Below are 72089 nucleotides of genomic sequence, written 5' to 3'. Positions count from 1 at the left end.
AGGCACCCTGTCCAATTTTTATTTCTAAGGTTTCAATGAACTTCTAAGTCAGAAGCAAAAAAGAAAGATCCCTGGGAGCCTATTAGTGCCTTCTGGCAGCCGGGAGGGGAGGAGGAGACTGGCCTGTGACCTGCCGGTGACCAGCGTAAAGCTCTGACATACAGGGTGAAACAATGCAGATATATAATGATCTAATTTTCTCAATTCCTCTGTTGTCTTTCTTATGGTGACAGCATTTGATGAAACAGAGCCTTGGGCATGGTTTCCCAGCCAGCCTGTGCCCTGCTTGAAGAGGAGGACCGATACTGGTAGTGATTCAGCGCTGCGCAGCTTGGGATAATTGAGGAGAGCATGAAAGGACAACATCCATCTACATCAATTAGAGCTCTTCGGGGACTGTGCCTCAGCAGAAGATCATGTGTGCTGGGGACTTGCCTCTCTACATTCCCACCTTGCACACCATGTGCCCCACTCTGCAGGACATACTGAGCATGCCCTGTCTTTCACTTAACACAAAGGCCAGTGTGGGAAATGACACTATGACACTTACCCTTTTGCCTGCTTTCCTTCAGAAAGCATCCTCTGGCTGGGAGGACACATACCCGGGTCACGTCCACCAGCCACAGGGACCACACAGATCCATCATGTAGCCCAGAAGCTGTAGCCTGAACACATCAAGTGCATGGTACATGCATGTGAGATTCTAACATCAGCCAATTTAAAATAAACAAACAAACAAACACCACCACCACCAAACAACAACAACAACAAACCCCACACTGTTCAAAACAGGTCTCACACTTCACTGGAGCACAGCCTGCCTTTTGCTGTCGATCTGGCCTTGTGTTTCCATGGCAGGGGGACAAAAATGGGCCAAAAGTGAGACAGAGGTGTCTGGTGGAAAAATAGTGGTTGTCTGATCTGTAACAGCTCCCACAGATTCGGCTCTGAATGGCCTCAGCAGGGATAGATGATCCTTTCTCTTGTCCACCCCAAGGCTGCTTGAATGGTGTTTCAAAGCTCCACTATTTGGCTTAGGCTCCACCTGGAGGTCTGTGCCAGCGGGACCTGAGGGTGGTGGTGGAAGACGAGAGCAAAGAAAAGCAGAAGGGAAAAATCTGACTCAAAATTAGATGCAGTGCAGAGCGGTTGTGATTTTCAGGACTGCCTAAGGGACTTGGATGACCAACTCCAATTTAATTGGGTATTATAATTTTCTAGGCATCTTTGAAAACCTCTGCCAACACTTACAAACTATTAACTTTCATGTCTAGCTTTGGGAAGCAGCCTGTTGTATCACAACACACAGTACAAGCTTCACTTTAATGAGGAAAACTTTTCTGCTCAAAGCATTGGGTTTTTGTGACTAGCACATCTCTATTTCTAAGCTGCCCTTGTGTCCTCAGTTATATTCTCTCTATACTTGGATATTAACTCTAGTATTGTTCTACTTTTTATTGCCTACTGCAGGTCCTAGATTAAATCACAATCTTGTACACACCCTGATAACAGACATCCAGCCTTATTTCCATCTTTTAATGTACCCTCTGCTGTGCCTGGGAGTTAAAATTACCCATTAGTACGGCCTTACCCTTTTGCCTGCTTTTTCACTTGGGCAGTGATTTTACACTCCATTTCTTTTTGGATGAACAGCCTGTAAGATTCACGTAACCAGTTTTCTTGCTGAAATATTTCTAGTACCAGGCCATAAGCATTCTGCCATTTTCCCGTGAAAAGCCTCTGCCCCTCAAAGCTCAGGGTTCCTTGGGGGATATTGTTCCTGGTCATAAGAACCAGAGGCCAGGTTACTCAGCCCTTCTGACTTTGTACCTGATAGGAGGACACCGAGGTCCTCCCTGCCACCTGCCAAAGCAGCTCAGGGAGGCAGTGCTCTGGTATCAGAACAGTTATCAGAGAATGAACAGCTGGAAAACTGATAAATAAGCCTGACCCTATCCTTGCCAATCTTTCTGTGCGGGGGGTGATGCAGCATTAGATATACAGATCCTCTATTTTCACACCCATGTCAGATGAAGGTAAAATTTGCACAGTGCTGCAGCAATCAGCATGGCTGCTCTTTCTTCTTGTGTCCTCTTTTCTTTTTTTGTTTTTCTTTTAGCAGCAGCACTACATTGCCAGCAGCAATCCCTTTGGACAAGAGCCCTCCTCTTGTTATTTTAATTTGCCAAACGTGACAAGCAAAAGGCTGAGCTGGATGCTCAGGCAGCATCATCTATATCGCCCCCTTCAATAAAGCAACGTCAATGTATACTTCCTAAAGATGCACCCCAGAGACAGTCTGCAAGGTATTTGTGGCAGCTGCTGCCTAGCAGGCTGCGCTACAGCTTTTCAGTGCAGCCACGCAATGAGATGCACTGCCTCGTAAAATCTTGTGTGGCATGTTCAAGAAGAGTGCTGCCTGCAGACAAGTCTGCAGACAAAGCAGGGGCACCATGGAAACTGCTGGAGAACAAAGGTGCTGCAGAAAGGGAACAAACGCCGTGCTGTGCCACAACCTGTGAGGCATGGCCAAAGTGCTGCTCTTTGGCTTGCGTTCACCTCCCAAAACTGAAGCCCCTGCTGCATAGAACTGAACTGTGCCCTGCCCAGGGGTTTCAGCAGGGTCAGGGTTTCGCTTCCTCGCCTCTGATTAAGAAAAAGAATCAGGAATCAGGACAAGCAGATACTGATTTTGCAGAGAATTGTGTTTTCTATCTCCAAGGTGATGATGTAAAGTAGGGCAGCCCGTGGGAAATAGTGAGAGAGAACATTTACTCTTTAGCTGGTGACACTGAGGACTGGGGAAATAAAAGCCTACTGGAAGGGAGGTAAAAGTAGGAGGTAAAAGAAGTACTTTGCACTCTAAAGGCTCAGAGGCTGTTTCGGCGAAATTTCAGTGTCTGTTTGTCCTTTTTTTCCCCTCTTCCCTGGGTGCTGATTGCTGGTGCTGCTGGAGACGGGGCACCCAGCTAAAGGAAACCTCTGAGTGTACGGCTGCTCTTACTTCTTCCTTTTAACATCTGCTGTTAGCCAAATCGTTATCTAATTTGTTTTAAGACAACTGTATGAAGTGATATCAACTCATTCCAGCTAACAGAGTCTGTACTGGACCATTTTTTGTCTAGTGGTTGTAGCAGAAGATCCAGGAGGATTCGGATTGTACCGGCGTGAAGCTGACATGCCCAGCATGACACGCATTGTCTCTTTTTGTTAAGGAGCAGCTGAAAGGTGGTGTAACCACGACAATGCAGCTTTAGGTATAGACATGTTGAAGAATAACAGTTGTATTTACTCATCAGTGGGAGATGATGTTGTATTTACAGAACTTGTGGGTTTTCTCCCACATGACATTTTGATGCCCGTGATAAGTCCCAGGAAACCAGCCCTACCAATTCCCACACTGCTTGTATGGATATCAAAAAGCCACTGCACGACATTGCCAGTTCTTTTTCCTCTCCGGTGGCTCCAGGTCTCAGTGACAGATGAATACAAAACAGATGGGACAGTGGCAGAACCTCATTAGATGGACCCGATGGGCCTCAGGCTGCTCATGGTATTGCATAGATTAGTGTCACGTAATGCTGGGCTTTGTATTTTGATATTGTAAGACGTGTAGGTTTAGTCTTTACTCTTGTCTTGTCCTAATGTCAAAATCCTCATTTTGATTTTGATGTTATGCAGAAGATACACTTAAGCTGCACCTATATTTTTATGTCTCTCAGGTTTTTTTGTAGTAAGCTTCAAGATAGCAAGAGAGACTTATCCTCTGTATGAAAAGGCTTTTTGAATTGCTGCATTCAAAATCAGACCAAAACACTAAAATTTTGACCAAAATGAGTATTCGGTCTCACTAGATTTTTGTCGTGTGTGATCCTTAGTTTGCTGTTATCTCACTTACAATTATTTAATAGCCATGTTATTTTGGAAATATCTGTTTGTATTTGGCCATAGCAATGCATTTGACATTTCCATTCAGTCTGAGATCCCTGCAAGCTATTCTGTGAGCATCTACAGCAGAGCTATGTCATTGAAAAATGATGTCTTCACATTCCAGCAAAATCACTCCTTGCCTTCTCCACAGCAGACACGTGAGTTTTCCAAGAACCGCTGCAGTCACACAGCTGAGTCAGCTTGCTGAGAACAGGAATATTGTTCAGCTTCTGTGCGACCTGCAGCCACATGTGCATCCTCCCACAGAAGGGCCTGTCCTGCCGGGTGTGGAGGGTCTGGCAGCAGCTCCCAGCACTCAGCACCTCACAGCCATGAATCCCAGGTCACCTCTCTCTCCTAAGAGAATCACAGATTCCTTTTAGTTGGAAGAGACCCTCAAGACCATCGAGTCCAACCATAACCTAACCTAACCCCAGCACTAAATCATGGCCCTAAGATCCTCATCTATACATCTTTTAAATACCTCCAGGGATGGTGACTCAACCACTTCCCTGGGCAGCCTGTTCCAGTGCTTTACAACCCTGTGAAGAAATTTTTCCTAATGTCCAATCTGAACCTTCCCTGGTGCAACCTGAGACCATTTCCTCTTGTCCTGTCACTTGTTACTTGGGAGAAGAGACCAACCCCTCCATGCTCCAACCTCCTTTCAGACAGTTGTAGACAGTGATAAGGTTTCCCCTCAGCTCCTGTTCTCCAGGCTGAACAGCCCCAGTTCCCTCAACTGCTCCTCATCAGGCTCGTGCTCCAGATCTCTCGCCAGCCTTAACAGCAGCAACGATATTCGCATCCCTTTTGCAGGGTAGATCTAGGAGAATATCAGAAACAACAGGGTGGTACAGTGACATGAAGAATATGTTCTCTGGGTATAAGGCGCTGGGCTTTTTGGGTGCTATTACTCTTCTATACATGTAGCTTTTTTTGTTGTTTTGGGTTTGTTTGTTTGTTTGTTTGTTTGCATTGCCCTGTGTTGCCCTCTCTAGCTGTGTGGTGTGTCATCACCCTCATCTGCAGGCACTCCGTGTAGGCTCTGGGGTGCTGCTGAGGCCAGGAAAGCCTGTCCCAGGACTTCCTCAGGAGTTATGTCTTCCCTACCCTTCTCCAAGGGGATCATGGCAAGGGAGGGAGGGATTGCACTGCCTCTGCTCGGGGAAAACAGAGCCTATTTCACCAGCTCAACCCTCTCCATCACATCAGACAACTTAGTATGCTAGGAGGGGCCAATGCCAAAAAACTTGAAAGCTTCTTTCACTTTGGAAGCTGAGATGCTCTGCCAAAAATGTTGCTGGTGTTGGCTACACTGTGCGAGGGTCTGGCAAACAACCCTCTCTCAGGAGGTTTCTGGTGCACCCAGCTGTAGGCATGATGCAAACCCCATGAGAACAGCTCCCTCGCAGTTTGTTGTCACTTCTAATTCCCATCATGGTTAAAACTGGACAGTGCTGAGACACACAAAATAAATAGATAAATACATTAACCCTTTGAACCTGGGCTGGGACCTCCTGGTGGTGTCCCCAGAATAGCTTCCACCCTCTGGCCAGTAGCTTCTGTCCCCTCGTCCTTGGTGCTCCTGCCATCGCCAGGTTCAACCTGTGTGCACTGCTGCCTGTGATTCATTATATTTAGGAAATGTTTAAAGCCAGGTACTCCAACTTTTCACTGTAAACTCTCTGCTTCTCAGTTCAATTTTTGACATGGCTTGTTTGACTCCATTTGACCACAGGCAGTGTGGCATCTGTGCACCTCTCCCTGAGCCTGTTTGTGCCTTTTCCAAAGAGGCAAAGCGGGGGATGAGAAAGCCGTCACTGTTTGGAAAGGTGGTGATTGCTGATAACAGAACAAGTGGCACAAGATGGTTTCATTAACATCTGCCTACACAGCAGGACACATTGTCTGCTATCAAGCAGCCTTCATATTGGACTAGCAGAGAAAAATAACATTTTCCCGGGCAGGCAAGACATCTTTTTCTAACATAGGATGCAAGTCTAACCCTTCTCTCAGCCTTGCCTACCACCAGCTTCAGCAGGAATGCCTCCATTTCCCCACACAAATTGCCACCTCACTTCCCAAGGCCAAGTTATCATCTCCATGTACGACGTGACCACACTCAGCATTATCCAACACAGCCGTAACTCCCCACTGAGAAAGCTCCAGCTGTTGCTTTCAGGTGCAAACTCCCCAGGGAGCACTTGAGGAAGCTCCCCAAGGAAGGACTCTCTTCTGCATTCACTGTTCCATGACTACCAGGTCAATGCCTACCAGCTGCTTTAACATATTTGAACTTCCCTTAAAACTGTTGCTTTCACACATTGAAAAGGCAAGTATGTACAATTTAGGGCAAAATAAATGTGGAGTATCTGACCAACACAGGAAGAAAGTACAAGTTAAAAAGCATGAGTTATGCTGTCAGGTTTCCCTAAAACAAAGAGTCCAACCCAGCTGCAAGCAACGTGTCCCCAGCCACGGTAAAATCATTTGACAAGAAATAGGATGCAAAATACAGCAAAGGAGTTTATAATCGGAGCATCTGAAACAGGGGATGGTGACAAATTCATGCTTAGACACTGCAAAATGACTCTTTTTGTGTGTCTCTCCCTGCTGGAAGCTGCAGATGAACTATTCTGCTACTGCAGCTGTATTTATATATAGTTGCATATAGAGAGATATAGCTACAGATATTTATAGATATAGTCTAAACCCAATTAAGCTACACAGCTCTATGTTTCAGCACCCAAATAACTTTAAATATTTTGCCCTTGGTTCAAGTTGTATAATGTTTTTTCCATCAGTGTAAAAGCGCAGCAATGGGGCTGGCGCAGAGCAGCAGGGTTCCAGGCACGCTGTGGTACGGAGGTGATGACAGTGTTAGAGGGAAAGGAGCTCACCTTTAATCCTGGCATCTGGGACACCAGTGACAAAGGGAGAAGGAATGGGCACAACAACAACAACAAGGACAGGAAAGAAAAACGAAAGTTTTGTGAACTGGCAGGAAAATGGAAATTATTTCCCTCCTGCTTAAAGCTTTCGAGAGTCTTACTGTGTTTGTTCTGCAGTGATTTTTGGCATCAGAGCAGTTCTTGTGTAAATGCAGATGTTGGATGCCTGGCTGGGCAGCTGCAGGTAGGACAGAGGTGGGACCAGGACATGGACAGGAGCTGCCAACCCAAGACTCTCACCCCACCATCTTGAAGACCAACCCTTAGCAAAAAGCATAAAACACTGAGTAAATCTGCTCATATCAATCACCTGGCTCTTCTCAGATCCAAGTGAACTGCCATTGTTATAGTTGTAACTAGTCTCGGGAGCTCCATTTTGCTTTTGTGAACTGTATCCAAGATTCTCACCTTATCTTGAAATTTCACAGGTTGTATACAAGTTTTATCTCTTAGTTTGAGAATAGAGAACTGAAAGTTAGTTCTGTCAGTTCTCAGTGAGTCCTTATCTGATCTTGAATGGATAGGATGTGCTGAGGATGCACATCTAAGAAATCTGAGTATTTTACATGATTTCATAATGAATATAGGAATAGTCCGCATGTGCAGTGACAAAAGGTGAAAAGTAGACGAGTGAAGAAGACTCCTTACTTCATCCTGAAGACCCCTTGAACGACCACCAGAGGACACTGCGCATGCTTAGAGTAGTTCCAAGGTGTTGCAACTGATACTGTGAAATAGTTGTGTAATCTGATGAATATGCAATACATACGTTGTAACCCTAATGAATATGTATGTAACCAAATTGTATAAATGTAGTGGAGTTGGAATCAGCGGTCGAAGCCAGCTTTGGGTGCGAACCCCTGGTTTCCCAGCACTGAAATAAAAGCACCGCATATAACTATGTCCGTGGTTATGTGTCTCGTTTGCTAACACCATCAAGTAGAAAATCCAGGAGGAGTGGTTGTTTGATACTTTCCCCATCGCTCTACGTGTGGAGTTTAATCTGCCTTTTCACATCTAACAGGAGAGGTGAACCCAACACAAGCCAGAAAACCCCTCAGAGCTATTGCTGGGAGAAGATGGAGAAAGTTGTTTGAGGACGAATTGCGGTGGCACAAATAATAAGCTTTGCAGTGGGTGTTTCAGTGCAGGTCAAGGAATTTCTGTGGATTCAAGAGTCAGATTTGAGTTTTGACAGTGTTAAATATCAGAATTAAAATTAAAAAAGGATTTATAATATCAAAGCAGCATTGTGTGAAAAAGATTAATTATACCTGAAACTTCAGCCAAATTAATGGATAGATGTTTCTGTATCTACCATAGTGTATGACACCAGAAGCAAGAAAGTCTACAGCTACAACATGGAGAATAACAAAGAAAAATGTAACATAAAGGGAGCCAGACAGAACTGGCTTCTGCCTTTTCATTAACAGTGACCTAACTTTGCTTTTGGAGCTGCACTCAGATGTGGGCGCCCATTAACGCTCTGCGCTGACAGGGAAGAGGCGAAAGGACAGGCCCATCATTCCTGCTAATTGAATCACGCTGGTTTTACAGCAGCAAATGTCCCCAAAGCCAGAGCGCGGGTGGCTGAGCTCACCCTGCCTGCCCCCGGCCATGACAACTTGTCTTCACCGAAAATATGCCACATTTGATTGTGCCCACGCCAGGTAAAAGCTACTGTGGAGACAGACTTGAGCTTATAATCAGTAAGAGAAAATTCCCACCCTGCAAGTTACCTTGCAACAAGTTTGAATTTATTTTTATGTGAGAAAAAACGGATATGTATTACTTGCCATACAGAAGCAAATTCAGGGCTTTTGGATTTAGAATGAGGCTTTGTTGCTGGTGTGAAGTTTGGACTAGACAGCATAACCTGTTTCTAAACCAAGGTTTTAAATTATGTTAGTCTGACTCAACTGAGGCATCAGGTCAAGTACACATTACATTTGTACATGTGGAAGAGGCCTTCTAAGCTAAAAATGCAAAAAGTCATCTACTGAGGCACCAGATACAACGGGAAGGGTTTGAGGGAGGGGCTGTATTCCCAAAATACACACTAAACAAATACCACACGAAATGCTATGTAACAAAAAGCCACTTTTCATAACAAAACTACATTTCAGCATGTAGCAGGTAAGGGAAAGTGAATAGTAGTACCAGCCATGGCAGAAAAAAAACCCCAAACTAAAACAAAGGAGAAAACTGCAGAAAGCACAAAGGCAAAAAAGCATTCAAACATTATTCAGAGGGTGGGAGAACTGCAACACGTTCCTTCTGCAGAGACAAGGAGCTGGGGAGCTTCCTACTTTTATATTATGTTATTTTGCCTTTAGTGACAAGGAAGGATGTGTGCAACCTGCATCCTGCACATCATGATGTACGCTCCCACCACCAGGTAGCAGAACACTCCTCCTTTCCTTTCCTTTCCCCTTTTTCCTTCCTTTCCTTCCCCCTTTTTCCTTTTATTTTCTCTTCTTTTCTCTTCTCTTTTCTTTTCTCTTTCCTTCTTTCTTTCTTTTCTTTTTTCCTTTCTCTTCTCTTTTCTTTTCTCTTCTTTCTTTTCTTTCTTATTTTTGTTCTTTCTTTTCTCTCTTATTTTTTCTTCTCTTTTTCCTTTCCTTTCCCCTTTTTCCTTCCTTTCCTTCCCCCTTTTTCCTTTTATTTTCTCTTCTTTTCTCTTCTCTTTTCTTTTCTTTCCTTCTTTCTTTCTTTTCTTTTTTCCTTTCTCTTCTCTTCTCTTCTCTTCTCTTCTCTCTTCTTTCTTTTCTTTCTTATTTTTGTTCTCTTTTCTTTTCTCTCTTTTATTTTTTCTTCTCTTTTTCCTTTCCTTTCCTTTCCTTTCGGACCAGATTCTTCTCACTCCTCAGAGTGCATCCACCCCTAGTAAACAAGCATTTCCCAAACGTGGGTTCTGCCACTGCCAAGCTGTGTTTGTCACAGCTCGGAGATGTGTTTTTTCACCACATCCCTACCGGCTCCGCAGAAATCCCACACCGTGTGGATGAAACTTCTGCATTTTTCTGGTCCGTTATAGATTGTAAAGAGTAATTCAATGCCAAACTACCCAAATTTCTCTGTGGGTACCTCTGCTATCTGAGGCAGGAGGGGTATTAAAACCAGACGCAAGTAGTTTTAGCTACGCTTGGAGATTTTCCCAGCTTGATGAAAATCTCTCCTGAATGTACTAAAGGAGTATCTTTCTGGTCCATCCCAGGCAGCAGATGAGAGCGTCCGGGCACCCTGTGTCCCAGCACCTGACCACCTTGCATGCTCCCTGGGTACCTTACCTGGGTACACGGGGGACTTTTTGTCCCCAAAATTATGTATCATGTTTGTGATCAGCAAGGGTGTAACGCACAGCAAAACCCGCTCGATGGGAAGCGGTCCTGAGCTCCGCGTCCTGCCTGCAGCGCAGGACAGCGTGGGGCAGCTTTGCCCCCTGCTGGGCACAGCCCCACGGGGTCCCTGCAGCCTGGCCCTGGGCAGGAGCCCCCCGGGCACCCCCAGGGCTGCCACCCCTGCACCCCGTCTTCCTCAGCTGCCACAGGCTCAGGCCCACAGAGCAAGGATTAGACACAGCAAGAGATTTTGCAAGCCATGAGCTAGTGGGCCATCACTGGGAACTAGAAGTGCAGCTAAGAGTCTAGAAAAAACAGAGTAGAAAAATACCCTCTACATTTTATGGGGCCACAACCCTTGTGCCTTGCTCTGCCCTAACCCCGCAAAAGGTGAGAGAGCATGGGGTAGATCAAACAACCTTAAGGGAAAGCACACCATACTGGAAGGCTTTTCCCACCAAACCCATCACACTCCTCACTATCCCAGCCCCTTTGTGTCGCACAAATCATTAGGGCTGAACACTATAATTAGACATTTCAAAATGGCGTGACCGGCCGCCAGCCACCGCCAAGAGGTGTGCAGAGCTGTGACACGGGCTGGAGACAAACCCTGCTGCAGAAGCACAGCCAGCTCTGCTGCCCACACCACCATCGTGTGCTTCCAAGTGCCAGGGGCTGCTTTGCCCCTTCTCTTTACCTTCCTCCCACTTCTTTTCACCATCGTCTGTTTGTTTTGTTCCACTCAAAATGCTGTAAAGCAATAAAACCTCAGCAGTGATGAGTGTTTATCGAGCTCAAAACGAGTTGCCTTAGCAACGGCAAGCAAAGCTCTCCCATATTCTCCTGCCTTCATTTTCTCGTGGTTGTGCAGGGACCAGCGTGACCGGGAGAGCAGTACGCATGCTAAGTACGCCATCAACTGAGTTCCAGCAAATGGGGGCATGAATAGGAGAGCTGGCCCAGCTCTGCTTGTAAACTAACAAAAACCTGTGGGTTGCCAAGCACCCCGGAGAATTGCCCGGCTGCCCGGCTCTCGGCACCGACAGCTCCCGAGTTCAAAGGATCCGCCTATCACTGTAACAGCGACCGCTCGCTTTGAAGGCAAGTCCAAGAGCCCCAGCTTTGCAGCTCCCTGTCACTTACAGCTCCATTAGAGAGTGACCTTTGACGATGGAGATGCAATTAGAACATCTGTATGGTTGGTTTGATTACACATTCAACCGGTATCTGAACATCATCGTGTTTGGGACTCGGTGACTTCCTACTATTTTCTCTGAAGCCAAATTACTACACTACATAGCACCTACCTATTTGCAGCACTTCTGGTTAATGCCTGGCACGGTACACCGAGCGTGGGTACATCAGACACACACTCTGGGTGCACTTACATGTGATGTCTTCCTCAGCAATTAAGTCAGCTTAACATTTCCCACCATGGTTGGCCTAGCTGCATGTTCTGGCTGCTCCTCATAGAGAGGATTTTCATTCCAGTTCACATCCTTGGAGCTGTGTGCTTGACCACAGACGCCCATAGACGCTGCACAGCACGATCTGTGGGCTCAGGGGCACCAGCAGCCCCGGTGAGAGACGGGACGAGCTCCTGGGCTGCCAAAGAGAGATACCGATGATCCCATCTTCACAACGCAATGAAAAGCAGCTAGTAACATCTTTTGTTTGTAAAAAAACAATCAAGAGTGTTCTCCCAGACGTTTTTTTAACACACTGACAGAACATCAACCAGCATATTTAAAAAATAAAAGTAAAACAACAAAACTTGCACTTGCATTTAAGATAAATGCTCTTTGATACTTGCAGGACCAAACTGATAACCTGCTACATGAGAAAGAAGACCATTAAGATTATAATGCTTTAATACCACTGGTATGAATATAGCTAGTTCACATCTAGAGCATCACAGGTAAGAAAGCCATAGTCCTCCATTACAGAGCTACAACTGACACAAATAAAAGGTATTTAACGCTGGGTAGAATATTCTACTACAGAGTGACTTCTTTAACATGATCCACAGAAACTTAATCATTTGTAGGTAAGATAACCATATTACTTCTGCATTTCAAAGTCACCCAAGCATGCCTTATCTAATTATTTTTTGCAGCATTATGCAGCATTATTCTCATGATTTAATCCCGTCTGAGATCATTAGACACTATGGTACTGTGAGTAAGTGATTACGACACTGACCTGTGTTCTAAGGGACCTAGGCAGGCAAGTGCTTTTGTCATCTATCAGAGGGTAATTTTCTAATTTGATTTAGAGCCTCTCTAGAAAAAGATAATTTACTTACCTGCTGGCTTTCAAGGACAGCCTGAAAGTCTGATGTAAACTAGAATACACAGTACAATTTAAAAAAAAATGCACAGAATGGCAGTATTAGCTGTATAAGTTTAAACAGGTAGGACAGGCAATGTTAGATCACACTTGGTCAGATGGTAAAAAAGTGAAAGAATCAGAGATAACAAAGAGAAGGACACAGTCCTTGGGAATACAGCATGTCAGCAGAGGAGGCAGATAAAGATTTAGGATGTTCTCTCACTGCAGATACCCATGGCCCAGACAACAGCACTTCAGCATCTCATGATAACTTGAGTCTCCTATGGGAACTGTAATTCAGTGGAAATTTGCTATAGGATTTTTTTTCCCAGGCTTTTTGCTTGCTCCAGCTGACAGTAAGATTGAGGACGGTCAAACCAGAAACAGGCAAATTAACACAAGGTGAAAAATCAAAAGTAAAGCTTTTCTGCACTACAAGGACAGGTAGAAAAGGCACAGGCTATGAGCATCATGCCATGAGTAGGATACAGCACTGACCACAGACCATGGAAAACAGATCTTGGGGATGATCTCGTTACCACCGGCTGATGTGGGAGAGCGCGAACAATTTGCTCTGAAGGCCTGTGCTTCCCCCTGCTCCACTGCAGGAGGGTCTGTGCATGTGCCTCTGTTGAGAGGACTGAAGCAGAAGGGACATGGGATCCCATCTGGAAAATGGAGATCAAAATAAGAAGGGATCAAAATACAAGGGTGACAATTGCAACCCGAACAATCCCTCCCACCAGAACCCTAGCCTGCAATCCAAGACAGTGACTCTTGAACTTTCTTACTGTGTATCGATAATTATTTTGGTGGAAAACATATGTGTTCAATGGGGCTTTGAGACTTTTGAATGCCTGCTCTAATGTGAGGCCAAAAGAGCAGTTGCAAAAGCAGACTGAATCCAAGCCAGCTAACACGCACAGTATTCCTGTAGTTTGGAGACTCTTCCCTGCAAGTGACAAGATTTGCAACAGAAGTTCCAACTTCAACATCTCCAGCCCAGATTTTCACCCAACCTTCTTCTCACCTGCTTGGATCCCCTCACCTTGCTGGTTGGTGTCTGCTACCAAGCAGACCACCTCTAATCGAGCCCTCCCATGCTCTTTGTTGCCATCACACCAGGCAGTGCACACCTCCATTCCCATCCTCCTCCTCCTCCTGTCCCTCTTACTTCTGAGCTCTGTGCAAACCCCAACACAAAGGAGCCCTGGTCCCAGCCAGCAAGTTGGCATCACTAAGGTAACCGCAACAGTCCTTGCTTGGAGACAACAGCACTCACAAGGCTGGTCTCCAAATGTGGAAATGTTGCATCAGAGAAGCCAAATAAGCTTTTTTTTGGGGGGTGGAGGAGGAGGCAAGAGGGAGAAAAACACATTTCCAACAGAGCACCCATGATCAGGTTGGTTGGATCAGAACACCGTGAACAGTCCCTAGAGAAACAAATCTTCCAAGGCATGGACCACAAGATCTACAGTTAAACACTCCTGTTACATTAGGCTTTGTTTGTTTGTTAAAAACAAAACAAAACAAAACCCAAACCAAAACACAGAGCTGCCTTTTTAATTGGAGGCTCAAACGATGAATGTTCTGCTGGCACAGGTCAGAGTGACAGTCCTGCTGCTGCCATGCAGAGTCTGCATGGGGAAGAGAGGTAAAAATGAGCGCAAAAAATCATTCCAGATTTAGCCCTATGCTGGGTCATGAAGAGCAGAATCAGCGTTGTTTTTTTACTCCAGGCAGATTTATGTGCAATAATGTTCTTTCAAAACACTCTACAGCCAGGGGAGATGGACAAATCAGCAAAAACAAATGAACAGTTCAAGGTTATGAATTCCTACCATTTCACCGCAGCATCCTGATTTTTAAAATAAAACGCTGTATTTCTGGGGGGTGGGAGGGAAGGAAAGAAGTCAGTGTTATAAGTTCGCAGCAGTACATGAACTAGAGAACATAGAGAACATAGAGGAAAGCAGTAAAGCAGGAAATTTAAACAAAACCTCAAACCACCGCAGGTCAATGACAACGTGCCAGACTTCACGAAATGCACCCTCTTTGGTAAGGTCAAATACAAAATACCTTTGGGGATGCAACTATTGGGATGGTAAAACACAACAGATGGACTCCTCTTCTTAGCATATGTTGATGGATAACAACAGCAGATATTAACTGTCATGTGTATTCAAAGACACAAAAAAACACCACAAAATACCCCACCATAAATATAGAAACCATTCTGGCATGCTTAAAAATCCAAGCTGCTTTTCTAAAGACACGTAGACCGTACTCCGTGTACATGACTTCTGAAACAAGCGGCAAAAATCGTATTTACTTCTTCAGAAAAGACGTAAACACCACCCATCCATACTGAAGCAGATTTCTGCACTAGTTTGAAAAAGGAGAAAAAGAAAACTGATGTTTAATTGTAAACACTTCACCTATATAAATACAGCCAGGAACAGAAGGGTGACTTCTCTTGATACGTGTTCAAGTCAGCAACTATTATTAAAAGAGCAACACTCCAAAACGAAGGCTTTTGCAACTCTGCTCCACTCTCCACAAAACATTAAAAGTCTGAATCATTTATGATCTGAATTATTTATAATATGAATGAATTTTTTACTTAATTTCAGCAGAAAAATCCAAAACATTTTACCCAGTCTAGGCCGGTTGTGTGTGTTTGGTTTGGGGTTTTTTTTCCCCCCTTAACATCACAGAAACAGGAGGAAATCAATCCCGTCTTTCAGGCAGGATGCTTAGAAGACATTCATTGATCATTTCATTCCATAGCTGGATATCTCAGTTCTCTCTGCCGTGTCATCAAATATCTCACCCACCCAGTGTAAGCCAGGAGCAGAAATTCAAATAATAAATAATCCTGTAATTGGACTAAACATCTGAATATTGCTGAAGTCTACGCATGAAGCGCCTGGAACACAGGTTAATTCTCACCTCGCCCCTGCAGACCCCGGGGAGCAATTGTCCTTATGCAACTTCCAAGAACCATTAGCAAGTGCTCTGCTCCCAGCCCCACCGCCTTCCCTCCCATTTGTCTCTTATCTTGCACTTTTCCTCTCTGCATTTCTGGTATCTTTGGTCTGATCGCTGCCATCCCCTCTCCACTGAGGTGTGGTAATCCTCCTCGTTCTCCCCGAGGAGAGGGGACGGGTCCCATCTGCTGGTGGCCCTGGTGCTAACTGGGGTCTTGTGGGAGCCCTGGGCCTGCGCACATAAATCCTTCCCATCGCTGCTGCATCAGGATACACAAGTAGCAGCACATACACACTGCTTTAAACAAACACTGCTCTTGCTGTGCTGCTTCTCTACATTATCTCAGACAGTTCAATTACAGTTAATATGCTTTGATACAGTCTCTCAAAAAATGTATTTTCCAAATTTTTCTCCCTCCTCGACATCCTGTTTGCCCTGACTGCAAAGCCACTGTGGCTATAATACATACATAATATAATATATTTTATATATATATATATATATATATATAAAATACCCACACTACCTTCAAGAATTCAGCAGAAATAGTGCAGATTCGTTCCTCAGATAGCGAAAATATACGAGTGTCACCAAGCTTTACTAGAATATCTATCATGAAAATACCTACACTGCTTCAGTAATGTTATAGAATTTTAAAATGTTATCTTACCAGCAAAATCTATAGCCACAAAACCACCTATAGTGTCATTGACACAATTTCCTTCAAGAAACTGTGATGCTATTTTAGGGAATGTACTTCTACATTCAAAAATAACTTGCTTGTCCTTCTATTTATATGGAAGTTTCGCACTTTTTATAAATCAAGGTGTCTTATTTCTCCCACAATAAGATTCACTAAAACAATCTCACAGATAAACATGTGAATTTACCTTTACATTAATTGAGAGAGCTTTAACAATAGACTTAGTTAAGTTCAACCTTCTATGTAATTCAATTCAGTTTTACTGTTTGGTGGAGTGTTTTTTGGTTGGTTGGGTTTTAATATTGCAAGTCTACAATGTAATACTTTAAAGAACCACATTAAGATCACCATCCTAACTCAAGAACTACACAACTTTAACACATTTGTATGCACAAATTATTTCTGGAGTTAAGAGTTATTAGATGTAACAAAGGTTTTCTTATGTCTTTCCCCAAAGATTCTTTTTAAAAAGTCTAAATTCACTATAGTGTGTACTTCATGTAAGTACATTTTCTTCCAGACTTCCCAATGACAGATTTTCTGACAGTCCTGGCCACTTTACAATACATGGAAGATTATACAGTCATTCTATTGTATTTTTGCAACAGATTGATGGACTAAATAGAGGCCTAGAGAGGTTTATTTAGCATTTACCAGTTTCATTATTTATAGTGGCAAAAACAGACTGAAGAATTAGAGCCGCACAACTGAACATTTCTCAAGCATTTTATTTTTTAACCTAGTGTATAAAACTTCAACATACAAAAAAAAAATCAGAAGTGAACTAAAGCAAGATCTCTTAATACATTTTTTTTCTCCAGAAAGCTTTACCTAAAGGCTCAGAAGCAGTAAACATTCAGCCTATTTAAAAATGGGATTCAGAACAGTCTTTATACTTGCAGTCTGCAGAATTATGGAACAAATGGACCAGTTTTTGATGCCTTTAAAAAAAAACTTCGTTTGCTGTAAGCGGTGGTATCTGTGGTAGTTTAACACCTAGTTGACTTTCAAGTGACACACAATCAGTCTTGATTAGTAATCTTCAGTGAAGCGAATATGTTTACTTGTCTGTTGAGTCTTTTCAAGTCTCATTCTTTCAGCTTTAGCAATCAGCTGTAAACAGGAAAAATATTGTAGAAAAGATTAGAGGAAAATGATAGTTGATTTTATCCCACAGTCATGAATATATTATTCACTGATTTATCAAACTTCATAAGAAAAACTACATCTTTGAACAGCTAAGTTACCATGTACTGACAAAAAAAAAGTAAAGCAGCCCTGGTATAATTTCAGTATTGCCTCAGAACCATAAAAAATAGCACATCTCTTTCAATCTCTGGACAGTGCAGCATCTTTCATTGCATCCCTTCTTCCTCCCAACATGGTTGAAGAGAACAAAATTACAGCTTCAAAAATCTCAAAACACAGTCTCGTACACTAAGTTTTAAAAGCCTACCCTTTTAGCAGATTCATGCTGTTACTGATGTAAGAAAAACAAGGCCTTAGGAGTATTGTCTCATTTTCTACAGTCAGCAAAGAAAAAAACCACTGAAATCCAGATGGGGACCATCCTTCAGGCTGGGCGAACAGCACAGTACAGATTACAACGCTGAGAAATAACCTTGCAGTTCAGAGGAACAGTGATGCTGAAGAGAAGCTGCCAAACTCACATAACCAATTGACATGAGATAAATACTTTCTGACCACCTACAAAACGAGGGGCTACTTTTCAAGTTTTAGAACCCTCTGCACGACAAGAGGGGGACAGAAGATTAAGTGATATATTATTTAGAAGTAGAGTGCTTAGTTTATATTTAACTAATAATTAATAGAAGTATTGTAAGTAAGAAACTAAACAATTATACCTAACATCATCGATCATTTCTTAGTATAGATGTACTGTATGTCAACATTTTCAAAAATTGTAATGCATATGTAATAATTATGCGAATATAAGCAATGCAAAAGCACCAAGTCACTGGAGCACTTATGGACAGGAGCACTTATGGATGATAATCCCCAGTGTTTCCCCAGCACTGATAAAATAAAGAATGCCGCTTAAACTTAACAGCAGAGTCAATTATACGTTATTTCTTAGTTTCAATGCTAGGAATTCCTAACTCAAAACCTCGTCTGACCAGGTATTTGTTTGTTCTCAGTTGCATTTTAGGGAGATTGACTGTATTACTAGGGTAGTTGGGACTGGTTTACTTTTCCACACAAAATGAAGCTGTAAGTGCTGAACAGTGAGTATTACAGAAACCACAGGTCTCAGTCCTGTAATATCACAAGTACCTTCAGCTTCTACCTTTGACCAGACAACCTTTCACTGTGGCAGTAATTCCGTCTCCCTCCTGCTAAGGCAGCCTTGCTTGCCCTGCAGGAGACTATGAGCACCTTCAGTGCACCACTCCCCTGACACACAGAGCTCCATGGCAGTTCAGGGACTCTCAGTTTACCTTCTCCCTGGAATAGGACATTCTTCTCCATCCTCACAGCTTCACACTTTACACAGGGAATCCAAATCCACACTTGTGCATAGCTAAATCCAGAGTTTCCTATAGAGATACTAGGGTACCTGGGATCTTTTAGGATATTTACACTTCAGAGCAACAATCTCAGTAGCAATGCCATACCACCCACTGCAGGCCAAACCGTTCTTTTGCTTCATTGCAAAGAGCTAAAACCACAAAGTAACTGGAAAGAAAAACATTTCTTTTTCCAAATACTGCCATAATTTAGATAATATGAAGTTTATCTCCAGTTTTCCAGTTTGTTTCTCTTTCATGTATTTGTTTCAGACAACACATGTGCAGTCACTAGTGTGACTGCACATTTCTTAGCAGATGAGAAAGCTGCTCCCAGTACAAAGACACAACAAATGCTCCTGTGGAATATAACTAACCTGCTAATTTTCAACTTCTTTGTACTGTGTCTTCAGGCAGAGAACAATTTTAAAAACATACTTGTCTTTAAAGCATTCATATTAGAACACTCACAGTACTGCAACAAAGTCATGGTAATACCCAACAAAGGTACAAGCTTTGTTACTTTGATACCCCATAAGATTCCTTAACCATAGGCAAGAGCTCATGAGGTAATTGTTACATGAATAAGATAGGAAAAAAAAAATACATAAAACAAAATGTAAAGAACAAGACAGGCTGCCTAATCTGAATTTAAAAAGTGAGAAAGCAGGAAACTCCTGTGAACACAGGCACATCTGTAATGCATCTGCCTAAAATCCACATTAACCTATCTGATGGAGATTACTAAAACATTTAGCTGGTGCTGAGACAAAAGGGAGACTTGCTCACTAGGCAATCCAGTACAGTTTGCTAGGTTTGAAAAGTTTCACATATAAATAAAATTATTTACTATTTATCCATATGACTGTGGTCACCACTATGTTCTGCAGACACTGCATGTTGTACATAGCATGAAAGCACAAGCTATGCTGCTGCATCGGTGACCACACTCAGGAATTACACTCTACACTGACATTGCACAGATGCACTGTTTGCTGTGCTGCAATGTAAATTACACTACCACAGTTGTACTGCTACTTCCCCCCTACACCCCCCAGCATTTAACTTGATTGGAATCCTTAACATGTTCTCAACAGTAGCAGACCATAACTTCTGACAGATGAATTTCTCAAGCATTCTCCAGAAATAAATTGATTTAAAGGTGTAACTAAGGGTTACTTTTATTCTCTGGTATCTGAAAGCAAAGGATAAAAGGAGTTAAGCCCTAAAAAGAAGCGAGGAGTACAGTAGCGCATTCGTTCAACATATGGCATGGAGAATCACCAACACCGGAAGAAAAGCCAAGAGTTATAAATTGCCTAGTTCATATCAGTGAGTGTTTCTATACCAGCACCTCAGAGCTAGAGAATTTTTAAGAGGCCTCACGGCTTCTAATTTTCAGCTAATAAGTGCAGTGCCACCACATATTTTTAAGTACACCACTATTAATGTCTCCAAAAAAGTACCCAGCCTTTCCAGAGATACCAACTTCATAGAACCAGGGAAGGGGGCTTATTTGTGCCCTGGATTAGGACCTCTCCCCACCAGTATACAGAGAAGAAACCTGTCAGTCTAGCAAGGACACAGCCCCGGAGCCCCAGGCATCATCAGAAGAGACCAGTGTAGGCTGTGCCCAGGCATTCCTATTATCCTCCCTTCCCATATGTTCTGCAAATTATTCCACCCTTTTCAAATACCCAATTCTCACTTCCTCCCCAAATGCCTTTCACTTCTACCACCACTCCCACCCTCTTAAACTTCATTTCCTTCTAGGCAAGGGGGTGTACAAGGTGTAAACTGGGCTCAGTAGCACCTCCCCCAGCAGACAAGTACCCAGGTGGAAAGCTTGCAGGCACTCCTGCCTTTGCTTTGAGAAGACTTCAATCAGTTTAGAGAGTTTAAGGCTACAGACTGATGAATTGCTCTAGGTCTGAATAAACAACAACAGCCCTAAAGAAGCAGTTCTGGCAAGGAGGTTTTCAATCTGTATCACTAAATCACTAAAGCTGTTTTATCATGCAGTTGAACAACAGGCTAAAGAGAACATGGGAATGGGCAGCAGAGATGAGGACAAAGGTTACAGAAAGCCAGCGACCAGGCTTGGGGGCAAAGCCTTGACAATCAATATTGTTTTAACTCCAAAGGACGGCGAGGCATTAGTCTCAAGTTTTGGGGAACCTTTAGATACCTGGTCTCTTTTGGACATTTAGTTTATTTTAAGAACTATGTCATAGAAAGTAAAATCTCTAGCACAGCTTTTTGAGGGCAGGCATTACACCAGAAACCCTCTGCTGAAGTGACCATTAACCTTTATCCTGGCATGCCACAGGACTCCACTGCAGGAAAGCTGAGTAAGCCTGGACTTCGGAGAATACCCGGAAAATAAGTTACCCTCAGAAGCACCACTCTGTGCTCTGTTACTGTGTACTGCCTGTAATGTGACACAGTCCATGCAACAATGACTGTATTATTCCCATCATTATTATGATAAATACATTGATATCATGCAGCTACATAGCTTTTATGGATATAACTTTTAAGCCTACATTTAAACACTAAAGTATCTCAGAGATGCTGTCTTTATTACAAGTATAAAACAGCTAACAGGCAAATGCTCATCTTCAAAGAGAGATTTTGTAAGGGATTTTAAAACCCTTAACAGAATTGATCTTTACAAGAAAGATACACTAATGGAATATTCAGCTGTACATGTTTAATTATGAATTAATCTATTTTTTCCTCCCTTTTATTGGAACCTTCAAAGAAGTGAACTTGTGAGTACTTTGGAAGAAGTTTCAAATAAAATATTACAATTAACATTAATGATCAGAGAAAGAAACAATGTTTTCCTAATTATCTGGAAGTAACGAAACAGTTAAGACTACAACGAGGCATTCTTTTCTTGATGTTTTGCTTAACAGTGTTAGCATTTAAATAGTGTTCACTAAGCTTTGAAGTTAACACCTCCTGGTGTTGCAAGGTGATGTGTAAGGGGGAGGAGCAGGAGTTTGCATCCTTGCTGCTCCTTTTGTTAGGCAGAACTGAGACAGTTCAGACTTGCAAGCCTCAATGAGGTACATTACTGGCCAATTTACGCCAGTTTGGTCAACGAGTACCAGTCTTCCAAAGATGAAGAACAGAAACTTGAGAGCAGGACACCTACAGTCCAAATTAAAGTCAAAGGTGCCTGGTATCTTTTGTTTTTAAAAAAGTAAAAGTACATTTAAAAAAAAATAATAAAAAACATTGGCAGCACCCTGTAAAAGGCTCTAAAGTGTACAGTCTTCACATTAAGTTACTGCTTATATTAAAGAATAACGGCTAGAGCCAATGCTATTTTTATGCTTTTAAAAAAATTAAATCAGTCATTTGGGGAAATTATTTGTGCACATCTTTGTTTAAAAGAACTAGATTCGTTTGTCTGCAGGATCTCTGAAAGACCATTTAGACAAACAAGATAATACATGCAAAATACACCTTGTGCAAGACAAGGTTTTGACCTGTATAACTGCTGTTTTTTTAGGTGAGTGTAGTATTTATTTTATACTAAATATGGAACAACTAGGAAATTTTTGGTATTGTGTGCATCACTGGCACATCTAGTAAATGAAAGTTACAGCAAGTCTCTAAAGTCACCAGAAAATAATTAAGGTCAGATGATTTTGAAGTTTTACAAGCAAGAGCATAAAGATTCAGCTTAAAGCCAACGCGGAAGCCTTATCTGCAATGTGTGTGAAGTAAACATAGCAATAAAATGTCTGTGAAATGCTCTTTGGCTCCTCTCTGTCGGGTAAAGGATCTCACTGTCCTATCAAAAACCCTTCAAGCCTGGAATGATCTTGTGAGCCAGGAGTGGAGACTGCAGCCTGCAAGTTCATTGCAACACACTCTCAACACCACGGCCTGAGAAGCACGCCAAGGTCAAGGCTGGAAGGCTATTTCAGACGAACCACAGTGCTAGAGGTAGTAAAGGCAGCGGTTTGACAGAGCAAGAGCAAGCGGACTCAAGCTCCTATGTGCTCTGAGTTCACTAGATGTTAGGCAGTTCTGGTCTGGAAGTTGCTCAGCTACGGATGCTAGTAGCAGCATTCAGATTTGTCACGAACAGGACATAAACACACTGTTGCATAGGCTCTTGACTGCACTAGGAACCGTACATTTTAAAAAATGTGCAAATTGTGAGAAAATTAATTCATTCTGAAGAAAACCATCTTATTTAACATGCTAGAGAACAAACCAAGAGCAAATCAGGACTAAAATTTAATGAGTGCACCCAGAGTTTTAGAGGAAATCCAGCTTACAAACTAACTTCATACCTTTAGTCATGTCCTTAACTTTATCTGATTGTCTCCCTACAGACAAGCCTTGTATTTGGTATTGGACCAGGAAAGCCACACATTCTCTATTTTATGGTTGTAAAATCCTGCTGCGAAGTCAGTAGAAAGTGGTCTAAGTGGATTAAATACAGAACCAAACGTTAAAGTACCACAAAACGTAGACCTATGCAGAAAGAGTCCTATTTTCAACTGTGGCCATACAGGAAAAAGAAAAACCTGACTTGCAAGTTACCTTCTCAGTACCCCGCTTCTTTTCTCGAGGCTGGTTAAGTTTAGCTTGTCTGTCCACCAAAATCTTCTGCCAGTAACGTTGTTCATGATCACCTTGAAAAACAAATTAACATTACAGTGCATGAATAAAAGTATTCAATACAAGTAGATGCAGTGTTTTCAGCTGTCATGAGGAAGAATCTTTCTAAGGTAAACATATGTGAAAATACCTGTTAGGGAAACCTAACGAGTCCATTTAGTCTTAAATTTCCTAGTCAGAGAAGTTTATACAGCATTGCAACATCTGACCAACACACACCGAGGTGAACAAAGGAAAAAACACTGTCCAAAGAAGCTTAAAGCTGACATTGAGGTCTGTGCTCTTGTACAGGCTGGACCAGACCTGAATCAATGTCGTATGCATTTTATTAACTTTAGGACTGGATTGCCAAGGCATCTAAGTTTTCCTGAGCAAGCAGTTTTAAAAATACAACAACAAAAAGGAAACATGGAAATATGCAAACATCATTCTTTACATGTAATTACCAGAAGTAGCTCAGTTTTAGCTAAAGTTTCACCACAGCACTCAGAGGCCCTTGGATTTACTGATGTACTCAACTTCTGACTAATTTTAAACAGAAAAAAAAATACTGTAAGAATGGCTGAGATTGTCTTGTTTCATCAAAACCATTGTTGGAAGCAAACTTGGGGGACTTTGTGGGTGTGTTTCTTAAAACATGGGGATGAATATGAGAGGAAATAATTTTGCAGGTTTTTTTCAGCAGCTGTTTTGCAGTAAGAAGCACTTTGCCACTGTTTCCTCTGTTTTTTGCTGTAACTATCATGATGGGAATTTTGTGGAGTAATGTTGTACAGTCTCATGGGAAGTCTTCAGTTACAAGAAACTTTCCAAGTCATCTTGGAAAAGAATCCTGCAAAAGTTATGGTATTAATAATTCTGAGAATCAATTTTGCATATATTTCAACAGCCTTATTTCCACATTCAATCACAGTAACATCTAAACATTACCATAGATGTTTAATATCTTGTTAGATGAAAAACTGAAGACATTTAGTCAAAATCAAGTCCTAAAAAGCAAGATACCGCTGGGATAGCTTTAGTCCCTAAAGTGGGAAACGTTAAAGATTCTTTCCTTATTCTTGTTCTCTGTATTTACCTTATGCAACCAAGAAAAGCTGAAATCCTTACTGTGAGTCACTTCTGGGTTCTTCAGAAGCCTTTCCATTCTTATTTCAATGAACCAGTTTGAAAAAATCCCCACCCTTAAGACTATGAAAGGAACAATCCTACAGTGTAGTACTTAGTCCCAATCTACTAGTACACTCTTTTATATAAGGATACAAAACCAGTGACAAATACACACAGAGCACACAGCTGTAAAATGCCGTATTTCAAGTTGTTTGTGGATCTCTGGAACACAGAACACTCTGGAGACAAATCTATCTCAAAATGACGTTAGCAGCATTCAGTGAGTCTCAAACTTTAATTAACTTTGATATTATTATGAAGGTTAATGCTTCCATTATAACTCTTCCCTCTGCAATCCTTAATTGACATTTATGTGGGTTTACATCCCTGCACGCATAGAACTTGGCCCTATATAAAGACCTGTGCAGGAGTGCGGTAAAATATTTAAATGTGTAGATGAGAGAATCCCATCTGGATTGTTTTATCTGTGGTGGTGGGTGCTGTGGTTTTGTTGCTGTTGTTTTTTGGTTTTGTTTCTCACCTCTTCACATTTAGATTTTAGTGCATGTGTAGAATGTAAAAGCTGTATTAATACCATAACGAAGTTTGAGAGATTGCCTCTTCTTCCCTGATTTTCATAAGGAGGTTTCTCTGCACTTGGAAGACTAGTCTAATCTAATGCGTGATATACACTTAGAACACCAGAGTATTCTCTGAAAAAATAACACACATTATGGTAAAGTTCCAAAGCAAGCCAGTACAAATTTTAGTGTAAATACAATTTAACAAAAAAGGCATTACTCTGGCATAAGCTATTCAGCTGTCTAAAAAAAAAAGGTTAATTAGAAGGCTGTAAGTATAGTAATTAGAACCACCGTAAGTATATCCATACTGTTAGATTTTTGTCCTGTTATTTCACACATCAGAAGTTCAGTATTTAAGAAAATCTTCATTTAAAATTATTTTGCATCATCAGAATGTTATATTCATAAAGCTAAAATGTGAATTAAGGGCTATAGTCCATTACCACTAGATGTGATGTAAACAAATTAATCTCAAAAGAACAGAATTAAGTTGATAAAGGCAAGCAAAATAATTATTTTGCTCTGAACTGTGGCAGTAAAACCCTTCTTGTTTTACCAATTTCACTATAATAGCAAAATGAGAAGACTGTTGGAATAATAAAAAGGCAGTCTTTTCCACAGCTACCAAGATATCTAAATATATCTGCAAAGCTACCATGCAATACAAACCTTTTCACAGTAATTAAGTCTTCTCCAGTATTACCATTAAAAAATGTCTTACCAGTGAGAATTTCAAATTTCCAGTTGTTTTTGATCTGTATTTCTTTGTATGATTTCATGACAACCTGTGCATCCTCAGGTGTTTTAAAACGGACATGACATTCTGTGTCTCCCTCCAGCATGTCCACATAAGCAACATCAACCAGCACTGTCAAAGCATCCTATCAAGGCATGAGAGAGAACACAGACCAGAAACCAGACTTTAAAAAAGAACACAAAAAAGCAACTTTTGACCATTCAACTTGTAAGTACTTGACATTTTCAAGAAAGCCATAGAGTAGAAGGAAATAACAGAACTTTTTCATTCAATCAATTGATCTATTGTCAATTACTTCTGAATGAATGTATTTTCATAAAAAGGTTGTAACTGAATTCTGATTTATGAGCCTACAGCTAAATACATTGATCTCTCATTCTACCCTCCAAGAACAATTTAAAGCAGTAATTCTCGAATATGCTATTATTTGCATAACAATAATTTTACTAATGAAGCATGAGTAATTGCCCATTTATTTCAATACTGTATCATTATGATCTATTTAAAAAATATGTATTTTTCTGTTGGACTGACATGTATCTAACTTCATTCTACACATGAAATATATAAAAGCAAGCTCATTCACAGAGGTTATTTCAGAAATGAGTAAACCAACCCTTCCTATCTTTATGAAGTGACCTCTGCCTGAAAATTTTCCCTAACATCTGAAGGAAGAAGAGCCACACATGCTCTTCCAGATGAAGTACTTCACTTGTAATACCTGCTGTTAGGGAAATTAACTAAGACCACACATTCCTAGTCAATTTTGGTCACAGCAGGCAGCTCAAGTAAGATGCTTCCATTCAAAGAAGGACACACTGCTTTTAACCCTCCACTACCAAGGACAGCCTTAAAACAAGAATTACGTGCCTATACTGTGAGATTGCTAGAGAGCCAACCAAAGCTACTTTCCACTCTTAATTCTCGTATCCTAAAGTGGGAAACTACAACGACCCAAAGAGTGTACAATTAAAACTACTCTGCAAAGACCTTTCCAGTGTGTGCAAGTATGCCTGCCACACAACCAGAAATACAGATCAAACCTGGAAGTTCATTACGGAAAAAAACTCCATTGCTTTGTGGCAGGGTGTGCTGCTGTAGCTATGGCAGTCTAGCAACATGGGCAAGGTTTTGTCAAGGTGATACTTTCAATGAAAGCAACTACTGGGGCCAGAAAAAAACCAACAAACAACAAATGAGTAAGCATCAAGTACAGATTGCAGCTTCCACTGCTGACCCAAGAAAGGGCTGGTGCACCCTGAAGATTATTGCTTCTTCCAGCTACAGTTGTATTCTGCAATTTTATTTCTCCCTAAAAACTTTGCCTTATTTGTTTGCTAACGTTTTACAAAATATTTTGTGTATTTATTATTATGCCTATCTATTTATTATTTACTTCCATAAAAAATTAGTTTTCCTTGAAATACTTGCCTAAAACTAAACCACAAGAGTATCTTTTGTAGCTGGAAATACCAAACTAAGTTTGTTTTCAGCTACTGTGGGAACAGTAAGCTTACTCCCTGCCCACCATATATTAAGTTGTGACACAAACTTAAGACAGTGAAGTGTAAAACCACATCCAAAGGGGCCCTCAAACATGACAGTGACAACTGTAGCCTTCTCTCAGGGCCCCCAGCACTCAGATAACTGCCTACAAATACCCCTAGGTGGGCAGGACTAAGCTGAAACCATATCACCAGTTTGTTGTCAGTAAAAGAGACATCTCTCATCTTCCTTAGATTTATGCACAGACTAAACTTCACATGCTTGCAAGCAGCCAGTGACTTCAAATGGACCACTCAGTTATAAATACAGGTAGTCTGAGAAGTCATCTCAGAAATTACATTTTGAACCATTCTCTCATTTTCCTAAGCCATACAAATATTTCTTCTAGCATGAGTTAAAGCTGTTCAAATTCTTTCCAGTAGTATTCATCCAAAAGTGTAATTTGTGAAAGAAAAAGTAATGTGTCACATTCACAGAAAGTTCAGTATTGGGAAAAAGCCTGTTATTTCCTTTGAAAATGTTTAGTATTTCCATTTCAAAAGGATGCAGCTTAAAACTGCTATTTTTCTTAAAAGAAAATATTTTACTTAACATGTAACTTTCATATCATGACAACACAAAATTTAGGTTATTCTAACCACTTTTAAAATTGAGGAAAAAAGTAAATGTCATAGGAAAAAATAAACAACACTGGACAAGTTCTATTGCTGCCATTCTCACTGAACTGGAGGGTTTGTAATGGTCAATTTCTCGCTAAAAAAAATAACACCACAATTATTTTCTCATGCAGAGAGCATCTTCTCACTCCCAAATTCCTGTTAATAGCAAAAACCCCAATATACTATTACAGATGTCTTGATCTGTATTTTGCCAGAATGACTGATACAATTACAAATAAATAACATCACATCTGCTTTGCTTTTAACTTCTCTTTGTAAACTAAGATTGATTTTAACAGTTATTTACTTTTAACAATATACAAATCAAACATGTTTTTCACACAGAAAATGCAAAGACATGGCAACAGGGGATGCAGATGGAAAACTACTCATCCTCCAGAACATTATTCTTGTCATCATTTTCATTGTGAACTTGACATTGCTCCAAGCACCCTAAAGGCTACTTTTTGCTTTGAAGCATCCTCTTTACCCTATTTTGCCGTTGCAAAACCTTCCATTAACAGCTACTAGAGAAGCATCTGTACACGACTACTGGCCAAACAAACAAACAAAAATCAGTAAGACTTGTTTAAATGGCATTCCATATTCAAACATGTTGGGGACACTGTAAGAGGAAAGGCTAACAGCTACCCTGAGGTTACAAAGGCATTACCTTGATCTGCTTCCTGCCTGGCAGGGGCTCAGTGCTAATGATCTTCACAATTACTCCACTCACAAACTGGGGGCCCATTGTGTTGGCCTTGGCAGGATGGGCAGAATCTTCACTGGTGGCTGGTCAACGTGAAAAGGGGGAGGGGGGGCAAGGAGAAAAAACAATTTACATTTATTAGTTTGACAAGCTAAAGATGCTACAAAAGCAGCTAAGCAACATGATGTACATAAGAAATGAAATCAGAGAGGCATCAAGTATTGCTAAGGTGTGGTTTTGTTTGTTTTTTGTTGTTTTCTTTTGTGTTGTATTTTTTTAACTCTAGGATCATGACTGTTCTCACTAGTCAATGTTAATTAAAAAGTCTTAGAAAAGTTTTTACAGCCTACAAGGGCTCCTTATAAGAATATTTTCTATTCTATCAATCACAGTTAAGTCAAACCCTCAGTTTTCGAGTGATTAAAAAATAAGCAGACAGGCATTGCAACATTGGTATTGAAGTTACTGATGTACAGAGGATCCACAGATAAAAGAGCAATTCTATCTCTGAGAAATGTAAAAATTGAACTAAGGCAACATAAATAGAAAGCTACTTTTAAACATAAAGCTGATAAAACCCAATTGCAAGCCATTTTTGAATGCTGTACTTAGAGAAATAGTTAGGTAAATCCCTGCAGGTATAGTTAAGCCTAAGCACATCAGGCCAAGTTACATCACCAAAAAGGCTGATCCTCGACTGAGCCTCTGCAAGGGTTTGATAATTACCTGTAAAGATCCTTAAGCTTTAAGAATGCTGTTGGAATTACTTCTTTATTCTTTACTTATATAATTCTTAAGTCCCAAATCTATCTAAACAGGTTGGGGTGGGGTGCTTATAGTAATATTTAGCATTGAGAGAAAGCACCAGCATTAGAGAAAATAATTTTGCAGTGTTTCTGGAAGACCAGTGTCTTAAATCACTCTATGTTTGTGTACTAGAATCATGAAAACAAGACAAAAACCCATCACAAACAAGATTACATTTATCGTTTTTTACATTGAGACTTCTGTGCACAAGAGTCTGTTTCCATCTCTCCCACAGGTTCAGGTTTGATTTGAGACATTGTTTTCTTTAAGGCGGCCATACTGGCTTTTTGAAGGGCCAAATATTCTTGCTTCAATTCCATCCATTCGGTCCTGTAAGTGACAACACAGCAATAGGATGTCAATTGTAAATAGGAAAATAAACAAACAGGGAAATTAAAACCAAAAAGGGAAACTCACAAACAACTTAAGACAAAACAGTTTACAAATAGCTTAAGCTGAACTTGGCGAGCAGTGCAGACTCTTTTTACCATAAGATTTCTCCTTGCACTTAGGGCATATTTTTATTATTTTGCTGTAGTTTTTAATATTCCAGTCAAGTTCTAACAAGATCAACCTATCATTTAAACAGACTGACTCCTAAATTTGTTTTACATATGCAGAAAACAGAGAACAGCTTGGTAAACTGTGTTTTCTACGGGAACTACACAGAGCATAAGCACTAAACTCAGAGTTAATTCAGAGACAGTGAACTCTGAATTGACTGAATTAGTTCAGTGAACCCGCTCCTGTGTTACTATATTAAGAATCAGTCCTTTATTTTCTAGAAAAATCATTGATGGAAAATCAACAACTGGTTAAACTCACTAAAAACCTACTGAGATAAGAACATTCCTTACCATTCAAATGCATTTTGGCTAAAAAATACCACCACATGGAAGCAATTTATATATTTACATACATTTAACATGGTGATGTTTCTGCAAACAGCTAGAGCTTTGCTCCACAGAAACACAATGCCTATAGTGCCACTGTGAGAACGACTCATTGTTACCCTAATCTGTGCTATCAAACAAGCTGATAGAGGATTTTTAAAGAGGAGGATATCTTGTGGTAATGGTTTTAGCTGTTAACATTGACAACTGTATACTTCAAAAAAGCATCCAGACTCACCCAGGATCATACATTCTCAACAGAGCAAAGACATTAAAATAACAAAAGACCCACGTAATGATTCTCTGAGATAAAAAGGCAACACCATTCCATCGCAAGGTATGGTATAAATACAGGCTCAAGGAGCTACTTGTTAAGTGGAGGAAGAGAAGACCACAGGGAATGAGTCAGGCAAGTATATGCAATGCTTGTGCTCTTTAAAACTTTTTTTAAAATTTTTTTTCTTGCTCTAGTTAACTAAAATTTAAAACTTCTTCTGTATTAGATGCAGTAGTCTCCGAATCTCAGCAGAAGAGGACATGCATCGTTTATACCTACAATTTTTCATGGACCCCTTTTACTTTAACATGGAGGTGCTTTCTGTGACTTAAAAGAAGTAAGTGCTTCCATGTTTTAGTAGAGGTGAATCCTGATCACAATACTGAAATACCCACCAGGATTTTTTTGTTGTCCTCACTTCAGTCACAAGGTAAAATGTATTTTGTTTCGGGAAAAGAACGAAAATCAGCAGCAAAACAGCTGAAGGCATAACTTCCCAACAAGAACTGAAGTATATAGCGTGTTGCTGAACAAGATGTAATTTTATTCAACACCACTTTTGAATTTTAATGGGACTCCCTTTGCTTTAACATGGAGGTACCTGCTGCTTAGAAAAGTAAGTGCTTCCATGTTTCAGTGGCGGTGGATCCTAATTCTTGAATGCATTTCTAGAACTACATCTCGGAGAAGCCCAATATGTGTCTTTACATTTTGTTTCTTTTGTTCAGTTAACTGCATGTATCTGCTTAAGGACCCCCATAACTTAAATGTGGATGTACTTGCTTCGTTCCTGAAAAGTAAGTGCTTCCATGTTTTGGTGATGGTGAATCCTTTTTTTCCTCAACTGAACATGCTTTCCTCTTCCCAGGAAAAACAGCTCAAGGACTGAAAGTATTTGTCAAAATATAACATGCCATGGAAATCTCTTTACTGCACAGCAATGAAATGGAATTCCAACGACTACAGACTTCTGGGCAGGGGAGTTTTTTCTCCCACAATATTAAGCATCTGCTTTATGTATTTCCACGGTGCAAGTGGCTTTCTTGTTAACATAAGCACAAAACAATTTTGCATCACGGTACAAGCACAAGAGGTGAGAGGACCCCCTCTACTTTAACATGGGAGGTACTTGCTGGATGCCTAAAAAAGTAAGTGCTTCCATGTTTTAGTTGTGGTGACTCCTAAAAGCCCAACGATTTTAAGCACTTAATTCTGGAATTGCATCATTTGGTTTAAATACACTACAGAGGAACTGAGTCATGAAGACTTTGAACCTTTCAGCTACAGGCTAATACTGTTGCTAATATGCAACTCTGTTGTATAAAAATTGGAATTGCACTTTAGCAATGGTGATGGACTGTCAGACATGCAAAGATATGTAAGTATCTTTATTGTGAAGTATTAAGTTTTGAATTAAACATTCCAAAGGCTGGAAACATTGTGAAATTGCTGTATATGAACCCGTTAAACAATAAAATTCAATAAAGTATGTAAAACTGAAAAATGTTCCTCTACCTGATGCCACATGCCAACAACTGACCTGCATATTCTAGGAAAAACTTAAAAACATTTAAAAAATTTTCAAATGCCCATGCCTAACTTTTGCAGCTAAAACTATATAGCAAAAAAAACCCCACCATTTTTAGTGCCAGGAAAGTGTACGCAAACCCATAAACTTCATGCATATAGTACTTAATACGGACTAGGTATAAAAGGGCTGCATCCCGATTACAAGTTTTTTAATTTGGGCACCCCTTAATTGTTCCACACCACTCAGTACACATCACCCAGTTCAGCAGAGAAACCCCCTTCCACACAAAGAAACCACCACACCCCAAAACCCACTTATTTAGCTTAGTGGAAACCATGGAAAAATAACTGTCATGCTACAAAGGCTACAATATACAAACACCTCCCAATCCACCAGGTACCATGATCTACTCATACAGACTTCTTAACCTACTTCGAGAGTACTCTGAGTGGAATGACTTCTTCACCCATTTTGTGCCTTTCTTTGTGCTTTTTCTTATGTTTTCTTTTAGATTTGGAAAGAGATGTGTCTTTTTTATCACCATCTTTGTCATCTTCTGCAGAAACCTCTACATTAAAAAAGGCCAAAAGAAAAATGTTAAATTCTAACATTACATTGGATATACTTAAAGATACAGGTATTACATAATGCAGCCTGAATAAATATTTCCATTAAATGGTGTAATATTCTTTACTTTGTTCTACCCAAGTCTAGCTTCTAATCACCGATTCTTGTCAACCCAAATGCGATTTCAGTGCAGCTGTTAATCCCATCTGTTGCTTTTTTCCTCTTATCTCATGTAAGAAACAGGGGTCATCTGCATTTTCTTTTGTATTTTTGTCTTAACCAAGGTTTTTGTACTGTTGCCATTTGCCTAGGCTATTTAATTCAGATTTACTTCAGTCAAGTTCTATTGATATTAACTTCTTTGAACTATTTTTACTTCTGATGAGATTTACCTGCTTCAGTGTTTAAAGTTCTTTCCTATTCTCCATGTAGCTTATCTCCTTGGAATGACTCATCACCAGGTTTAAATTTAACTGCAGGGAACTCCACATATTCCTAAACTGACATTGTTATGCCTCTATCATCATTTTTCACCTACTGACCCAAGCAGAACAACCTTTTGCCAGTTTTCAGTCTTTCAAAGACAGAAATTCAGTGTTCGAATCTTTCACTAGCACTTGAAAGATTTACTCAATAATCTTGAACTCAAGGAATAAACCTATTAGTCTCCAAAAGTCAGTTGACTAAAGCAATTGTATTACACAGATGACACTGTTACATTTCTTGTTGCTTTCCAGCCATGTGCATATCAAAATTCCTATTTACTTAGGCCAGTACAAACACAATTTCAACTGCAAAGAACACAGTAACTGTGCTTTGCTCCTTATCTAGACTTTTCCCTCATTACTAAGCCTACCATTTCTTATCTATAAGAGGCACATCTGCCATTTGGTTTCATTCATACATATAAAATAATAAAAATGCTAAAAAAACGTGCAGCAAACTTTACCATTGGAATCCTTTGGAGCTTCTGTTTTCTCTTTTACAGGATGAACTTCATCCTTTTCAATAGTCTTCTTGACTTTTGGAGTTGATGCTTCACAATCTCCAGAGCTGGTTCTTTTTCTCTTCCCTGGTCTGCTTTCACAAGGTGCCTCTGAGCTTTCTGTTCTGTCCCATTTTCTTTTTTCTCTCTTTGAGGGCTGCCTGTGAGTCTCAGTACCCTCCATTTCCGAACACTCTGATGAAGTCCGATGTCTTTTTGACTTGGGTACTTGCTCTACTGTAGCCTTTGTGTTTGATTCCTTTGTCTCTGCAGCTGCCTGTACATTGTTCTCTTTCTTGATTTTGGACTTCTTTTTTTTCTTCTTTTTCTTCTCTTCTGTATTAAAAACACAATATTTAAAACTACCAATGATTAAAAACTAAATTAGTTTAACTAAGTAATAACCACAATACTACATTATGATAATCTAGGATGTTAAATGAAATGCCTGTCTCTGCCACCTCTAACTACAGGAGAGATGTGACATGTTGTCCCAAAGTTCTTCCCAGGCTTTTCAAGCAGAAGACAAAAAAAAACACAGAAAGGACTCTCAAGTCTCAAATTGAGAAAGACCCCTGGGTAACAAGTTCAGCTTGACCTGAAGTACTTACTCTCCAATTAAAAAGAAAGAAGCTAAACTTCTCTGCTTCTCCTTAATAAATACACATTTTGTTATGTCATCCCTTACTTGCCTTTGAGAAGAGACACCTTTCTCCTTCCCAGCCAAACAAACACAAGAAAATAAAAAAGAACTGCCAATTCATATGCTGAGAAGAAAAGGAGATACTCAGGGCAATGAATCTATCACAACTACTTGCTTACTAAAGCATTTTAATCAATCTGAAAAAAACCAATTTCATTTCCAATACTATCTACCTTTTTCAAAGTTGTCATAGGCAGGATGCAGTATGAAGCAGTAGAGAGTACCTTGAGTGCATTTAAAGCATAATTTTAAAAGCATGTATCTTCTCCAGTTTGGTGGGTTTTTTTAATCCTAAAAGCCCTAATAGTTACTGGCATAACAAAGAGTTAGTGACAAGAGTGAGGAATATAAGATAGGATTCATCATTACACTGACAAACCTGGAAGATGTCTGAAGCCTGAAAAACTATATTATGTCATCAGAAACAAGGGAAAATATTTCAGTGATCAAAGTTGAAATATAATCCTGAGATGCTGCTTTGTAAGTTATAGTAAATGGTATCTCTTGGAAATAGGCTCAACTGTGAATTCAGGATTATTTTCCCTGCAATATCCACCAGGTTTTTTGAGTAATTATGAACCCTGGAAAGTGGAATTGTAAATATGCTGTAGGAAACTCATTCTGCTTTAGACTGCTCTGCTCAAATAGCAAGACTTCTAAAGAGGAAGAAAGGCAAAAATCCACTGTTTTCATAGTAGTTTTACAGAAAGTTTCAGAAAATAAGGTTTCCTCTGAAATATGTCAGATGATCAAACTCATCTGAACAAAACATTTAAGTATAATTTTGTTTGTACATCTGCCTTTTCAATACTAAATATTTTTAAAACAATCTGTGTCAAAATTGTCTCTCGCTAATGCTATGTGCTTAGATAATGATTTAATGTACAGTCTGAAAGCTGCTCTGCCAGCATAACAATGACTAACAGTAACAGCTGGTAACATAGGGAAAAAGAAATTAAGTTCCTTATCAAGCAGGAAAATGAGAAGGCAGACATTTATTACATTGTAGTTTTACAATTTCATTCTTAAGCCTACATTGGCCAACAATAGAAAAAGCACATTTATTTATTTTTATAAGGCTTTTAAGGAACATGACATTAGACTGCAGTAACACAGCAGTTCAAAAAGTCTTCAGAAATTGAGGCACAAACCAGTTTGTTTCTTGATCCCAATAACTTAATAACACTTACCTACTACACTGCTGTTGCTTGTATTCAGTGTAGGAACAGGCTTATTCTTTACTGTTTTGGGGAAAATCCCAGGTTTCCGTGGTGCTTCTTCTGGTGGGTTATTCAAAAACTTCAAAACAAAACAAAACATAAAAATTAAGTTTTCTTGTTTAAAGAATCTTCAAGTTCAGCAGCACTATTCAAGAATGATGCAGTCCCCCTGTGACTCTGGAGGCAGACATTGTTATTTCAGTACTCTCAGTGCTGTGGTGGCTTTTTGTGGGATTTTTGTTGCTGTTGGGGTTTGCTTTTTAAGGGCAGAGCTTGCTTGATTTCACATTACTAGTGTGATACCTTTATGCCTCTGCTACCATTATGATATTGAAATAAATGTTTTTAAACCTTCAAATCATATTCAAATACAGAAAATTAGGTACAACTGTGCTTGTCTGATGAAATTTACAAGGCCATTGGACTGTTGCACAGAGATCTCTATTTCCATAAAAGATGCTACAAGTGAACAACCAAATTATTTCAACAAATGCCTGTTACGCTTCTACTAAGCCCCTAGGTTATTACAGAATTACACTTTTAAAGAATTGTGGAATTGATCAGAGGTGTGGGGGTATGAGAAAGGAACATAACTTCTGCTAAGTTTCTAAATTATGATATTGTAGGAATTTCTCTAAGATTCAGTAGGTGAATTAGCAAAGACATCCATACCACAGACTGACAAACAGGAAGAATGTTAACAGACCAGAGGCACCATTACTCACCTCAATGGCTTTCTCTGCTTGTTCTTTAGTTTCAAATTCAACAAAAGCAAATCCCTTTGGATGGCCAGTACTTTTGTACCGGGGTATACTGACATAAACTACATTACCACACTTCCCGAACACCCGCTCAATCCAACTGTGATTGACATTTTTGGGAAGCAGCTCCTAAAAAAAAAAAAAAGGAAGAAATGTCATGTTCTCACTAATGTATTACCATTGTATCAAATGGTTTACTACATCTTCAAATTACAAAATTGTCACAACAAAATATATTTAAGTTTGAGGTGATGATATTGAGAAACATTGTTTTATTTCAGTAGGTATTCTTGTCAACAAGTGATAGTGTTCAAACAGTAAAATCTGAAAAAGGATCTCTAATCATTGGTATACTTATAATAAATACATTATTTAAATATGCCTCTCTTCTTTCTGTGACAGATACCAAGGCCTTATCTGCAGCTGTATCTTCGCAAAATAAAATGTCTTAATAAATTTAAGACCTTTGAACAAATAAATATAATTTTGCATTGTCTCAAACTATCCACTGGAGAACACGAGGATTTTTTGTTTTAATTGCTGGTAATGCGAGTATCACAGAAAGAGTCCTTACACGTTAGTAGAGTCGTTACTCAAACTGATCAATTCCTGCCAGTAGCTAACATTTTAAAGCTTAGCAGTTAACACTTATGATCTAGTTGATGAGATGCAGGAGAATTATAAACTTTAAGTTTCTCTCAGCTCCTTAATATTAGCAACACATTTTAGCAGGTTGCAGACATCATGTCTCAGTTCCTAAACATTTCCCTTCAGGAATCTAAGAGAAATCCTGTTGTATCAATTTCTAAATAGACCCAACATCATTAAAAACCCTACTTTCAGGCTTAAGCCACAATGGAGAGTCAGCAATACTTCATCTTTTTTTAATAGGAAGGTACCACACTAAAAGGTTTTTCTTGTAGGAAAATATTATTTATCACATTCAGGTAGAACACTATGAATTTGCCTGCCTGAGAAAAACATTTCATAATGGTTTTAGTATAAAGTTACAGCTCTACAAGTCTTATGGGATGAGCACAAAATAACAACATAGGTCAAAGTGTAGTTCATGTTGAAGTATATTAAAAAAGTCGCTAACCATAAAATTATTTCAGAGAAAGTTAATGAAAACTCCCCCTAATCTAAACAAGATTTAAAAAAATATAACGTAATGAAGTTAATATTCCTTAAACAAACACATCTTTAAACATTCATTCTTAGTTCAGAAATGAAGCTTTGACATCCTGCATAAATTCAGAAAACATACTACTGCTGAAGACAATCCTTCACAATGGAGGCTTTAATTGTAACCTTTGTATTAAATCCAACAAAGAAATCTTTCTTTCACCTACCCTAGAATGCTCCCTCCCACTGCTATAATACACACCAGTCATTTAACATGGCTTAAGATTACTGTAATTGCAGTATGAAGTGCTACAACTATACATCTAAATTGACAATAGCCATGAAAACTCTTCTTTAGAGACAAAGGGAATTCCACACTGGCTTCAATTCTATTAAAAAGTTGCACAGGATTTTAAATAAGTGACAGTTCAACCATCAGATCTCTTTCCACACTACCACTTAAGTGGCTCAACAGCTAATAGCTGTTCCACTCTGATACATCTGAAATACCATGTTGGGATGCAGAGTTTTTCCAGGAGCACAAGCTATTTTAATTTAAATTAATGAAACTTTTCAGTATCGAGGTAGCCATAACAGGATATCTGTGGCCTCTTCTTACTATGAGGATTAAAAAGGAAAAAAGAAAAAAGCCACCTAAACACAAGACTATCTCCTATTTGGGTACATTCTGCCCTTAAAAGAATGATGTTTGTTACAAAACCAGAGGCACTTGCAGTAACAGATTTTGTAAACAGGTTGTACTTTATGAAGTACCACTTACTATCTTGCAAACTCAGTCAGTTCCTGTTCAACAAAACAAAGTTATTATGCTAAAGCTTTGACTACATTAACATAATTGATAAATATTTATTGATACCAGTGTTGGTCCTCTACTGACATTAACTAGAAAAGCCCAGTGAAAGCAGTAAGAGCTAAATGAAAGTGCACCTTTTCTTACTAGAATGTAAAGTCACTCTTTGCTCACCATTTATAATTATTGAAGCTGGCAGAAGAAATCAGAGCACCAAACTAATCCCTTTTTTGCCATGGTCACTACCAGTGCTCACCTGCCTTCACATAATTTCCCTTACGTACACTGCACAAGTGACAGTAGCAAGACACCTGCTCAGTCCCCTTCTCCGTGTTAACAAGAATACTGATGCAGAGATATATTTCTGCTACAAAAACATTTACTGCATTAAACATGTACATTAACCCCACTCTGTGGGCCTTTAGCATTACAAATCCAGTATATCTATAATGGATTTCTTTCCCTCACACTGTCCTTTTCTTTTGGAGGAAAATAAAACCCAAACAAACTCAAACAGAACAGTCAAATTATATTAACATTTATACTTTATGTAAACGTTTCTTGTAATAATTCCATGATGTTCTCAAAGAAAATCTACATTCTAATTCTGGTAAAACTATGTGGCTGCTTTATGTTGTTTTCATCGTTCTTAATGCAGTAAATAATGATAGGCAATTCGATACCCATAGACAACACACTGTGGGTTTTGCACTCTGAAACAACAACAAGGAAGTTTAAGAGTTTCCATAGTTAGAAATACCAAAGCACTCTGCCACGCACAAGGCACATAAAAGCACAACCTTACCACATAGACTGTGCGACTATCCACATCCTTTGGTTGCTCACCCAGCGGCTGGCGTCTTCTGATTCTAGTTCCTTCTAAATCCAACTGAAAGTAGCAAGAAATGAACAAGCATTTTCCATAAGATTGTCTACTTCAATGTTACTATCATTATTACTCCAATATCAGGAAATACAAAAAGGAAATATGAAATACCTCTACAACAGATGAACTTTTAACTGCTCGAGCTATCAATTTTCCATCAGTAGTCAATTTCTTCATTTTGTTGAAAGAAACAAGAAGTGATATGTCGACATCTAGATATAAAACGTTGAAAATTATTAAATCAGGCTGATCTAGAAAGCATTAGTTATATATTCTAATCTGACATTAAGACTGAGCTAATATTTTTGCAAAACAATCTGCAAGTCATAACTGCAGTATGCACAGCACACTACCAAGGATTTACACAAAATTTCTACCATCAAAATTGAAGTTTCAAGTAAACCTACATTTAATTTTCTTTTGTGCTAACCTTTATCAAAGGAATTTTTTTCTTTTACCGCCTCACAGATAACTGCTGTCTGTGAAAAGAAAGGAAGAAAACTCCCTTTCTGATGCAGTTTTACAATACAAAACCAATTTGCATTGAAAATGCGCCTCTCCTTCAAGTACTCAATTAAGTGTTTAACCCAGCCTTTGCAACACAAAAGAGCCCCTGCTTGCATTTCAGTTGCAATGACTCATGCTGCTAAAACCTTGACAGAAAGTGATGCACTATTAGTCTTAATAAAGAAAGTTAAAGCCATGCAAGCCCTAATATCTCTAGAAAAAGGTAAATTTTATTCCTCTGAAGGCTACTTTCTCAAACTGAGTTTTATACATAATTATATATAACTGAGGACTATACCAAACAGTTAGAAGACTAGACTTTTCACACAATGCAACTAGACTAATGATTTACACTTCAAATAAATATGGACTCTTTAGGAAAATAAAAAATACGTAAGCACTTGTGTAAACTGCTATTTTTTTGTTGTTGTTGTTTTGACAGAAAAGGACCACCTCTTTTTAGAGACACATGGCAGCTCTAGTCCACCTGGCATAACAGTAAATGGGAACAATTATACTGATAGACTGTATTTACCACACATACTGTTTTTAAACGAAATGCATAGTAGTTACTGTAGCTCATGTTGAAATTAATTTATTCAGAATAGTTTCAGAACCAAGCTCAATTTGCTACTCTGAAGTCGTATCCACCTTGTCAAAAATTGTCTAAGAGACCCTTAGTAGCCCTATATGCAAATACACAACTTCTTGCATACCAAACTGGCAGAAAATACAAAAAAGCTATATATGCACATAACTGCAGATCCAAGCGACATTTTAATTTCTGCATATATCTAACCTACAAGTCAAGTACTGCACATCCAAGGGCAGAACACCCCTTGTTTGGTTGGTGTGCATCTGCCACAGCTGGTTATTCTTGAATTATAGAAAGTTAAAAAAAATTTACAATGATCAGGTCTCTCAGTAATATTTACCCTTGCAGATGCCTCTAACATATGGCTGGTAGTAAAGGAAAAGAAAAACACTAAATATAATTTCTAAAACTAGTATCAAGCTCCCACCTCCTAATGCTCGTTTCCAGCATGAAACCATCTTCCCCAGTAGACATGCACCTCAAAAGAACTAGTAACTGTCACTAGCAACATAGTGAACAAGAAAGTTAAAAACATATCTGTTAATTGAAATATACTTAATATAAACTTACACCCATCTCTGGACTTTTCTATTTGTTCTCGGAGAAATCTATCTTTGTGAAGATTAACATCGCCAAACCAGAAATCCACTTGTTTTGCTATATCTGCAAGCACCTGTTTAACCCTTGACCTCTTCTTTTTCTCTCTTTCCTTCTTCTGTTCAGTACTTTCTTCTTCCATGGCTTTGTCTCTTGTAGTTTCAGTCTCCATTCCTGTCATTCTGTCAACTGAAAATTAAATACAACCTTTGAGAAAAAAAAACCAAATATTCTTACTTCAAGGAGTAAACACTCTTGTTTTATCTGACATTAGAAACTTCATGCATTCTCTGTGACAATATGTGCCATTCATTATGGCAGTGTTAAAAAATACAACGCATACAGAAGGTGATGAAAATTAGGTCACAATAACTGCATAGTGAAGACTAAGCTAGAACTCCTGTCTCATGGCACCTAGTACTGCCCATTAGCCACAGATACTCACTGAAGTCAGTCAAGCTGGTACCAAACTGAAGGCTTTTCATTTAAAATCTGTACTACTGTGTTATGCCAAAATACCCTGTGAACAGTCTGCCCCATTAGATTTCCAACAGCAGCTTTTGAATTTCAGCAGCAGTCATGGGATTCACAGTTCCAATTGTATTCATGAGTTATCAGACAAGCAGTGCTATTAAAAAAATATAGACATACATTAATTCTTTAAATCACTCGTGAAGATCACGTGTGTTTTAATAATACATGACTTCCCTGTTACTAGAAGTGCAATTTACTTGCTAAAGAGAGCCTACAAAAACTAAACCTGAAAAGCAATTTCCCTTCTAATGAACATATTTTCTTAGACTTGAAAGGGTTAAAAAAAAAAACAAAACCAAAAAGCTGGAGTATATAGACGACTTCTGAAAAGGCTGGCCAAAGGACCAAGCTCAGCAGCCCTAAACTGTAAATACTGTAGTTGCAAACAGGTTACACTGAGACATGTACAGCAGCTGAAGACCTTGCTGCAAAAATTTACAGTATGACCTCCAAATGAGAAGTATCTGTTAATCCTCATAAATAAATGCAATGTAAAGACATACTTAAACACACAGTTGATATTCATGGCAGGCCTGGTCATAGTAAGGTTTGTTTCTAAAAGCTGGTTTTGTTATGTCAAAAATGTGAACCACTCTGTCAATTGCCAAGGCCCTACCAAAGACCAGCAAGTAAAAATATTCCAATCCTGCCTTTGAATATGTTCTAACACATTCTTACTACATTTCTTGCTCTGTGAAAACGCTAAAAGCCGGGTACAACGTTTTGGAACTCATTAATTACCACCCTTCCTTTACATCCATGTGGCAACCAGGATGTGCTACATTTAAACAGACAGTTTCCTTTATTTCATCAGCTGTCACTGATTTTAATGGCAAACCAACTCCTACCAGAACCTCACAATCAGGGCCCTAGAACTTTGGGAATAAATAGAGGGAACTGTCTTGAATGCACAGATTCCCCTTGAAGAATACAAAACCTTTTTAATGCATTAATTCACCTTTTCTGTTCACATTTCAATTTGCTGTAGCTTGTCAGTCACCACAGAACTTAATTTTACATTAGCAAAACAAAATGGCACTGCCAAAAGCAGACAGCTTTTTGGAAATGAAATTAACACAAAAATTAATTTAATTAATGTAGCAATCACCACAGGAAAGACTTCCCAGCTCTCTGTCAATGCAACATAGAAGGAAAGGTGAGCATAGCCATCAGAGAGAAGGCCCACCTCTACAACAGGATGACAAAAATGGAAATGGTCTTCAAATTATTGTGCAAATCAGGCTTTGTTAGCCGGATATCAGTTTCTCTCCCTGCTGTGAGCCGACCACTCAAGACAGTGAAAGGTCAGCAATTACCTTAAAAAGATAAGGCAGGTAAAATTCCCCACTGAAGCAGAAGTTCAAGCTCTATTCAAGCCTTTCAGCAAGATATTTATACTAATGGTCAGCACAAGGATATACGACCTTGCTAAGGGCTACAGTGAGCTGCACCATTAAAGGTAAAACACCAATATGGGATACCTTTATTGGCTGAAGATTATTAAGTGATCATGCTGACATATAATGAACGTAGCTTATGTATAAGAAAGCTTTATTTTAAGAAGCCATCTAAGTGTTTTATGCACTTTGAGTCACTCAGCCTTGAGACTTCCTCCTCAGGAGAGAAATTCTCATTCAAGCTTAAAGGAAAGAAAACCAGCTGCAAGCTGTATTCTGCACCCTGTCCCCCCTCAGTTTGTCCTACTGCCTTAGGAATGAAGCTTTGGGAAAATTACCTTGGAGAAGCTTGGAAATAAAGAAACCGAGCAAGTGTCAGTTATGACTATAATTAGAATCTGTACACAATCTTACATTTAGTAATGAAATACTTATACCTGAGAGATCACTACATTAAAGCTCAGGATATAAGAAAATACTGAAACCATGTCAATAACTCATAGCACTTGTTTTTTTGTTGGTATTCTCCTTTGCAATTACTCTAGCAAACCTCAACTCATCAATGAAAGCTGCAATGCCAAGGTCTACGCCAATCTGCATTTTTGTTGATTTGCCAACTCTTACACTGCCAGCCTCACAGTTGCAAGCACTATTCTAATAAACAAATAAAACCAGAAGAAAGCAAAAGCAGGGTCAAAATTTTTCTGTTAAAACAAAACAGCTGCCACCTCTTAGTTTTCCCCAAATAAAGTAAAATCAGTGTCTCTACGTGTGACAGTCAAACCAGGAAAAGGAAAGACAATTCAGGAAGAAGAGCGAACTCTAAGAAAGCAAAAAGGGCAACAAAGCTTGTGAGGAGCCTGGAGCACAAATCTTATAAGGAGAAGCTGAGGGAACTGGGGCTGTTCAGCCTGGAGTAAAGAAGGCTGAGGGGAGACCTTATTGCTGTCTGCAACTACCTGAAAGGAGGCTGGAGGGTGTTCGTCTCTTCTCCCAAGTAGCAAGTAACAGGACAAGAGAAAATGGCCTCAAGTTGCACCAAGGAAGGTTCAGGTTGGATATTACAAAAAATTTATTCACAGAAAGGGTTGTCAGGCATTGGAACAGGCTGCCCAGAAAGTGGTGGAGTCACCACCCCTGGAGGGGTTTAAAAGGTGTTTAGACGAGGTTCTCAGGGACATGGTTTAGTGCTGGAGTTATGTTAGGTTATGGTTGGACTTGATGATCCTGAGGGTCTCTTCCAGCTGAAGTGATTCTATGATTCTGTGAAAGATCATATTAATGGAAGTAATACAGATCCACAGAAATCTACAGTAATTTATCTATACATTTTAAAAACCAAACATTAAATATGCTGGTGATAATCTGTACACAAGTTCTAAACCTAACTTTTATTGTTATAAAGACCTAGAAAAAATAATCACATTTAACTGTAATCCAGGGTCTAGAAAAAACAGAATTCCAGCTTTATGTTAAGCATTAACGCAATGCTTGCTTGCTTGCTTTGACCATTTTAAATAGCAAATAGGGCAATGGAGGGGAGCAAAAATAATAATTCATAATTCATAATACTTTCAAAATACTTTCTATACTGTGAAATTATCTCTGTATAGTCAACACTTCTTCCAGACATCTACTCCAAAATAAATGCAAGTATTCAGCAAACCTTAAACTACTTTCAAAGATGCATTCTATACTCCAACTTGAGTATTCTTGCTTTAACACACATACAGGCAGAGCTGCAGCAGTTTAAGTTCCTACGCTGCCTTGTGACTTCCTTTTACAAGTGAGATAAGAAGGGACAGAAGTTATTACACAGGGACCAGCACAACTTTCTTCATAACTTAAAACCAAAGGACCTCCTGCCTTTTTCCCCCATTCTAACCAATGAAACCAATACATATTTTTAAGCCTACGTTTAAGGTGTGCAAGAGATGTCATTAAACCAGAGTGCTCACAAATAGAAAAGGCTTTGCTTCCACATGACACCAATGGGTGTTAAGGTTGTTTCCAGACATAGACAGACCCCACTATGTCAGTCCTACCATGGTTAACCCTTGCCCTGGTCATGACAAGAGGTGGAAAGTGGATTTTGGATAAAATGCAGGCCCACAGCACGAGATGAATTTTATGACCCAACAGGTCACTGACACCAAAAGGGCAGCCCAGCTCTCCCATCCTACTTGCTACACAGTTGTCCCTCCGAGTATCTCGACCTCTGGTGAGCCAGTTCAGCTGTGTGACCTGAGAAGTAAGTCACTATTTTCTGGTCCTTTCCTGCTGGATAAGTGAAGTTACACAAACCCACTAAGGAGCTGAACAAACAGCAAAGCTTATGAAGAGAAGCATCAGCAACAAGCACTTGGGAGCAGGAGAGAGGCAGGTGTAAAAGCAAGAAATCCTGCTGTCCTGTTAGTGGCCACATTCAGACTGGCCTAGAAGCAACACACAACTGTAGAAGGACCTCGTATTCTTTACTCTTCAAACAACGGGGAGACACAAAGCAAACACATTTTTCTAGCCACGACTTTATCTTTGCCTGTGTAGCAACCAGCTAAACCCCGGTTGCCAAGGAGGCCAACCACCATACAGGTGCCAATTGTGCAGGTTTAGGCCAACCACCATACAGGTGCCAATTGTGCAGGTTTGTATGGAGTATGTATGCATAAGAAAAAGTAAAATCCGCATACGTGTGGCGGGCCAAAGCCAGACACTGCCCATATCCCCCCACCATGGAACTGCCTCTTTCAACGCAAGGTATCGGGTCTTGAGCTTATGCGAAGGCGCTCCCCCCAGCACCGCAACCTCCGCTTCACCTGAAGGCAAAGTCACCAGTCGGGCTCGCAGGGCTGCAGCAGCAGAGCCCCGGGGGAGAGGCCGAGGGGCAGTGCCGTTAGGAAGCCCGGGGCAGGAGCGGGCACTGGGAGGGAGGGGATGCCCAGGGCCGGGCCCGCTGCAGTCGAGGCCGGGTCGCGGTGACGGGCACGAAGCGGCGCTGCCCTCACGAAGCTCGACCAACCGCCCGCCGCGCGCACCTCCCCAGCCCAACCGCCGCCGCACGAGGCGCCCCCTACGCATGCGCCCGAGGCGAGGCGGGCGGCAGCGCCCCCTGCCTGCCCACAGCGCCCCGCGCCGCCGGCTGCCCCCCGCCGCGCGCCACCGACCTGCCGCCGCGCCCGCAGGGGCTCGCCAGGCGACGTCACCGCGGGGACACCGGGGCCGCAGCACCCGCCGCCTTGCCCTGCCCCCTCCGCGGGCCGCTCCGCCGTCAGTCCCAGCGCGACGCGCGGCTCCCGCGGGGAGAAAAGCCCCGCGGCGCCGCCCGCGCACGCGCAAGGGGGCGGCGGCCGCGCCTCGCTCCGCGCACGTGATTTCCTCCCGGCCGGAGGGGCGGGGCGGGGCGCGCGCGGCGGGGGCTTTCCTCGCCGGCCGGCGACGCGTGGTGACGTCACGCCGGCTGCGGCGGGAAGTTTGGAAGGCGGGGAGGGAGCGCGGCGGGGCGATGCGTGTGTCCGAAACAGGTGGGACGGGATGGGGCCGCTGTTGGCTCCCACAGCCCCCCGGGCTGTGTCGTGTCGTGTCGTGTCGTGTCGTGTCGTGTCGTGTCGTGTCGTGTCGTGTCGTGTCGTGTCCGCCGCCGCAGCAGCGCTGAGGGAGCGGCCCGGGCCGGGGTCGGGTCGCTGGGGGTGGCGGCTTTGGGTCACACCCCTTGTGCCCAGGGCTGAGCGGCGGCTGCCGGGCTCAGCGGGCCCGTCCTGGCTGCGTGGGGAAAGCAGGAACAGCACGTTTGTGTGAATGGGCTGGCAGGATTCCTGCTCGGCCCTGTTCCCACGGGGGTCACTATTAATTTATAGTGTTTACATTAACCCAGCTGCTCCTAAGAACTAAAGGAGCAGTTCTGTGTCCTTTAAGCACATCTATTTCTAGGTGTCCCACCTTATTACACACCTGGGGACTGCCAAGAAGGTGGCAGCCATAAGAAACAGGGTGAATATCTCTGCCTTAATACCAACTGCTTCTCACTGATCTGTAACGTTAGAGTAGCTGACAGCCTTAAATGATTTCTTGTGACCGTTTCCATTGCAGTGCTGTTAATGGGTTGGACTCAGGAAGGTTGCAAATGAAGGTCTCTAAATAAACACTGATGCAAATTGCGGTACCGATCAGATGTTACAAGCCAGTACATGCAGCTGCGAGTCACAGCTCCTGAAGGTGAGTTGCTTTTGCAATGATTTGTTCTTGGTTTCATTATCACAGGCTATTTTAAAAGTTATTGTGTTCTAACTTCAGATATGTAAAGAGGATTGACTTGGCGGGTAACTGGTTTTGAGTGTCCGTTATCTTCAATGTGAGTTAAGCATGTATGACCAAGTCCAAAGTCATGAACTTGTGACAAAATTATTCTGTTAATAGCTCCTATGGTATTTTTTTTTTGCTGCAATTAAATGCCTTTAGGATAATTTGTTAATTCTGAATAGCAGTATGATCACTGGAGTTTTCTGAGTTGCCAGTAGTTCGTTGAAATGAATTCCCCTGAAAGATAAAAAGTATGTTGGCATCTATAAAAATGCCATTTTTTTTACCAGTAGTCTTTGTGTTAGATAATTTTCAAGGTTTCTCTTTAAAATACCCACATCAGCTATACCCTGCTGTTTCTATATTGTCTTGCATTTAGCTCTCTTGTTTTGAGGAAGAAAAATAAATGAACTGGTATCTGGTTTTTGTCAATGCCTTTCCTTCAAAAAAGTGAAGGGATATCTGTTTTTTGTCAGGACATTTCCTTCACAACTCTGGTGGATTCTGAACATTTCCCCGTCTCTCAGGCTGTATGAAGATGTGACTGTGAAATAAGCTGTTGGACAACTGTATTGCCAGAGCAATGGCTTCTCAAGAATTCATTGTAAGTGATTTTTAATGCTGGGTACAATTAAGTAGAAATAAATTAACAGACACTATAGCTGCTGTATTCTTTTCTTACTTATTGTTTCAAAATTTTACACACTTAAAACAGGTATTATACACTCACCAAAAACTGAAAAAATCAAAAACGTGGCAAGATGGAATTCTGAGGATTAGAACTGGTGGAAATAAGGTGAACAACTCAGATTTAATACCATCATATTTCATATCATCTGCTGCTGCTGGACTGTCAGTGGCAATCTAGTTGATCTGCGAAATAAAATTAGTTATTTAAAATTCTGGATTTTTTTCTGTTGCAGGCTGTCTTGTTTGATGATAAAGGACAATGTTTGGAGAGTATTTTTATAAAATCTCAGGTATTTTTTTAAATTATTTTTATGCTTATGATTGTGGCTTGTGTTTCAGGAAGCATTTCAAACTCTTGCTTGTTAATTAAGGTAGTATTTTTCTTATTGTGGATATGACAGTCTGCTGCAATGAAAATAACGGAAAGCAAAAGCATCTTCTATTTATTTATAAGTCTTATTATTATTATTTTTCCAGAACTAGTGTAGAAGATTTATGGAATTTTATTCCTTTGGGATAAAAGCAGGGTATTATAGTGATATATTAAGGAAGCATGATTTGAAGCTTAGTGCTAGTCTTTTCTAGTATCTGTATATTTTTATACATCTGTATATTTTAATTAAGTATTTATATGGCACCTGTGTATTTCTGAAATTTTTACATATAAGTATCACAACGTTTAGAAGATTTCTTTCTTATATAGCGCTGTTATGTACACACTGCTGCTTTCTCTTTTCTAGGTGAATGCTGGAGATAATTTAGAAAGTGAACGATATCTGATCACAATTGAAGCAGAAAAAGTGAATGAAAAACCTTCTGATGATCAGCCAAGGAAAGCAGAAACTCCAGCAGTGGATAGAAATGGTGTCAAACCCGGTGTTCTGCCTCCCAGACCTCTGTCAGTTGGCTTGAAAAGGAAGTTTACAGTATGTCTTTGTTTTAAAAGTTATGTCCTATGCTAACATGCTTTTTAAAACACAAATGGCACATCTTTGAAAGAATGGTAAATATACAGATAATGTCTCCCTGCTTCTTTGGAATTGTAAGCCAGAACATGTTACCCGTTGCTATTTTTCCCAAAGTTTACTAAATCTGTTTGGTTTATCAGATTGCTGTTGCTAAGGCTGCAGTGAAAATCACAAGGGCTTAAGATTATTTCTAAACATCTGTGGAATCATCATGTGCCACTTGGCCAGAATATTTTTTGTGGAGTTTGCCCCATTTTCAACATGTGATTGCAAAATGTGAAGTTGATTTCTGAGTAGAGTTAATTTAAAATGTCTCTCCTAGGGTTTCCAAGGGCCACGTCAAGTTGAAAAGAAAATATCAACAATGGAAGATGGAGAAAAAACAATATTACCTTTATCTAAGCAGGGTCAGGGTACATTTCCATCCAAGTTTTATATTACCTCTCCTTTATTTTCTACGATTTGCAAGAAGGATACAGAAACAGATCCGTCTGCAGACTTTAATGATGGCGCGTGTACGGGTAATGATGGAGAACACCTGTCTATCTCCTCACTGCTTTCAGCTCCGTTTCTTGACAGACATAAGGAAACAGAGGAGCGGAACTCTGATCAGTCCATCATGAAGCCAGAATCTCCTCTAATGACTGGGAACAGCAAATCTCGCAGTCAGACAGCCAGCCACAGGGCAGTGTCGCAGAACATCAGGAGCACGGCACAGATAATAGCACTTCTGAAGTCTAAACCAACACAAGCATGCAGAGAGCAAGCCACGTCTGGAGTCGCAGAATGTGTTTCTAGGTTTCAGGCATCAGAAAATGCAGATTGTTTGTATAACCAAACCAGCACAATCCTACCAGCTTTTTCAGGCAACCCTGTCAAAAGACTCATTCAAAATATTCAGCACCCGCCTTTTACGAAGGGAACTGTAAATGATAAAAAGGAATGGAATACTGAAATGCTTCTAAATTCAGCTGAACAAACTTGTGATAAAGGAACCACAGGGCAGAGTCATGACAAAAAGGCAAATAATTTAAGTCAATATTTACAAGATCCCTGCAATACAAATAGTTGCTTCCTACTTGAATCCACTGTAAGTAGGATGAGTGACAGTCAGTTTGTCCCATCCTCAGGAGACATTTTGTGTTCAGCAAGTCCAATGACCTTTGAAAAAACTCTCTCTGGGTCCAGGGAGCATTCAGTGACTAACAGTCTTAAGGACAATTCATGTGTCAGGTTGCAAAGTGATCTTCAGCCAACACAAAACTCAGAAAGAGCACCTAGTGACCCAGAGCTCTCTGTGGATGTACTGTTGACAGAAACTGGATTTGTAAAAGAGGAATTAAGTCCGCGTGGCAAAGACTGTGGTCCAGATGAACAGGTAATGGAAGTTAACTTCAATCTAATGGAGGCTTTTGATTTTAATGACACAGACTATGAAGACCTGTGTGGAAGAGATGTGAAAAAGCTCACTGAAGGAGACATACTTTCGCAAAGTCAAGACTGCTTAAAAGCAGAAGATGTAGCACATGGTGCTGCATTGAGACTTCAAGTAACGACACACAGTAAAAAAGAAGTTGAATGTCCAACATTTGATGGAGAGAATGACAGAAGTGACTGCACTGGGGATATACCATCTCAGCTTTGTGACAACAGTGTTGGGGATCCAGGGAGAATTGCAGAAGACTCTGCAAACCAGACCAGATTCGAAATGGGACTTCTGGATGATAGATACAATATAAAAGAGATTAATCAAAGTCAATTAAGTAGTGAAGCCACAAACAATAAGGAGGATTTTGATGGCTGTGCAGCACGTACCGCTAATGGTGTGCCATGGATGCAAAGCAAGCGCTCTGATCTTTTGCCTGGTGACACAAATGTTAATGAATGTCACCCTAAAACCAGTATGTTTGAGAAAACTGAAAATATTTCATGTATTGCTACCAGCAGAATAATTTCTACAATGGAGAAAAGGACCAAAGATGATGTTATACAGCTTGGATGTGTGAAGTCCCCAGATGTTGATTCAGAACACCTCTTGGGTACCAAGAGTAATGACAATAAACCAGGTAGTCCTTTGCTGGCTTTGTCACAAAAATCTGATTCTAGCTGTGGCTCAGTCCAATATATTACAGAAGACCATCAAAAGGTATTTGGCATTTCACATAAAGAAAATACTTTCATTTCCAGAAGTTCTATTTATCCTTTAGGAGAAGGCTGTTCATCTCCAGACGAAACAGCAATAAGTGAAACTGAGTTTGAAAATGTAGAGAGCATAAATGCATTTCATGAAGCCAGCAAAGGTGAAATAATAGGAATGGATTGCCTAAAAAGCAGGGCAATGGCTGAAAACTCATCAAATCTTCCAGATTTGGTAAATAATATCACCCTCCTAAGAGCTTTGACTCAACATAGCACAGCATTAGAAAGCTTAGAAAAGATGGAGGAAAATAATAGCATATTATATGAAGCAGAGACTTCTAAAGAGATCTTTGAACCCCTTGTGAAAGATGAAGGTTAGGTCAGTTTCTATTTTCAAGTGAATTCTGTGTAACTACCTATTTGACTTCTCTACTGTTATCTCTCCTGATGGACAATTGATATTCAGAAATCATACTTCTGGAGGGATGTGTTATGTTTTTAGTGTTTAAAGCAACAATGTGGGCTCCAAGTCCGTGTCTTTGTTTGCTTTAGTTCAGTTAAATCTGAACTGTGCAATTATTTGCACGGGTAAGGTTTGCAAGCCCAGTAAATATTCAGATGTTTTAATGTAAAAAGAATACTGTAACTGTAACTTATTATGCTTTTCTATCTCTTGTAGCTATAAGACAGTTTACAGAAATGCATTACTCAGAAAGTATACAGGCATCTTCATGCTCATACTTTGATTCTTCTGGCCTTATGGTAACCAATTTTTGACTACGTATATCTATCTTCACAGAATAAACTCATTTTCCACCAGGCTTCTTGAATACAGTTCCTGGTTTATGAAATTGTGGAGGCTGAGCTGGAAATTGCTTAGAGATATCAACTAAGAAGCTGATAATAAAAGATGCCCTCTTGCAGACCCTGTTGCCCATAAATGTTCAGGAGGCTAAGTGTATGACAAGAGACTTAATGCAAATTATAATATCTAGCTATGTTTAATATCACAATATCAGTATGTCTGGTACTTCTGCTTCCCTACCACATCTGTTTTTTTAGCAACTGTTTTTTTCTTTCACCATTTTTTGAATATATGGCCTTCCTAGGGATTTTGGCACTTTGGTTGAAATACGTGGGCAAATCTGTTTGTGTTTGGTGATTCACATTGATTTTTGTCCAGGGCTATTAACAGTCTTTGTTATTCAACATGTCCAAAGTGAAGGAAAAATTTTAGATTAAATTCTTCTCTTTCTCCCGTCCCATTTGAGCAGCAATCACAGTTTCTTATCCTATCATGTATTGTTCTCTCTTCCAAATAAAAAGGCTGTGATTTAAAATACTCTCTGTTGTATAAACACATCAGGTCTTTGAAAAAAATCTTGACATTTCTTAGCTTGACTTCTCACTTTAAATGGTCATTAAACTGTTAGACTAATTAGTTTTTGATACTTTTATATGCAGTCCAACTGTGTGGACAATTCATTACAGAAAACAGAGGCACTTATTCTACCGATAGCTGCAGCCCAAAGAGACCCTCGGATGTCTGACTGTCACCCAAAGGTACAATTGCAGTGGAACTGAAGTATAATGAGTAGTGTTTCTTGAATTTCAATTCAATGGTTTACTATTTGCAATATATTACAATAAGTTGTGATAAATATTTAATCAGTCTCATAAAGTTCTCATCACTTTTTAGTATATTTGTGTGGGGGAAGTTTTAAACCCCAATTTTACATTACAAAAATAAGACAAAACATACTATATCAGCATATCAGTTTTCTGTTGACAGAGATTTGTGCTAAAACTGCATTGCTGCTGAGTTGCAAAGTGCAAGAGAGAGTTTCAAAAGCAAAGATTTTTTTTTTTCTGCAGTTTCCAACAGATTTTTTTAATTGTATGTACGAAAAGTACTTTTATTGACTGTGCATAGTTCCAAAACAGTAATTCTTTTCAGTTAATGACAATTCCAATATATTGTGTAGCCTGTTGCATTTCAAGGGTACCAAGTAAAGGGATCAGCAGCTAGTGAGGTGATGTTGAGAGCTCCCTGCTCACAGCTAAGATGGCAGCAGTACCCAGATAATATGGAATTTGCAGCTGAGAGGTTTTTGTCACCCTTGTTTTCAAGCAATTATGTTCTTTCTGACTTCAGACAGGTAAAACAATTTTTCAGAGTTATTCTTACTAACCTTAGTGCAAAAAGTATTCTGTAAATGTAGGATAAAAGAGAGTTCGTTTTTAGAATCCTACAGTCAAATCAAAATCACTAAGAACTGAATGTAGTGCTGTGTGGTTAAAACTTTGCAGTTAGACAATTATTTTTACTCGTCTTTGTCATAGGAATATATATTAGCAAGATGTAACTTGTTTTTTTCCCTCTGATCAGTTCTATTATACTTTGAAAAATTTGCATGGTCATAATCTGTGATGTTAAACAAGAAAGATTTCTCCTAGAGAAAACTGGCAAGGGGCTTTTGTAATGATGGTTTGCTGGTGTTAGCAGTATAATATTCACCTCAACTGAATTTGAGATTTGATATATAATTTTTAGGGTTCCAAAGCAAGGGTTAAAACTAACTTTCTTAGATTGATTCTGTTCCTCCTGGATGCAAACAAACATGACATGCGATGTTAAATAAAAGATTATTTTTTTTCCAATGCAGTATATATTTCAGTATTTAAAATAATGGCAAAAACTATATATTTCATATTTTAATTCCAGAATGGGCTAGAGATGCTGAAGAATAATATCTAGAAATAATATTTAGAAATAAGATTCACACAAGGATAATATTTATATAGAGGATAAATAGATTGATTTCTAAAAAGTTTTTGCTTGTACTTTTTTTTGGTCAAGTCTCCAGGTCCAAGAAGTATTCATGAGGATGATATCGACTTTATCAGAGAAGAGAATTTTCAAAAGAAGTCTACCATTAGTAAAGAGTCAATAATAGATCACTCCTGTAAGTGAAAGCGGAAGTGGAATGGCAGTGATTTACCTCAGAACAATTATTCTGCATGACCTGTGTCCTTTGTGTGCTCTTCCTAGCGCTGGCATTGAACGTGAATTCTGAAGTTCCACCATGGACAATGTTGGGCTCACCCTCACGTTCTGATTTGAGACAAACACAGTGGACATTGTGGGAACCAGACATGGTGAGAATTGACCATCTCTTCTAGATCTTTTGGGGTTTATTTCATGTGTGCTCATGGTAGCAGTTTCTTATTTTTGAAACTGTTTCATCTCAACTCTGAGAGACATTTCAGTTGTTTAGAACTATGAGACAATAGTGACAGAAGAACTATAATGAAGGGTTTGTTTTCCAGTCATTCACTCGACATGTTAATTCTCTATCTGTAGTTGATTTCATCAGTAGAACCGACTTCCTCACTTGATCCAGACTCTACAGTCTCTCCAGCTTCAGGATCCGAGGAAACTATTGGAGACATTGAGGAGCCCCTGGTACACAGGATCTTACCAAGTCAACCACAACTTTCAGAATTGTTTTTCAGTAAGAAATTATACTTTATATTTGCAATTTACCATCTTTTCGCTAGAAAATCTTTGAGGATTTTTGAAGCGTAATGACTTGTACTATAAAAGATGGTTACCCTGGGTGCTGAATTACACTGAGATGCGTCTTGGTAACTACAGAGTTTGATTTGTGTTTGTTACACATTTTTCATAGGGGTGCGTGTCACTTCTTTTAAGCATGTTTTTAAACAGTGTTTTCCAAATTAGCTGAATTAACCTGGAATTCCATGTCCCCCTCCCCAGATATATTTGCCTGAAAGAGACTTCAGTAGAGTGATTTAATTGTAGAAAGAAAAATTAGCTTCAACTTTTGGGGGAAAATAGGCTGTAAGCTAAGCTTCTAATCCATATTAATGTTTTAATTTAACTGCTTTTAGTATATCATATTAATGACCTCCAAAGCACAATAATGTTTAAATAACTTCTATCAGATGTTTTCTTTTATCCAAATTGAGTACCTACAGAAATGTGTTCTGAATAAAGAGATTGAAGTATTAAAAGAATCACAGTTGAAATCATTCATTTCATGTGGAAATTCAGTGTGGTACTGCACAGGCACGATACAAACAGCTTGCTAATTAGAAGACAGGATGTATAAAAGGAAGAACTGAGAATTCTTTGCTTATCTTAGTTTTTGTATTCATCTGAAATTAATATGACGTCCATAAGTGCTACAAGTTGCTTGTAAGATGTGTTTGCCCTACAGCACAGGAGAAATCCAGCTCTCCAGAGGAATGCAGCCTCTCAGGATTCAAACCCACTGTTAAAACACGAACTCCACTTGTCACTGTTCCTGCCACTGAGAAGATGCCTGACATGGTTTATCCACCTGACAGTGAGGATGTCCAGCAGTCTTTTGGCTATTCAGTAGTCAATTTATGCAACAAGTCAGCGGTATTTCCTATTAGTGCTTTTGGCCCTGAGGACAGAAATTATGAAACCTCTGTATTTGGAGAGTACACAGAAGACAGACAAAGGGAATCGGTACAACCAGTAGTCCCTAATGTGACTTCACAATATAGACAAAGCAAGTGGCTAAAATATCAAAACAGTTCTCAGTGTGACTTGATAACTCAAAACAGCGACGACGGGGAAGCGACTGATGACATCTGTGCTCAGAGCGTCCTTGGAATGCTGCAGGGTGACACGAGAGACAGCAGCGCTGTGAATAGAAGTGCTCCCGGCTCTGCACCTCTGCTGACAGCAAAGAGCCTGCTTGGGAAATGCTGTGCAAATGCCAGCAACCAGGATTTGATTTCAGAGAGGAAGTTACTTTCTCCGCACTTAAGTCAGACACCTTTGGCTGAAGCAACACAAAAGGTTTTAAGTCATCTGAGCTGTCACGCTGTAACAGGAGACGTCCAGGTGTGTAACTGTTCAAGCAGATACAGTTATAAGTGGCAGAAACACATTTTTCTGGACAAAGTAACTGCATTTATCTGCTTTCCTGCAAGATATTATCAGTATGATTGGAAGAAATGTTTCTACATATGTAGTAACACAAAAGAATCTCAGCTACACAACAGCAGCTGCTAATGTATTTTTTTAAGTGCCATGATTAATACTTTGTAAAGGTAATTCATTGGCACATATAGTGCTATGTTTAGATTTTTTTTAATCTGGATGTTGATGGCAGGAAGATGTAATAAAAGCTGTTGGGCTGCTTAGTTATCTAAAATTAGTAAGAACTTGTTTGCGAGAGATGTTTTTCTTAATTGTGATGCCAGCATTGTTTTGATGAACACCCATATCTTGCTTCAAAGCATAGTCTTTGCTTTTAAAATATTTTGTATTCCTTCAGTTTCAGTCATGGAAAAGTAAGTTCTGACATTGAATAAGCATCTAGAAAATTCACACAGCTGTTTGTGACCAGTAGACTGTCTTAAGCTGATGGAGTAAATTGGGGAAAGGAAAACAAAACAAAACCACCCAAAACAACTACAAGTCAAGTTGTAAAAGTTGTCAAATGGGTGTGTTTTGAGACGTAATGATGACACAAACTTCCTATGCTGTGTTTTCTAGTTCTTTAAAACTGTATGGTAAAATATTAATGTGAAATAGAGGTGTGGAAATAACTAGTATATTTCTTATACACAGTGGTATACACTTTGTGTGCGTTTATATATTTATCCAATATATACACATATATTGGATTTTTAAAAGCTTATGAAGAGGGTTATTATGATGGCCACTGTAGTGTAGGTAGGTGGAAGAAGCACCTCAGGACTGGCAGGGATGGCAGGCACAGGATAACTTGTGCTGTGCCACACTTTCCCAAAGCTCTCAACTCTGCTTCTTCCTTCTCTAGTCTGTGGTACCTTTGCTATAGTTTCATCAGATGGATTTATTTCTGTGCAGAAATGGTGTTAAAAATGTGGCTTGTGTGCTCCTTCGCCATGTCTAGGGCTAAAAACATTATTCTGAACTACATAATTTACTCTTAAGGCCTTTGAAAGTATTACCTGTGTTGTTACAAATGCAGGCTGTTTGTCAAGGGGCAAATTTTACCTTCATGGTGTATTCTAAATGGCAGTCCAAGCGCTCTGTGCTGTAGCTCCAGGTGTACCTAATTTTATTCCTGTTGGCAGTTCTGTTGAATACACGCTCTTGTACTTAAAAAGTCTGCAAACATTTGTGGTGAAAAGGGTTTGTATTTTGCTTTTAGAAAATGGATTCTTCATTGCCAGTCTTCATCTTGCAACTTCTGCTTGCAAAATGAGGCCCTGTGGTGTGTGTTGGTTTTGTTCTTTTTTCTTTTTATTTAGTTGTACTTATTAACAAGAGCACAATATATAAAAGAAAAAAAGAAGAGAGGAGGAAAATGGATAGGTTTTGACATCTGTAGCCAGTTATCAAAATTTGTCTCATTCAGGGTTTTGCAAGTTTTAATGGTTTGTTTTTCTGTTTTCTAGGACATAACAGTTTCTGAGTTGTTTTTTCCTAATGTGGATAAGGTAAAAAATGCTAATCTTCCTAAAAGAAAGGTTTCCATACCAACTGTGTTTCAGTCTCATGTTCACTACAAACAGATTTTTAAAGCTGCTTTGACAGGTACGTCTAACACTATGCTATGTAAAATACTGGGATCTTTGAACAGTGTATTTCTGAAGCTTCCCAAAGAAAGGTGAGAGGGAAAGAGATCATCAACAACATCATCTATTAGAACAACTGTTTGCAATTTAGGGTATAGATATATCCAAACTCGAGAGCAAAGAAAAACCAAAACATCAGTCCACTTCTGTTCAGCTGTATCACCTTGTGTGAGTGTACCAGTCATTAGAGTCCTATCTAAAGCCGCCCCCCCTTTTTTCTTTCCCCAAACATACAGTTGTTTAGTGTTTGGATTATTTGGAGTCATATACTTAAATGGGATTTGAATGAAAGTAAGGCAGTTAGAACAAATTAACTGCATGTCCAATATGTGAGTTATGCAGGTCACCTGGTTTCTTTTTGGAATTGAAAGTTTCAAATGAAAATGTATTTGTTTGAATGTTGCATACATGTGTAACCATTTTAAGGCTTCACTAATTACTCTTTTATTCTCCTTTCTATATCAAGAGCATTTAAACGTAATACTGTTTGAGTTGTCACAAAGATTACACAATGCTCTTTCAAAAGTGGATACGTCATTTTACACTTCATTGCAAGATGGGCAAAGTGAGAGCAAAGAAAGCTGCGTTCCACTCTGCAATCATATGCATCCTGCTAAGCTTGTTATGGTTAAAAAAGAAGGTCAAAACAAGGTGCTGTTTATTCCTTGTTTGTTTACAGTTTGGGGTGTTTGGTTTATATTCTGTGAACAACTACAGGGCAATTCTGTACGACTTACAATTACAAGTCAAAGTGATGTGTTTTAGAGATCACTTTTGAGATCAGTTGTAATATCTGCTGGTGTCCAGAATTGTTGATGTGCTAGTTCTCCCCATACAGAAACAGCTTTATATAGATAAAGACTTGAATTTATAATTTTCTGATTATATGGTATTTCTGTGAGGTATGATTACACATACTGGGTTCAGAAACAGAGTTCTGGGACACGCTTGTGTTTTCAGCCAAACATGGTGAAAACACAGGTGTTTATCTGATTATTTCTATAGCAGCTAAGTACTGGTCCATTGCTTTACTTTTTTTTTGCCTGTTTGTTTTCATGTACTAATGGTCCTTCTCCCCCCATTCTTTCCTAGGGACGTTTGTTCTATGCCTGTGATGCCCCAAAAGCTGAGCGGTGTTCATTTTTCAAGTGGCTAGAAGACGTGAACCCTGCACAGATACAACTCAGACCTAGTGTAGTGCTTCGTGATATAAAAAGTGTTGGGACATACCTCCGAAGTCAAAAGATTTCTCTCTATGAGCAATGCCAGCTTTTGGTGAGGTATTCTGAAATGCTGTGCACCTTTCACAAGTGCTTTCTGAATTGCAGGGTTTATAAATGTTTCAATAATTCTGGATTTTGGTAACATTTAACAGAAACATTGACTACATTTAAACAGGTTACAGTCCTATGTAGAAATGTAAAAGCCAAATTAGTGAAGGATTAATATTAACATCAATGGCATTTCAGGTCATCACTCTTTTCAGCAGGAATCAAAACTGCTTACAGCAACTTGATCAATAGCTTAACAAAATCTATTATGACTGTTGCATTTTAATTGCTGTTCATTTAATCTTTCATAAGAGAATTTGGGACAGACTATGATTTATTCTATTAGTGATTCTAGTTTTAATGTTAGAGGTTGTATCAAAGGCTGTTCTGTGCTGCTAAACTGTAGGGGATACAATTTAATTATGCTTGAATATGAGATAAGTACTTTGCAGTCGAGATAAATGTATTTAAAACTGGGCAAGGTAAGATGATGAACAACCACCAAGATCTGTGCTGTATAACTTGGTCCTGTCTCTGGAGCTTTCTTATTTTTGGTGAATTCAAAATGTGCCAATTATTTACATACTTTTTCTTAAAATTACATTTTAACAGGAAAGCCTTTGAAATTCAAACACAGCGGTGTAGTAAATTCAAGAAATTTATTAATACCCCTGCCAGATTTGATGGTGATTTCAAAACCAAGTTATACCTCAAACTAAGCAGAAAGGAACATTATTCTCTCTATAGCAAAGGTAAGCAAATCTTAAACATCAGAAGAATTGTCCGTGACATGTTGTGCCTTTTTAAAGTTTTAATTTGTAATCTAAAGAGAAAAACTGAATCCAGTTTCAACAACCCTGACAACCCTGATAATTCAATTCTCATACTAGAAGGACAACAAAGTATCTTATTATTTCATCTTTTCTTGTAAATGTTCAGCTACCTTAGAAAAATATAAATTCTATGTCCTTGGGTTTGGAGTGTATTAAATCCGTGAATAGTGAAGCTTCAGGAAATCCATTATTCAAATAGATCAGATTTAAGGAAAACTTGGTGTAAGAGTTGATGTGTCAGTAATTGTTGTGTATCTTTTCTAAATAATTGTATAGCACAAAGTTGGAAGACATTCAGTGATTTGATCCAGACAGTCTCCATAGTTTGTTTCACTTCAGGAATTTTTTAATTGATACTCATCAGTTTCACGGTTTGTTCACTTTGTTGTTGAAAGTGATGTAAATTAGGCGGAAACAAACAAGTTTGCCTGTGTACGTTTTATGCACAGACTCTGAAACGTTCTGACAGGGTTTTTAAACTTTAAATTCTGAAGCTCTGCATAGGCTGGGTTACTTGTATATGGCTAATTTTTTGATCATTTTTGTCACAGGCAAATGTAGATGTACCATTATTGCTCCTAACTTTGGAATCTCCCCTGCTGTGCTCTGCAATATATAGTACAGGAATAGCGTAATGAGCTTTAATCTCATCAGGTGTGCCAGATAAAATAGAACATTTGTAGGCTCCAATATGTGTTGGTTTCGAAAGGAAAGGGAAAATGTATGTTTATTTCAGTACTCACTGTGGTGAGTTAACTACATTTGTAGTATACTTCAGTGATTTGTTTCAAATACTCTCAAAATGGATAATACTTCAGATTTGTCAGAAGCCAAACGATGCTTAGTGCATCAGGAGATAATTTTACAGTTACCATCAATTTCAGACAGTAAGTACTGGAAGAATTGCTTAATTATTTACTCATTCTTTTAGAACTGAACTAACACTTATTTAGAACTTTCTAATACCCATACTTTCACATAAGCAATGGTTTCATTTGCAGCATAGTAAATGCTGGGCTGTTTTGTCCAGCTTCATTTTCTTTAAAAGCCAACAGTAGAAGCAGCTTGTGAGAACTCTGTTTTATTTTGACAGATGATATTTGGGTTGTTTCAAAGACTCTGAAATTTGATACTCTTGATACTTTCATTGCAAGTAGTGCTTTCTTTGGACCATCCTCCAACAATGAAGTAGAATTACTACCACTGAAAGGCTACTGCCCCTCAAACTGGCGATCAAATAGTAAGTTGTACACCAAATAAATAGGAATTGTGGGAAACGACAATTGAGGGAAAAATATGGCCAGCAATGAAGAATGAGATTAGTGTTTCTGAAATCTAATACATTATTTTATTAATGGTATGTTTTTCCTTGCATCTTTGAATATGCAATTTGAGTACAGTACTTAATGTAATTAAACCTGTAAAGTAACTGGTAAGAATTTTAAATGGGTGATGAAGAAATGAGAATAGTATAACATAGTAAATCATAGAATGCAAATTAACTGCCAGAGTGTAGGTAAAAGGAATATGTTGTTACTGTCCTTGAAAAGCAACCAACCAACCATGTATTAAATCTGTGATTTGACTGTCCTGATATTAATTTCTGGTGGCTTTGTTACCACAGTTTAGAATGACTAAAAAAATCAGTGTTCTAAAATTCAGGAAAAAACCCCAAGTCTGTCTAGTTTTAGTTATCTTCACCTTTGTATTTTAAAAAGAGAATTTTGCTAAACCTAGTTTTTTAATGAACCACTGACCTTTTTATTCTTTAGCAAGCTGTTACTAAGTAAGTTGCAACCATCCTTTTTGGTTTTTGGTGGTTTTGTTTGGGGTATTTTTGTAATAATTTGTCATCAGTGCTTTGGAAACAATAAGGTTCGTGGGCCTGAAGTGCAGGGAGAAACTGTGGGTCTGCTGTTATCTCACAGAAAAATGACAAATATGCTGCCAAACTTGATGCAAAAGTTTCTTATCTTTGCTGTTGAGTTGAGCTAAAGTTTTGGGGTTTTTTGTTTGTTTTAAAACAAAAGAGATGAAGAATCCATTATGTAGTGATTCTCCTGCTAGTAATAATATACCTCTGCTTAATTTCATTTAATGCAATGTGAAAATTATGTGCTTGATCTCAAAAGGCTGTATTAATGACACTTAACCTTAAGCAGGTAAATTGAGTGTTTGAAGTCAACAGATCAGTCTTTTGAGGCTTTCCATGTCGTCATTCCCGCAAAACACAATTCAGTGAGCCTACATTAAACTGCAGTTCTGAATGTAATTCAGAAGGCTAAAAAAATACAATGGCACACAAGTTCTTTGTGGGCACATTTGCTATCAGAGTCACGGGCTTCTAATGCAATTGGAGGTTTGGTTTTGTTTGTTTCCTGCGTGTGAATTGCGGGACTGGATCTCCCAAGCAGTCAGGTTCTAGAAGCGTTCATATATAGCTTTTCAGTCTTAATGCCATTGAATCACGTGGTTTCACATTTTATTTTTCTTGGGAAGTTTTTGTTCCTAATTTTCTTTGTGATCCTAAATACAAGTTATTTTATAATTCTATAACCATTACCAAACCAAACATCTGAGTTGTATGAATATAAAGCTTTAAGTAATGTATAGTTGTTGGCAGCTATAAACAACATCAAAATAGAGGTATGTGGGTTATTAAACATGTTAGAAATCTCTTGTTACTTAGGCAATCCCTGATCCTTAGAACTTTAGGAAACTGGCAGTGAATTCAGACAAATATAATTAAATGCTTGTTCTGTTTTTATGTTCTCCCCCAGGCATTCTGTTTTGTACACTTTGGAAACAGGCTAGATGGAACTTGAGTCTGGCCCATTGTAGGTGTTCTTATGGTCCTGTCTTGTCTTTTTTTAAAAGAAAACATCTGCTTAGCTATTGTGATACAGAAATTTTACTTAGGAAATTCAACTCTTAAATTCCAAAGCCTTCTAAATACCTTGACTGTTTTTAACACGAATAAGGATTTTTATCTAAACTTCTTTCTCAGATGATTCCTAATGTTGGAATCACAAATACTTCAAAATTACACACCTTGAAAAGAACGGCTGAAAGGTCCTTCCTCATCCATAAAATCCAGTCAGACATGGCAATTGGGTTAACTTGGTTTCCATTACAGTGGGCTAATTACTTTCTTGGCATTTTGTAATTCATTTATCTAGCTGATTTGAAATTTTGGCTAATTTAATTTTTTCCTAATTTTATTTTTCCGTGGCCTTTTCAGCGGTTGTTCATGCCTTACTAGTTTGTAACGCTAGTGGTGAACTTGCATCTTTAAGAAATCTGGAGGAGCACTTCAATCCATCTACTTTACCACTAACCCCATACCTGCTAAGAATGTAAGTCAATGTTTCAGTGATACTGGGAATGTACAATATGTCAATAGATACAAAAAAATAAACAACAAATATACCATTGAGTTCGCCCTGTTGAAAAAGTGGATGAGAAAAAGTGTAAAAGCTCAAGGAATGAACTACTGACAGTGCCATTTTCATTTCTATGAAACTGAAAATATATCTGCTGCTTAACTCTAACTCTGGGATTATGTGTTTTTTTCTTAAAAGCTACCTGCAGCCCATGTTTTATAACCTAAAGACCAATATTGGGCATTATTATGATCATTAGACTGATGGTACAGCCACTGATTGATCTCTATTAAATCAATGTATATGCTTCACAAGGGTTCAGTGGAACTCTTTTTCCTTCCTGATTTTTAGAGTCTCTTGACACAAAACCTAAAAGTATTTTCTTGGAGAACTGGAGCAATATAGGAATATTGCCAAGGCTGCTTATGCTTCACTGTATAAAAATGAACCCCTGCTACCTCTGACCACATTCTCCTACCACTCTTAATTCTGTCAGTCTCACGGCCTTAGAGTAAGTCACATTGTTCAACCAGGGAAGTAATAAGAGGCAGGAATATATAGCGCAGTGTATATCGGGGGCAGCAACTTTTAATTATGTCAGGTGTTAATCATGAAGCCTCAGCATTTCAGTGTCAGGTGAGTAACAATATCAGGACCGTGAGGTACAAATTATACATATGCAGTATTATACCGCAACTTTTGACATCTGTATTTTCTTAGGAATTTTGTTTCTGAAAATGCTACTAATAGAGTCAACAGAAGAAAATTTATTCCACCTGCCATCAGCTTGAAACCCACAATGATGTATGGACCTGTCAGCACTGAAGTGGCAACAGAAATAGCTGAAAAGATGATCCAAACATTCTCGTTGAACCCAGATCAAGCTACATCGCTGATGCAGATAGCTCAGATGATGACCTCATGTGAAAATACCAAACCAGTGGAAGAACATCAGATCTTCCCTATCACAATCATACGTGGTATATAGCAAATAATTGTGAAATTTGCTGCTATTGTATCTTTGCTAAAATTCTAATTTATATGTAGTGCCAGTGTTAGTTAAATACTCCTATGCTTCTCTCAGTGATGAAACAGTAGACTTGTTCCCTTAATCATATATTTACAATTCCAGGCAGACTTAAAGGGAGATTCTTATGTCTAGGTAAATGTTGCCTTATTTTAAATACAGCACAAAAGATGAGCTTGAAGAAACTGCCTATATGTATGGAATATCCTTTTAAACTCTTTTGTAACACTGCTGTTCTCACCTGCTTCAAGCATGTTCTCAAAATTAATTTACTGGATGAGTCCCTTCTGATAATGGAGTTCATATTATAACATTTGTTCTATCAGCACAGAGCTTTTCATCCTTGCATTTGCATCCTCCTTTTTGCAGGATTTTACGTAAGTATAGATTTCTTTCCCAGCAAGATCTATGCACAAAGAGCTATTTAGTGTCTTCAGCTTATTTCTTTTTGTCACATGTTAGCTTTCCTATATTACTTTTTCTCTTATGGATGATTCCTTGCAGTTTTATACTTCTTTCTTTGTTTTACCTCTTTTCAACATGCACAAAAAGGCTAGTAACATCTTGGTTCCAAGATTTTCTTTTTTAATCTGTATTGGGAAGCAGTTACCATAAACATTTTCAGATATTGTCAAAGTAAATATGTTAACAATAGTAACACTCTTATTACAGATAGTACTAGATTTAAATTGCCAGAGCTTTTGTTAGGCTGCCAGGCATATCCATCTAGTTAGAATAATAATCCCTCAAATTCCTTATTCTGTACCTAAGGACATGGTATGAGGGATGTGCATGCAGGGACTTGTATTATTTTACTGTATTGATGTGGTACCTTAGCAAGTAATGCATGTATTAAACCAGAAAATTTAGGAAAAATACCTTAACTTACGCTTTTCCTTTCTTCTTTGTTAACTTCTTGCATGCAGTAAATGTAAAGTGTAAGCCAACTGGTTGCATCTGAATACTTAGAGCTGCTGGAGCAAGCGTGTGCAATGTTTTTACAGGAATCGCAGCATAATATTTCATATGACAAACTTAGGTTATAACAATTGATTAAGACTGTACTTCCTAGAAAATTTTCACTTGTAACTTTGACTTTTTCTTCCAAAATACCAGGTGTTTTTGGAGCTGGAAAGAGCTATCTGCTGTCTGTTGTAGTCTTGTTCCTAGTACAGCTCTTTGAAAGCAGCGAAGCTACGGAGGGTCCAAGGCCAGCTCCATGGAAACTTCTGATTGCTTCTTCCACTAACGTTGCTGTTGACAGGATTCTGCTGGGGTAGGTTACTAAGATTTTTACAGACTCTTTTTTTCCAAAAACAATAATGCACTTACACGATAAAGATGATTGTGTTGATATTTCCAGGATAACGCTTCAAAAATATTGGATTTTTTCCCTAGAAGGTGTCTCACGGGGGCTTTAATTTTACCCTGCTCCTTTTAGCATGCATATGCTAAAAGACTGTAAGGCTAGCTGCACAAATTTCTAGGAGACTAATATTGGGCCCTACTCTGATAAAATTTACTGTTAAAATCCATCATGACAGAAAGTAGGATTGCTTGGGAAGCTTTCCCCAAAGGGAAATAGTATATTATACTATAGTATACTACACTATAGTATACTATAATAGTATACTAATAGTATACTATAGTATACTATAATAGTATATAGTATATACAGTAGGAGTAGGGGCAGAGGAAGGAGGGATGGAGGCAGAGGGAAAGGCACAAAGTCCAACTGGGGAAGCTCCAGCAAATACCAAGAGGAGAAAAAGAAATTTTTAGAGGCTAACATGGAATAAAACTTATGGTTTGGAAGGATAAACGGAGGAAGGGAAAGTACAAATGGAAGACTGATAATGAAAGGAGAATCTTAAAGGTATTGAGCATTTTTGAGACAAATCATAATGAGGTAATTTACTTTGGTTTACTTGAATAGTGGCCTGAGTTATGTCATCTGATAAACTGCAGAACTTTGTGTTCTTCAGTGTTCTGATATGTCTGATAGCCTTTTCAGAACTTTACAATTTTTCTGAACTTATTTTTACACTTCTGTGTGTCATCTCTTTTTCTTTGAAGTCTGCTTGATCTTGGATTTGAGGATTTTATCAGAGTGGGAAGTATTAGGAAAATCACCAAAGCAATTCTTCCCTATAGGTAAGAATCGTAATCTTTGAGGGATGTGAAGTAATTCTAAGATTCATGATAGTATGTATGCTGTAAGATCACTATTTTGAAGTAATATAAAATGTGAATGTAATATGTCTCTCTCAAGTTTTTTATTTTTCAGTCCTCCTGCACAATGGAGAAATTTTACCTTCATTTTGCAATTTCATTTGTTGCTGAGTAGCGCTAACGCCTTTAAATGGAAAGTAGTAGAGAAGAACAAAATAATGGCAGTTACAAATTTAAATTTGGGAGTTTACACAAGAAGGAAAAGTAAAACAGGCAGACTTGAGATATATATGTAGTACTGTAGTGATAAGAACTAGGAGGAAGTAATTATAAATGTAATGTTCAAAGAATTAATGGTAACATCTCATGAATTCTGTACTTCTTACCCAAGTTATCTTTGCTATATACATCTGAAGTGTTCTGGGCTTTGTCCTTCAACTGTTTAAAAGTAATCTACATAGGACTTTCAACACAATTCAAGAGCGTGAAGTACAGTTCAAGATGAACAAAGATTAAATTTCCATTCCTTAGCATACCAAGGGTATAAAATGGTATAGGAATGAAAAACTTCTCCTTGGTTCTACTCCAGTCTGAAATCAACTGCGTGGTTAGAGAAGTCATTTACTACATATATGGCTCTGATTGGGGTGGCAGGGTTGAAGCTGGTGGGATAAAGGGTCAGTTTTAAAATAGATATTATACCAGTCTGTCTTAGCTGGATTTGGGCTAAGTTAGGACATTGTTGTGATATACTGTTATGTATAAAGTATGATTATTTTTATATATTGAGTGTTTACTAAGCACTGAAAGCACAGTTATTTTCAATCATTGTAATGCAAGGTATTAAATCTTTTTGAAGTTTACATGCTGGCTCAGGAAATGAAAATGAGCAGTTAAAAGAACTGCTTGCTCTCATGAAAGAAGATTTAACTCCAGTGGAAAGAATATATGTAAAGAAGAGTATTGAGCAACATAAACTGGGGACCAATAAAACTATACTGCAACAGGTACAGTCAAAGTGACGGGATGGGAACGTGGGGACTCACTAGGCCTTATCCACAAGGGCCAGCACACGGAAATTAGGAATCCCCTCTCATGTCTGCCAAGCTGCCAAAGTTTCGAACAGTAAAATGAATGTGAAGACTGGGACAGGTTTGATTCCACAGGTGTAGCTTAGTGTCTTACCTGTGTATGACCTGTCTGAGTTGTACTTGCAGTTCCTGTTTAGTGATACATTGTGAGTCGGAAACCCTTTCTGAACTTTATTGCAATGATTTAACATTACCAGTCTAGTTTACAAGGTGGGGAGAGAAAAACTTCTGAGCACAGCTAGCTTGCACTGTCACCATGAAACTACAATATATAGAGTCATAAAGATAAAAGATAAGGCCTGAACTATATCTACCCTAGAGTTGAGTATCAATTGACACGAAGACAAAACATTCCAAACATATTTTAAGTAAGTTTTGATCCAAGTATTACCTTTTAAAATTACTGCTTCTAAATTTCTGATCTTACAAGCTGTTTGCCTTTTCTCCTCAGTATTAGATTCAAAAAAATCCCAGGTTGTTGTAGAGCAATTATAAGAAGGCAGATCTAAGCAATTTGTTTCTTGTGCTTATTCCTAGTGGTCATTGCTGCCACTTTGGCTGCTGGGGCTCTGAAGGTTTCGGAGGATTGTGTAAGCTGAACTCTCTCTGTACCAGACCAGAGCTGGTCTTAAAATACATAAATCTGTGAATTATTGGAAGCTGGAATTTATTTTTTGAGACCCAGCGAGTATGACATAGCTTGAAGTGGAACTGCTAAAAATTAATTTAGGTGTATTCTACTGCTGAAGCTATAGTTATGTGCTGCTCAGAGATTAACTATTAAATGATCTTAACTTTTTTGTCTACCCGTTTTCCCCTCACTAATAACAAAGGTAAAAGTGGTTGGAGTGACCTGTGCTGCCTGCCCGTTCCCATGTCTGAATACTCTGAAGTTTCCTGTAGTGATGCTGGATGAGTGCAGTCAAATGACTGAACCTGCCTCTCTCCTTCCTATTGCAAGGTACAACCCTCCTTTTGTGTTTCAGCAGAGGAATCCCTTTTTGTTAGCAGTGACTCAACCTCAAATAATTGCTAAACTTGCGTGTCTTTTTAACAACATGAACTCTGAGGTCTCACCTGAGAAAGCAAGAAGAATAATTTCAAATTGAAGCCTGCTCTTAGGTGCCTTCCTTGAGCTATCATGTAATTTTAACTGTGGAAAGAGGGTGATGGAGACGGCAGCCCGATGGAAAGCAATCTGTGATACATAAACACAGCACTCACTTTTGTTATGAATAGTTTGACATCCATTTTAGAACTTATTTTCTTGCTTTTAACGTTCTCATTTAGGTTTCAGTGTGAAAAGCTGGTCCTTGTTGGAGACCCTAAGCAACTACCACCAGCTATCCAAGGGTCAGAGAGTGTTCATGAAAAGGGATTGGAGCAGACGCTCTTTGACCGGCTTTGCTTAATGGTATGTGCTACTAACCACATCTTTAGAGAAGATGGAAGGTGAGACAGCAGGTCCACTGAAGTCACTAAGAGACTTCTGACTTAGATGTCAGAGGATCAGTTTTTCAGCCTGTTTTTTAACTAAGCAGATTCCTTTATAGTGCATTTCTCTGTAAACTTTATTTTCACAGTATATGGAAATCTGTAAGCATAACAAACGTAAACAAAGAATGGATTGAAAAACAATGACAGACTGTGCCTTCTGATCTTTATGTACAGTTTTCAATCCAGGTAGAAGAATCAGGGGCTGCAGTATTTATTCTAATTTTTGTTGAAGTGAATAAAGGTAAAGCCAGATTACTGCAGGAATTGTTTCTGCTTATTTGTTGTTTGACCCAGTTCACATAGCAAAATATTTAGTGTTTCTTTTTCCTAGTCACACTTTATCTATATTTCATCATTCCTTAGGGCCATAAAACAATACTTCTTCGGACACAGTACCGATGTCACCCTGCTATTAGTGCCATAGCCAACGAGCTCTTCTATGAAGGAAATCTGATAGATGGTGTTTCTGCGAATGACAGAAGTCCCTTATTAGATTGGCTTCCAACACTGTGTTTTTATAGTGTAAATGGGGTAGAGCAAGTAAGTTTTTAAACATTTCTTATATAAAAAAGTCAATATTGTAGTTTTGCCTCCATTTTTTTCTGTTTGCATTCTCACTGTGCAGCTGTGTATTTTAACAGCTATTTGTGAGAACTAAATCTTCTTCCCTATTTCCAGATTGAGAGAGACAACAGCTTTTATAACATGGCAGAAGTTCATTTTACGGTCAAGCTCATCCAGGCTCTGACTGCAAGTGGAATAGAAGGATCTGCAATTGGTGTGATTACTCTTTATAAATCACAGATGTGTAAGGTTTGTAGAATGTCGCATCAATGAAAGAGTTTTCTTAAATGTGGTTGTTCATTCTAAACCTTGGCTCCATTTCAACTAGGGAGAGGCAGCTAGAAGTGAGAAACAAATGCTGGATAGACAAACTAGAGTTTACCATAATTTCTCTTTCTTGGTTGTTTTTTTGTTGTTGTTTTGTTGGTTTTGTTGGTTTTTTTTAAATTCCAATAAAATTAGTCAAAATCTTTTAATTCAAACATATGATTAAATAAACTTTCCAATTTTTCCCCTTCCACATAAACACTCAGAAAATCGGCAAATTTAATAGCGCATAGTTTTCATAAATTAATTAGGAGCTGTTACAAATAGGTATGTGTGATAAGGACAGACAGGGGAGGCATCTACTTAGCAAGGTTGGAGTTTTACCTCACCTGGTCACTCACAGCATGACATGGGCTGCTGTGATTAGTAGGCCAAGGCACTGGGTACCACACTGAACGCATTGAGATGTCATCAAATACAGGTTCATTGCGCAGTGTTTTCCTGTGATTAGCTGAGGTTTTACTATTGTTGCACTCTGTCCTTTCTTAGGTCGCATCTTGTGTAAACTCAGACTTGTTGAGTGTTTTTTTGCTCAAGAAAAGTGACACTATGAATAGCACAACTCATCACCATCCATATTCATTTGCCTACAGATTCAGAATCTGCTTAGCGGCGTACAGTCGGAGGCGTTTGAAACCAAAGCCATCCAGGTGTCCACTGTAGACGCCTTCCAAGGAGCTGAGAAGGAGATAATTGTTTTGTCGTGTGTAAGAACAAGACAATTCGGGTTCATAGACTCAGAAAAGAGAATGAACGTTGCACTAACGAGAGCAAAGAGGCATTTGTTGATTGTTGGAAATCTGGCCTGTTTAAGTAAGAACAGACTGTGGGGAAGAGTAATTTGTCACTGCAAAGGTAATATATTATTTTCCTTTCTTTTCAAACTTATGCAGCTCATCTTTTAAAGTTATATATGATGTACTTTATATAATACATATACACTACACATACTATATAATAAATACAGTGTGCATGCTGTATAAAACACAGTATATTCTTTACATACAAAAATAGTATATTGCAGGAAAATGCACGTATTTGCAAGCATGCAAATTGCATGTTTGTAGTTTTATCTGCCAACTGTTTTTATACTTGAAGGGTATTTGCTATCCAGTAATGGGATGTCTCTTTCCTCTTTTGATGCCACCAAATGCTATGCAAAGAGCACGCTGGTGAGGAGAGCTGAAACTCATCACTGCATTTCTAGTCCTTTCCCAGTTTGCTTTTACATAGTAGACCCAGGCAGAAACAAGTTATAGACAAATTCTTCCATACAGTAATGTTTCTGAATAGGTAGTATTTAAATAAAGAAAAATGCATAGTGTTTTTCTGCAACTGAGAGGCTCATTGGTTTTGGAAGATACATTTTGAGCTGCCAGGAAAAAAAGCAATGCTACTGGAGATCAGCTGATGCTACCAAGTAATTCCTGATTGCTCTGTTTACAGGTCACTGTTGCGAATACACATTTGGTTTTTTGGACCACAGAAAGAAATACAGTTTTTGAAAATAAGTTTTGTACATAGTTCCCATATTTGCAGTGAAATTTACTGTAATTGAATATTTATACACTTGAAAGCTAATCCTGCTTAAAACAAAACAAACCCCCTCGTGGTACCTCAAAGCATTAGTTAAATTTCATCATAAATTATCTTGTAATTATCTTGTTTCTTGCTGCTTTTAGGATGGGAAAATGGATTACAACACATGAGCCAGTGTGAGCAGCAGTTAAATGACATTCTTAGGCGTTATTTGGAGAAACGGAAGGAAGAGGAACAGAATAAGAAAAGGGAAAAATAAAATCTGCACATATTTTATTAAGAAAATATTAATTGCGTGTCTATAAAAATTATCAGAATGATTGCAAATCTAATATTTATATTTAATGTGGGAAATTTTTGTTTGTATCTCAGTGCATTGGTACTAATGTTTTGACCCCTTGTTTGTATGACTGAAAATGAATAAAGTAACTTTATTTGCTTGATAACTGAAATCCTTTTTATGCTTACGAAGTACCTCATTGTATTAGTGTTTTATTATTCCTCAGATTGGATATACACGTGACATCCTATCTTAGAACAATTCTGCCATCTTGCATATTTGCAAATCTGTGAAATTTAGGAAGGAGCATGACTAAAACAATTAAAAGGAAAAATAAAACAGAGTCATTAGGCATTACGTGTCCTTGGTCTGTTAAATCTTTGGGTGTCAGCAAAACGAAACAAGAACGGATTGACCTGTATTTAGATGTTTTTAT

General features: G+C 39.0%; 2 protein-coding genes across 2 annotated transcripts; one reads left to right on the top strand and one right to left on the bottom strand.

The window, feature by feature from the left end:
- Positions 1 to 16962: 16962 nt before the first annotated feature.
- On the bottom strand, positions 16963 to 46281 carry LARP7 (La ribonucleoprotein 7, transcriptional regulator). Its single transcript, XM_080344310.1, is given in 14 exon segments — positions 16963 to 17363; positions 23348 to 23439; positions 25841 to 26000; positions 28715 to 28833; positions 29732 to 29754; positions 29756 to 29887; positions 32691 to 32826; positions 33775 to 34146; positions 35704 to 35812; positions 36459 to 36623; positions 39236 to 39319; positions 39428 to 39528; positions 40989 to 41204; positions 46111 to 46281. Coding segments are annotated over 13 exon segments (1782 nt in total). The 5' UTR covers positions 41197 to 41204; positions 46111 to 46281; the 3' UTR covers positions 16963 to 17282.
- Positions 46282 to 47825: 1544 nt separating this feature from the next.
- Positions 47826 to 71632, top strand: ZGRF1 (zinc finger GRF-type containing 1; the record flags this gene model as incomplete). Its single annotated transcript, XM_080343790.1, has 27 exons — positions 47826 to 47846; positions 47958 to 48038; positions 48166 to 48222; positions 48673 to 48858; positions 49223 to 51413; positions 51719 to 51801; positions 52504 to 52602; positions 53900 to 54005; positions 54092 to 54198; positions 54404 to 54554; positions 55284 to 55942; positions 57490 to 57628; positions 58136 to 58320; positions 58762 to 58949; positions 59553 to 59692; positions 60867 to 61013; positions 63015 to 63129; positions 63877 to 64136; positions 65300 to 65459; positions 66260 to 66337; positions 67215 to 67362; positions 68280 to 68407; positions 68737 to 68860; positions 69307 to 69483; positions 69622 to 69756; positions 70428 to 70689; positions 71517 to 71632. The coding sequence occupies 27 exons, from the start codon at positions 47826 to 47828 to the stop codon at positions 71630 to 71632; spliced, it is 6243 nt and encodes a 2080-aa protein (XP_080199916.1).
- Positions 71633 to 72089: the final 457 nt, after the last annotated feature.

Source organism: Nesoenas mayeri (assembly GCF_963082525.1).
Source record: "Nesoenas mayeri genome assembly, chromosome: 4".
Taxonomy (NCBI): Eukaryota; Metazoa; Chordata; class Aves; order Columbiformes; family Columbidae; genus Nesoenas; species Nesoenas mayeri.
The sequence above is the reverse complement of the archived record's forward strand: the minus strand, read 5'-3'. Positions and strand labels throughout refer to the sequence as shown.